Source organism: Platalea leucorodia (genome assembly GCF_965183815.1).
Source record: "Platalea leucorodia genome assembly, chromosome: 2".
Classification (NCBI taxonomy): domain Eukaryota; kingdom Metazoa; phylum Chordata; class Aves; order Pelecaniformes; family Threskiornithidae; genus Platalea; species Platalea leucorodia.
The window spans coordinates 124,428,088-124,484,335 of NC_138824.1; the positions used below are offsets into that span (position 1 = coordinate 124,428,088).

The following is a 56,248-nucleotide window of genomic DNA, read 5'->3' on the forward strand; positions in this document are numbered from 1 at the left end:
TTTTTAATTTCTCTGTCCACTGCTTTCAGCTGTGGAAGTGCTGTAGTTAATGAGAGCTTGGAAGCTCTCTGCAGGGAGCAGTCCTCTCAAAATGGTTCTGTCAAATGCCTACCTTCCCCCACTTTAGCTCCAGTCACCTGAGAAAGGTAAGCTGGGAGCTGTACCCTGTGCTGACCAGACCTTGTGGTATGGAAGGCAGCCTACCCCAGAAGGTAACCAGGTTTGTAAAGCTAAGGAAGAACTGGCCAGGCCCTGTGACCTCTCCACATCTGTTTGCCTTTCTGTCATTCAGAAGGGCAAGCAAGATCTGACCTCTTGTGATGAAGTTTCTAAAAAAAGCATCTGGTTTTGTGTGAACTTGTTGCTTTACCCAGTTCTGTTTTCATCTGGGCCAAAAAAAAAAAAGGATCAGGAAAATGCTAAAACTCAGCCTGTGGGGCATGCTCTGGCCAGCTTAGAGCTGTAGCTTCTCCCTGTTCCTGTACTACTGCTGTGATGGCAAAACCTAGTAAGAGCGCCCTGTTGTATGTACCTGTACATGGCATGGGCACCCGTGTCACGGATTGTAAAAAGCCATTTCAGTAGGAGTAGGGTGGTGCAACAGATCCAATGCCCAAAGACACCAATGAGAAGGGAGCAGTAAACTATTTCAGAAAGTGTGGCAGAAATAGAGCTGGTTTAGTAGCAGATCAAATTATTCCCAAATAGTTTTATAAACATTTAGTCGATTTTTTTTTTTTTCATGGGGGAGGGTATGAGAAGAAAAGGTAGAAGGAAATTTGAAATGTAGAGCAATAGTTTAATTAAAAACATTATTATAGAGAGCTAGTTACAACTCATTTAAAATATATGCGAATGAGAATTTTTTTCCTTCTTTTCTGATGAAAATAGTGCTTTTTGGTTTTCTGTATTTCAGACAATACTAACTATGGTTGGTGTATCCACTTAGCTCTCATTAACTTGGATTTAACTGTCAGTTGGGCAGGACCTAAGAGAACAGGGACTCCAGTTAAAAGAATAAATGGCCATGCAGCAAGCTTTGTAGTTAAGAACTTTACATTGTATTGAAACAAATCCTGCCATAGGCATAAATTCTTATTTTCATTGATAAAGTCAGCTAATTACAATGTTAATGCACTGTAGAAGGGAGGCTGTCTTTTTAGACAAGGTACTTCAAAAGGATTTTATTGTTATTATTGTTGTTATTATTAAAGAGCCTGCCCCATGCTTCTTAAATTTTCCTTTTCTGGGAAAGTCCAGAAGTGTGATTCTTTGCTTGTCTTCATGAGCACAATGGAATCTCACTTTCCAATAAATATACTTATTTTTTTTCTCCTTAGAAAAAAATACTAAAAAGAGCATTGCAATATTTGTTGGACAGTTCGTGTCCTGCCCTACAGTAGTGTCCATAGACTGGGGCTGTGGGTTTTTTTTGTTTGGCTTTAATACAAACAGCACCTGCTGGTGCCCTTTTTTTATAAAGGTTTAAAAATATAAAGGAGTCTTTGTTGTTTAAAGCTTCGATACTACTGGTTTGAATTGCTTCACTGTAAAGGCTTCTGTGTTTTTGAGAAGGCAAATGACCAAAGTCCCTTGATTGAACAGTGGAAGAACGAGGCATGAATATCTAGGTGGCCTGGGAAGCCTTTCTGCAACTGGCCACCTATTGCTTGGATAGCTATTAGAAGACAGACACGGGGCAGTCGGAGGCTAAGTTGCTCTTTTCAGTATGGATATCCATGGTGGTAACTTCCGTGGTGACGGTAGTCATCTTGGTAACCTTCCTGGTATCCCTGGTGATAGCTATGGTAACCATACCCACCATACTCATCATCTGGGCACTGCATGCCGAGCGACTGCTGAATTGTCATTTCCTGTCGCCGAAGCTGCATGGAATCAATCAGATCATACACGATTGCCATAGACCACATTGGAGAAGGATACCAGGATTTGACGTTTCCATCTTTCCCAACTAGAAGCATGGAGAAATATTCGGGGCTAATTTGGAAATAATTTCGAATGTCTTTCACCAAATTAGCTGGGATATCTTCTCGGTCTACAGTAGAGCTTCCTAGAAAGTGATCACACAAAAACAGCATTGATACTTTGTTTAGGCAATGGTGATGGTTTGTAGGCAAGCGAGTTAGCAACATGAGATAGGATACAGCCCAATAGTTGGCAATGTAAGATTCTTGTCATTTACAAGTTCAGGATTTCCTGGTTCCGAAATGAAACTGCTGCACTGTGAACTAAAGATGTATTTTTAACAGTTTTGTTAGGTTTAGTAAACTTGTCATTATTGTCTAGGCTGAAGCTACTGGAGGGTGGCACACCTTTTTGTTGCCCAACACACATGCACTTCTTTGGCTTCTATGCAGCTTGGGTCACTGGTTCACATAATGCCGAAGGCATATGTGACAAACAGTCACAGTGAAAGAAATGACTGGAATTGAAGTGTGATATCGTGAAGAACTGCAGGATGAATTTGCTCGGTCTTTAATAGCAGTATAGAGCCTCACTCTTGAACTGTCATGATATGCGATATATGGGATGCGGTAGATGTCCTGTCTGCTTTAAAATATACGTTCTAGTGTGAATCTGGTGAGCTCCAGGCTTGTAAGTGTGAAGTCTGTGCTGGGTAAATGGAGTAAAAGGTAGAAGACAACTAGGATCAGTGGAGATCTATGTACATATATACACACATAGACATATACATAGTTGGCTTGGCAACAGGAGTCTTACGAAGTGGCATCCTGCCTTACAAGCTTGCTGAGGCTCTCTGAAGGAGGTCAGCAAGCAGGTGGCTAAGGGTGGTCTGGCTGATACAGGCTATGTGGATTTCCAGAAGGCTTAAGAAGGAACTTTGATAGCTTGGTTGAAAGGCAGAAAACGGTGGGAGCAAATGATCAGTTCCTAGAGTGGAGGGAGGTCACCAGTGAAGTCCCACAGTTGTTTGTGCTGGGACTGGTGCTGTTCAACGTGTTTGTAAATGACGCACGTAAGATATGAGCGTGGAGGTGAGGAATTGTACTGAGGACGTGGAGATACTTAGAGCTGTAAGGACAGGGGATGATTGTGAAGTTTCTAAAGAAAGACGACCCTTGTAAGGCTGTGTGACTGGTCACTAAAATGATGGCAGAAATTTTATTCAAATTGAAGTAAAATGATGCATATGGTGAAAATTTTGCTAGCTCCACATAAGAAATGGTGAAGTCTGACCATTACCACTTGGCAATGAGATCTTAGGGCTATGAAACAGAGCTTCATGAAAGGCTAGTTCAGTGCTCACTCACGGTCAAAAGCCAAAACAGATGTTACAAACCACGAGGAAAATAAAAACCAAAACAGACTATTATTATGCCACTATGGAAGCTATTGTTTGTGTGCATCTTGAGCACTGCATGCAATTCTGGTTCTCTCACCTCAAAGAAATATGGTAGAACTGGGGGAAAAAAGTCAGAAAGGTATCAAGGTTGATTATAGTTTTGGAATAAACTCTGTATGAGAAATGACTGAGCAAGTCAAGACTGCAGTCTGTAAAATAAATGGGTTGGGGGAGGTCTACGGGATTGTGAATGTCAGTGCAGGGATGGACAGGGATTAAATATTTACCTTTTGTCCCCACACAAGAGATACGGGGTATCAAACAAAGCTATAGGGGCCATGTTCAGGACAAATAAAAGGTACCTTGCAGATCTGTAGAGGTTCTCATAGGAGGACACGTGCTAGAAGTTAACGTGAATTCAAAGGGAGATTAGACAACTAAATTGAAAATAAATCTGTTGATCTTAACAAATAGAAGCTATAACCAAGGTGATGAAGCCCTTCAATGAAAAGTAAGTGGAGGCTGCAAGAGTGTTGACGGAAGAAGTATGACATCTGCTTCCTCTGTTCATATTCTTTCTTAGGCGTGGACTCATGTCTATACGCGGTAGCAGGGCTAAGATTCTTTCATGTACAGAGCTGTAGGAATGGCAGTGGGATAAATAAGCTCCTTCCTGCCTTTGTCCCTCCACTGATGGAGGCAGTTGTTGGGATTAGGTAGTAGAGGAACCTGTAGCGTTTGAAATGTACTCTGACAGCGGGATCTCCTAAGAATAGCTACCTGAAGTAGCCTGCTGGGATGCAAGTGGAATACTTAAAGGGGGCTCATAAGAAAGACAGAGAAAGACTTTTTACCAGCGCCCACAGAGACAGGACAAAGGGTAATGGTTTTAAACTGGAAGAAGGTAGATTTAGATTGGATATAAGGAAGAGTTTTGTTAGGATGAGGGTGGGGAGATACTGGAGCAGGTTGCACAGAGAAGTTGTGGATGCCCTGTCACTGAAAGTCTTCAAGGTCAGGTTGGATGGGGCTTTGAGCAACCTGATCTAGTGAAAGATGTCCCTGCCCACAGCAGGGGGGGTGGACTAGATAATCTTTAAAAAGCCCTTTCCACCCCAAACCATTCTATGAAGATGAATGAGGGACCCACATAAGAGAAGCTGCTGGGTCTATGTTCTGTTAGCCCTACAAACTCTTCAGCATGTAAAAGGCACAGACATCCCTTTGTCTTTGCCAGCAAGGCAGGCAGAAGAGTGTACTTGGGACTGTAGGTTTAGGTGGGAGATAAAGATGTGAGACGACTTCCAGGTGATATTTGGGCTTTTCTGTCCTGAAGAAGCTATATAACGTTTAGCATAGGAACACCAAGAAAACTTATGGATTGCTTTTGTCTCTTCTTGTTTCTTAAAAGAAACAAAACAAAACCCAGTCGTACCCATCCCTCTAAAGAAATGACAGCAGAGACGCTCAGCCCTATGTAATGCCCTTCATGGGTAGTACTGAAGAAACTGGAAACAGTTACTTACCGTTAATTGGATACAACTCTAAGACACCACCAATATCTTCTCCAAGGCCTAGCAATTTGAGGATAGTTATATGGCGCAGACCTGTGGAGGAAATGAAGGAGGTTTTGGGTCAGACCAGTTCTTTCTGCTCATTCTCTGGCAGATTTTAGTTTAATCAGCCAGGTCTGTGCATGCTAAGTTAGGGGCCACACTCAGCAGCCCTCTAGGAAGAAGAGTTACTGATTTCTCTGTCTCTGCCAGTGACATCACCTGTCCCAAACATGGGAATAAACAAATGTGCTGAACGAATGTGAGATCAGTTGCATAAAAGCTGTTGCTGGTGTCCCAAGGACAACAGCATTTGCTGGGGTTCTGTAGCATAGGGATACAAGCATCGAGCACACCAGTAAATTACAGAGGTCATTCCCCAAATTCAGAATGTCTGTGCACTGTTTTGTTCACTAGTAAAGTTCTCATCATATGCACAGCCACAAAGTATTTAGAGGCGATATAACCTATCACAGTTAAACTCCAAATGATTGTGGGGAATCTTTCATTTGTTCTGGGCAGAGGCTTGGACTGTTGCCTCTGCTTTGAAGAAAGACCTTAGGGGCTGTAGAAACTGTTTATGTAACACGAGTCTGTATGATCTACAAAATCTTTGATGTAACTGTTGTTACCACTTGGAGGTAAGATACTTGGAAACATATCACTTAGTTAAAACACCCATTCAGGATAAATACTGTAGGAACTGACTGGATCTCCTTCAAGCTGTCCCTAACAAAGGGTGGGGAGAATTAACTGTTATGGTTACATCCCATTCTTCAGAAAGCGTCTTACAGTTCTGAGCTGGGTATAGGAGGATCTGCCCTTCCCAAAGCATTGTACCTCTGTTGTTAATTCGTGCAGTAAGAAAAAGAAAATACTATTGATCTCTTGAAGTACAAGCCCGAAGAGAAGCTTTGGAGTGCTAACCTTTTTTGCCTCACACAAGTGATTCCAGGGAATGCTTTCTTTAGCCATCTTAGCTGTCGGGGTGCACAGCACTACCTGCTTAGCACAATATTTTCCATTTGTATTTGGAGTAGCTATGGCAAACTTTTCAGTTGTCAGACTCCTCAGACTGTCTAGGTTCAGAATTGAGAAAAGGAATCCATCGCATCACCAGGAAGGATGTGGTTTTGGGGAGCAAGAGTATAATTTCTTTTGACTCACCAAAATTGCAGGCTTGTCCACTGAGAGCAGCAAGCTGCTGGGAATAAGCCCAGTCCTCATCGCTGGGAGCAGAGATCACCACCAGCCGCCTTCTCCATCGGAACCTGGAAAGAGAAGAGAGTGCGATGGGGCATGGTCGTGACACGTGACTCGAGTCCTCTCAGCATTTTCGTTCTTTGTCGGCTGAGATAAGTCATACCTCTCACAACTTCTAAGTAACAGCTGGATGGGAGATATTCCCAGTTCTATCCATCACTGGGCAAGGATAAAGCCTGTTTTGAATTTTACAACTCCAAAACTCTCAAAGAAACATCTGCAGTTTCGCTGCTTTGCCAAACAGACATTGCAAAGCTTACAATCTTTGCTCAAAGCTCCCTTCAGTAGTTATAACAATGCTGAGAAGTGTATATTCAAGGGAAAGAGAGTCCTGTAGAATTCCTCACTAGACATTTAGCTTTTACATCATTCACCACTGCTGGAACTGCACAGTTATTTTGCAGTCCAAGGGCTGTCTGAGAATTAGGGTGTATCTTCATTTCAGACATAACTCATACTTATGTGTAAATATTCCCTGACCTCTTTTTCTTCTATACCACACTTGCTCAAAATACCTTTAACGTGGCTTTAAATCTGAGCTTGTTTGTATGTGTGTGGCTGTGTGAGCCTGTGGCTATATAAGGCATGCATGGGGCAATAAGATAAATCTTTGATTTTTCTTTAATATGGGATGACCCATCCAACCAAAGTTTTGCATGAGGAGCATCTTCTGTTGTCCTCTCAAAGACAGACAATGCCATAAGGACACTTGAAACCTTTAAAAAAAAAAAATCTAACTATAGGGGTTTTTAATACTCTCCAAACAACCCCTTTTTTGAATAAAGGTACTTCTCCATTAAACCTAAATAAATTAGATTTAAAGGAATTTGCAAAGCTGCAGGGATATTTTTATAGCAGGAAATGATCTTTTAAATGGATGCAGATGTCACTCTGTTATAATAATAGCCTGCCTTTCTGCAGCACCATGTGAAGATCTCAAAATAAAGGCTAATGTAATGGGTCAATTCTGTTCCACTTGAGAGAAGCAGAAAATATGATGGGACTCGCTCAAAGTCAAAGAAGTTGCTGAAAGAACAGGGGATGATGATGTCTTTGTCTTATTGACTGACTGATACTGTGTGTATTTTTAGAATTAAAAAACTAAATCGTTGAAAAGCAAAGCTCCCCAGTTTTAATCTTGCCCAGGAGGAACAACAAAGAGACATGGGCGTGTGTATACAGGTATGCGAATAGGAATGAGAAGCATTAAGAATCATATATGTGACATGAAGGAAAGTGGGGAAATTTCATGGGGAAAAAAATAATCTTTGTGATATTTTGTAGAGCAAAAGCACCTGGCTACCTATAAGCAATGACTGAGAATATAAACTTTGGATCATATTTTGTCTAGGGCATAAATCAGGATGGAGTCTTATCTGTGAGCTGTTTTAACATATTTTAATTCCTTTCTGTTTTTTTGAGTATCTCCTTTGGAGATGCACAGAGCTGAAAAGGGTTGAAAGCCACTCAAGCTGTTTATCCCCCTGCCCCAGGCAATCCCTATGCCTGGTGTGCTTGTCTGGGGCTACGTTTTACCAAGAAATTAATTCAGTTGGTCCTTCACAGCTGTTAGCTCACCATCACCAATGTGCAGATTTATGCCTTATTTCTGACATCGGAAGCCACAGGCCAATACTCCTGTCCTGACAAATCTGCTAGGCCCTTCCCTGTGTGCATCCTTTCTCTCTCCTCTACCTATTTTGCATCCCATTCTTTTTTGTGAGCCCAGAGAGCAGCACAGCCAGTGTCTTGGTGTTACAGGGGGACTCCCCCCCACCCCCCCCCCCCCCCCAAACTCAAGGATCTTCTCCTGATACATGTGGCTTTTAAGCATTACTCAAGCCAGCGCTGGCTCTCATGGTATCCTTTCACGCCAGCCAGACTTGTTAAGAACAATATTTGCCTTATTATAACTGACCTCCCCAATGAGCGACACCAGGGAGATGATGCCAGGACTCCTGTTCGGCTGAGAAGATAATCTTGGACAAAGCTGGAATGAATCTTGCTGGGAATCTGACCAGTTAATGTGGCTAGTAAAGTCCACCCGATATTTAAAGCCTGATGCTTGTTTCACAGACAACAAATGCATTCTGTGCAGGGGCAGTTCTGTTTATAGATGCAACATTCTGCATTTTTCCTGCCTGTTTTTCTAATGTGTGTTTATTACTAGGGCTGTTTGCAAGCAAAGAAGGATTTGGGGCCTGTCACTTTCCAGCATACAAGCTCTTTCTTGTGTTGGTCAGCTGTTTCCAAACTGTGGTTCTTCTTGGCGGTCTTGAGGATGAATCACTGAGACCTAAACAGGAGGTGGTAAGGTGGGTGGGGTGGATCTTGTTAAAGGTTCTCTTTCTGTTGAAGTGGCCATTGAATTTTAAAATGTTTGTGAACCAACAACCTACTCATTTACCTGTTGCTCCTTTCCCCCTCAAGTCATAATCCATCACACTGCCTCAGTTATTTTTATAGCCATCTGGCATTAAGTGTATTCCCATGGATTCTGATAGTAGAGGAGGAGGATGCAGGAGTAACAGGTAAAGCCTAGAGTGATGGGGTAGCCCTAATTTCCTGTAAATTATCCTGTAACAGAGAGGGCTATAGCTGCACAGCTCTTCTGTGGATCTGAATTCACACAGTCCAGACATGTTTATTGCTTGGAATTTAGGTCTCACAGGTAGAACAGTAACATGGTATATAGAGATTGCGTAAACAAAACTGTCTTTCTGCAGAAGGTCTCTCAAACATTTTGCAAGAGCCATCTGCAAGACCTTTAATAATATGCATGACTAATACTGGCAAAGACCAACTGTTATCTCAAGCACGATAAGAAGGAAGTTAGAGAGAATTAATTGCTGGTCTGAGATACATGGAAGGAATTAGAATGGGATTAATGAGATTATGATGGTTGATGATTGAAACACATAAACACTGTGCTTCGTACATTCAAAACATTGAGCTAACAGCTGTGAATTAATCCTTATTTGCTCTTCTAATGCAAATCAGTGTTGTTATCTCCATGTCATGATGGGGGTACTGAGGTACAGAAAGTAGCGTCCAAAGAATGTGCAGTCAGTCAGGAAACATGACATGCATCCTGACTTCTAGTGCTCTGTACGTGACTGCATGCAGCTATGGCTACATCTTTGTATTTGCTTAACACTGTAAATACTGAGAAATCTATATTAAAAAATCACAGAAATAGTTGGATGGGCATTTTTCCAATAAGGCAATAATTATTAGAACTAGCAGTAGATAAGAACAGAAGGTAATACCTGGATAAGAAGCTCTCAAGGGATTGCTTCTTATCTTCTTTGCAGACAATGCCCTCTTTTTTCTGTCTTTCCATGTCTTTAATTCGTGACTGGAAGGTGTCGATCAAATCAAACACGGACTTCATTGCTATGGGTACTTCATAGTATTGCTGTTAAGAAAAAAGAACAGATGAATAAAAGGATGCACATATTAGCAGTCTTTCTGCATGTATCACAGCACTGTAGGATATATAGATATTCAAGTATTCCTATTTACACATGGGTAACAAGGCCTAAAACAGATGAGAAACCCTAGAAAATGTTATTGGTTTTGCAGTCAGACTGCTCTTTGGAAGTGGCATATTTTCAGTATTTGCCCAATGTGATAAGGGCAGGCCATTGCAGGCAACAAATTGTCATTATATTCTTCTGTAAGGCCATTCAACTAGAGCATTGTCCTTATGCAATGTGCTGTCATCCCGCTGAGCGGCCAAACTGTATGTTTTAGAATGTCAGGTGCTACATTAAAACCCTGCCAGCGGAGGGTCCTGTTCCTGTGGTGTCAGCTCACCATCCCAGCAGAAACCCACAATTCCCAAAATCCCCTAACGGCAGAAAATGAAGATAGCTACCTAATCCCTGAAAATTTTTCTTACTGTCCTTTTTCCTGTCCTCCAGCAATGACCAAGTCCTGCATCAGTCTCTTGTGTGCCTCACATGCAAGCCTGTAGTGTAATTTCCTAAAATTTTTCAATTTTTTCATGGTTTTCCAATGCCTTTTCTTTCAAAGAGTTGAAACCCTCACCTTGACCTTCATGTCAGTGTCCGTCAGCACCATGAAGAAGTCATTGTAGGTCATCCCATACTCTTTCCTCAGCTCACTGATGAGCTGCTGGTCCACAAGATCTTCATCCTCTATCACTTTCATGGGCTTTTCATTATCTTAATGTGAGACAAAGGAGAAATAAAAATAGTCATGGAATCACACAACACTCTGCCTTTAATTTCACCTTGAAAGAAAGGGGGGAATTAATTTCCCAGAAGCCCTCTTCCTGCTGCATAGGCAAGATATTAAAAAACCATCGGTACGGGAGTATGGCTTTTAACTGTCCAGTTTTCAATCCCAGTATTTTTTGAAAATCAGTCTATCCTAGGGCACATGCACTTCACAACATTTCTACTTGCTTTTGAAAAATCTTCGTTGCCTGCTCTTTCCTGGAAAGGTCTTTTAGATTTTTTTCAATATGCTTATACATGTATATGCATGTACTAATCATTTCACCAGCTCCTGAATTGCAGCCACTTCTGGAATAGAAAATAGAAACTGTTCAACAATTTAGGACAGGAGCTGGAAAGCACCGTATCCAAATGAAACAGCAAAGAGAATTTGGGTCAGTAAAATACAGCTAGAACAACTTGAGGTTGGCCAGGACACTAGAGTTAATCTTTCCAGTCTTAAAAAATTACGTGGGAGGTTTAGTGACTACAAGAAACTAGAAACTGTTTAATGTGTCTTGAATGCTGCAATCCTAGCTCTTCACCTCTCTCCATATAACCTGCTGTGGCACTCCTCCATCTGCTTGCTGATGTTCATTTCCCATTCTAATACCCTGACAGGAAAAAAAATAATTTTGAGAATGATTTGGCTTAAGTGACCTGCCTGAAGTCAGAGACACGACAGCTGATCAAGAGCTAGAATCCAGAGGTATGACTTTCCAGTCCCCTGCTCCACAGGGGGACTTGAGCACACAGCAACAGAAAAGATTTGATTCATTGTACAATAAGGCATTTTAAATAATTTTCTAAACATCCGTAGCCTTTAAGGAGCATACTGATCTGATTCAAATTTTGCAGTAGGTCTAATCTGTGTAATAGACTGAATGAAACTTCTGAATTAAAACTCTAGGAAAATGTCTGAATCAGAACCTGACCTTTAGGTTTCACACCTTGGACCCGCTTCTTACAGAAAAATAAAACAAACGAGCAAATGTTAAAATTTGGTTACACTAATCAAGCTATAGATGTAATTTATGTGGTTTTACATGGTTATATGTACTTCAGTTGAAAGTTTTGTAAAGAATTCTAGTAAATGTTATAAATTCCCCATTGGATGCGTTGCTGGATGTGCTAATTGGTTATTTGCTTTGTAAAACATATGTAAATCATGCATCAATGCTTCATAAGTGAGATTTACATGTTACTAGTGGTAAGCATGACCATTAAAACATAGACCAAAAATTCGTGCTTATACCTGCAAACAATTCCCTACAAAAGCAAAGACTGTCTCATTGGCCTATATGGAGGTAGAATAACGCAAAAGACGCTAGTGTGAAATGTGATGGAAAACAGCCGTATGGTGCAGTACCTTAGACCAGCTGACCCATGGCAGTCTTCTGCTTAAAGACTGTAGATATCAACATGAAGATAACGCTTTAGCATTTCATTGTTAGGAGATTTTCTTTCAAAACTTACAATGTAAAGAAGAAAATTAAATGACAAGAGTGATACAGAAAAACATTTCGGGGAAAAAAAATAATGCCACAAAGGCTGGCCTGCCTTTCAAACTTGGAAGTGATTTCTAAGGAGAAAAAAAAGAAGTTAATCTAATTGCCTCTTTCCAATTCACTACTTGTCCCTGACCTCCACCTCATAAAGGACATCTGGGATCAGCATGAAGAACAACAGGAGTTGAGACTGTCTGCTGCTACCTGCAAAGTCCTCGCTCTCTTTGCTCTTTATAGAAGGGTCACTGAAAGAGTGTGGAAACTTTTCTCCATACATCTTTAGCAGCTAGACAGAAGATGAGTTAGTCTTTACAAAGAAGTTCAGCAGTTTGTCGTAGCAGTACAGCAGCCTAATAGACTAGGTATTGGCTTTGGTTGTAAGGTGGGTAGCCTGGGGCTGGTGTTTAGTTGACTGTTCCCATGAGTTGGGGAAAAGAGACCACATGGCTAACTCAGAGTGAAGAGGAGACCTCTGCAGCGACGCTCAGCTTTTGTGTCATTCCAGTGGGAAACTGCAAAATGCTCTTTAGTTTCAGTATGAGCTGATCTTGGCCAAACAGTGTTAATGAGCTCTCTTTCATTCACTACTTTTAAATGTGTTTGAAGTTTCATGTGAAGAGTCTTTTCTGTGGACTTTTCTGTTGTTGTCGTTTGTATCTCAGTCCCAAGATGCAGCACTACAAGTAGAGTTCATCATGCTGGGTGCTAAGGCTTCTCACTACAGCATAAATACTGTGAACAAAATATTTCTTCGGAGCTTTTGCTGCCTCTGGTCCTGACAGAGAGTGAGCCATGAAAAGGCCATGCAAGCAGGAAGGGTAGAGGAGAAGGGGAGGTAGAATAGAAAGACATTTGTATTATTTAAACTTTTTAAAAAGCTCAGGATTTGGTGTTTTGGGCAAAAATGTAAGGTGAACTTCATGTAAGGTTTAACTTCCACCCTTCTAAGTCTCCTGCTTCTCTTTAACAAGTTAATTCCTCCTGTGAGAATTCAGCTGTTATATACACTTGTGTGGTTTGGGGAAAGTTTGGGTGTAGGTTAAGTTTGGAACAGCCTGAAAGAGTATGGTCTATGTCAGAGTGAATGTCTGTTTATTAGCCAGACTGGAGCTAAATATAATCCTAAACAGTCCACTGACAGGCAGATGGGTCTAGGTACACAAAAAGTGACCTTGAGTAACCTTGGCCTGATGTGGAAAATCCTGTACCACTCCAGATTTGTCAAGGAGATGCCCAAATGGACAGTCTGGCAGGCTTTGTGAGTCGCTGCCGTTCAGGGACACGAGGCTCCTGGTCTCCTGCTGGGTCCTCTCCCTCTGAGAGCAGTAGAGGCACAGCTGGAAGCCAGACATAAATCTGTGATCTTCCGGCCTGTTGTACGCCAGGCCTGAAATACCCTGGAGCTGGTGTGGTCCTGAGCTTTCTGTTCCATCACACGTCTCTTGCCAAGGTCTGGTAAAACCAGATGAACTTCCAGAGGAAAGATGTGGTGGACTTATAAGCAAAACTAGCAGCTTTTATACTCTTTCTTTGCCTTCGTCCAGCAAAGCATTTACAGTGGTGTTAACCTTTAGATGCAGACAGCAATGAGATTGTTTACGTGATTCAAGAGACATGTAAGCTTAAGTAGGTGCTTTGCTGGACTGCGACCTGAAGTCTTTGTCCAAACCCTACTGTTGTGAAAGAAAAGGTTCTCGCTGGCTTTGGTGGGTGCTTCCCCAGGACCTGAACACTGACACCAGTTGTTTCAATGCTGCCTAAGAGAGATGGATGCCCAGTGTCACCCGTCTATATGGGAACTGAGTATGTAAAGAAGGTGGTACTAAATATGGCTGAATGAGCTACTTTTCAAGTCCTTCATAGTCTGATTTATAGTGCCTCTAAAAACTCTGGCTTCAGTGAGATGAACCTCTTTACAATAGCCAGCAATAAGCAGTCACACTGATATGGGTATCTTGCTTTACGGGTAAAGACAGGCAATAGGACTTCAAATGGTAAACCTTTTAATATCAGGTATGCTGGTGCAAATTTGTAAGGTTGTCCATACCTAGAGGCTATGGTTGAAATCTTCTAAATTAATATCTGTCTACCAGTACAGAGGGGAAAATGCGCCTGGACCTCCCCTTACTGTGGCGGAGAATCCTCACTTTGTGAAGATATTAAAATCAGCTCTTAAGCCTAGGAAAGTTGATCCTGGGAAGGGAAGGAAAGGAACTCACAGCAAAGGGTCTAACTAGCACGCTTCTCTCTGTCCTGGGTTTAGCCAGTGCGTGCCCCTGAAAAATGAAGCTTTTTCCATGACCTTGGGAGGAGTGCAAAGGCATGAGAAAATGTTATATGGCAGAGCGGGGAGATAATGATGTTGAACTTCAAAATAGGATTAACTTGGGCCAAGTTTTGAATATAATCTCAAACAGTTCCCTTCAGCATTTCCTGCCCCTTAGCTCCTCTCCTTCGTGACAACAGCCAGTTTCTTTAAGCAGTGTTTAAATCGTGCTAGCCAGTATCTAGCCACCCATGGCTGATGTCCTGCGAAAACCAAGGGCGGGGGGACATTGTATTAGGGCAGCCATTCGGTTAGAGAGTGAGGTTGGTATTCAAGATATTGATAGAGCTGAGCCTAATTTCTTCTTTCTGTCTCGTGCCCTCATCACATTTTTCTGCCTTTTCACTGTTTCACTGTTTTACTGGCTTTAAGAATTCCCACAAAGAAAGCTGAAGGTGCTTAAATTACAGCACTGGAAGCCTAAACATGGAAAATACCAGAGACACTTATGTAAATACGAAAGGGGTGTAGTTGGCATGGAAGGAGGAGGAATGGGTTCGAAAGTGCAACTGGACCACAACAAATGATCTTGCTTAGATCTTGACCCAAGCTGGGGAGATTTCTCCCTTTGCTGTCTGTATTGTGCCCACGAGATGGAAAGAAAATATTAAAAAGAAAGAACCTAGCTGGAAGTGGTCAATTTTCATGCTGCTGTTGTTCATGGTGCCAAAAATTGTAATGACTGAGATCTTCCTTGTTGCCATCTTGCAGAAGCTTTCCAGATACTCGTCTCGCTGCTGTACATACATGGTGTTGTCCGCCTTGGGGGTCGTTATCAGCTGGTTGGTGGCAGAGACAAAAGAGCTTGGTTAGTATAAGGAATGAAGCAGATGGATATTTGACTGAAGGAAAACTAGTCACTGTCTGCAAACTGGGCTTTCTTTTCCATAGAGCTGTTGACAGCTCTGTAGCCTTATTTATTTGTGGTTGCAGTGTACGTTTAGGCCCAGGCCTGACCCAAAGGTGTTCAACCAGCCACGGGAAAACCTTAGGAAGCACTGCCAGCTGGTGGCACCAGCTCCTCTGCTGCCTCTCCACAGTGCTGATAGAAGAAATGGCAATGGATTTTACAGAAAACCACGTAGTCTCCTATTATCCCTTGCCCTGCCAGTCCCACCAGGTCTCCCTCATAGCCTTCAGTGGTGCCATGAATCTAGGATTCCCCCTACTCACCAACAGTGGGAGCACTGGGAACATGGCAGCCTCTCTGGCCTCATCCCATGGTCCAGGCAGGGCTCCCGGTGGCTGTTTTGACTGTCAAGGGCTATATGAATACTCATGTAACTGATGGCCATATAAGAAGACCTTGAAGACTGTGACCTGATCTGAAAATTGCTGATTTAGCTTTTGTGTGTTCTAGGCCACTTTGATGTCTTACGGGACTTATATTTGCCGAGAAGGCATGGCTAGGGGGGAAGAGCAGGAGGAGGAACAATTGCAACAACAAATGTATAAAAATCTCTACAGTTTATAGTACTTATTTTAAAGCCTCCTAACAATTGCAAAGATTTAACTTTTAAAAAGCTTAAAGCATACAACTTAGATCCTTCATCAGTGACCGAGATGCAAATATTCCAGGGAAGGTGTGTGCATAACAACATGCAGTGGTCCTATGCAGCAGTTCCCAGCAGAAGGTGGAGAGGAATGCTGCAGCTCTAGCAATTCTAACTGGCAGCAGTGAACTGCAATCAAGCACCTGCCACTGATCCCCCAAACACAAAGGGAGTTGGAATCTGGATCCAAATTCTATGATTTAAGGTCATAAATAATCACCAGAATCCTTCAATTGCAAAGTTATGCTAGGCTGTAACAGGTGCAATCATCTTCTAGCGGCCTTCCTAAGTTTGTAGGGCCTGGAGGGTAATTTTGATGATATACTCCTTATAAATCCGGTTCATCAATGTACTGAAATGTAAGAGGCATTTCTGGGCTTATAAGATCTGACTCTGATTTATGCAAAGGCCCCCTGGCATGACTACAGCATTGGGACATGAAGGTGAATGAGAGTCAGGCACAAAGAGGATTTGATTTCTGGGCCGTAACATGTAACATGCTTTTAAATTGCATAGAAATGCTTCAAATGAAAAAAGGATCATGAAAAGGATTTGAGGACTGAGGTCAAAACCAGCCCATTGGTTTGTATTGTCCTCCCAGTTTAGGGGGCCGTAAGCAGGAATGCACCCTCAAGTCTGAATTTGATCTGCTTCATCAAACCTTGGAGAACAAAGCAGGGAACATTTAAGAGGCAAAGCAAACTTCAAATCAAAGCTTTGTGCTAGGACTGTTTTAACTCAGGCAGCATGTACACTGTATCTATCTGCATTTGCATGCACGTGTGCGTATGTGCATGTGCATATCTGTGCATGTGGGTATAAATGGAGTGTTATGGATAAACTGTCGGTCTGCATTTCATCACTGCAGAGAAATAAACAAAAAAACCAAACTCACTGAGCCAAGACTTCTCAACATCAGTAAGACTGCAATAAAAGCCCCACTACAGAGAGGTGGGGCTGCAGGACTCAAAATCCATGCATTTTTTCAGTTTCTGCAGCTGGGTCCTACATTTGTCATTAATTGAACTTAACCCAGAACAGCCTTCAAAATTCTGGATATTTGAAATTCACACTGAAATCTGCAATCTGAAATCCTTAATGATGTGTAGGACTTAAAAACCCACGTCTCTCTCAAAAGACACTTGGGACAGGACTGAAACAATGTCCGTGGGAGCCAGTCTATTAAAGCGGCTGAAAGACAGAAGTATAGCAAAGCAATGGGGAACAACTCCGGTAGAGCCACTTCTGCAGCAGTGTGGGCAAATTCTCTAGAGAGGGAGTTTGAAGACTCCTGAATGGCAGAGTTCATCTAGCTGGAAGGACTGGCCCTAAGGCAGCTGAAGAGTCTGATAGGAAGGGATGGAAAGAGGCATGTGTGTGGATTCAAAGAAGCTCGAGAAGTTCTTTGTTTTCCACATGTGCCATGCGTGGCAAAGAGGTAGGAGAGTTCAGCCACTGCTTTTCCTAATGACCAAATCAAAGCTACTCTCCAAGAAACTTCAGAGCAAGCAGGCTGAGGATGGTATGAGATAATGGAAAAGTGAAGTGCAGCGTGGCATAATCATTTGTCTTCAGTGAGTTTTGGCCTGACAACCTGAGATTGTGCAACTCTCTTCTTGGAGATCCAGCTGAGAGGTGGCCTCGTATCAGAAGGTTCACATTTCAGACCAGCCTTTAAGTTGCCAGGACTGTGTTGGTGTAATGAATTAGCAGCCTGACATCTGTGAGCTCTGCTTTTGGCTCTTTTTTCAAATTTGTTTTTACTTGTCCTGATGCTGCACATATTTTGGAAGCCACAACACTGAGATATATGGCCAAGTTTCAAAGATCCCAAACTGCTCTCTCCGAGCTTTTGATTTGGTTAACTATTAGTTAACAAGTTACTAACAGGCATTATTTGCAAAATTCAGTCAGGTTCAAAATTTTCAACTGTATGGCTCTTCTCCATTTCCATCATGTTGGGGAATGCAAGTCTGCACAGCCCCTACAGCTGGAAGAACGGAGAGGGGGAGCAGAAAGTTGGCTTCTGCTCAGGTTTGTGAATCATCAGCAGAACGATTAATTAAATTCCAATGGTTGAAATCTTAGTTTGGCATCTTAGCTATCTACTGGAATATGGGGCATGAAAGTCAGAGCTATGTTTGTGCCACTGACTATTGGACAATAACTGTGAAACAGGCCAGCTTGCAGTAGAATAATTGCAAGAAACCAGCTCCCACAATAATATTTTTAAAGAACTGTTTTTCAAAGTGTACCTTTCAGGGTATGTGGCATCTGCCAGAAAAAACATTTGTACTACAGCTAAAGCTGTTTCCTGTCCCAGGTGAAGTGTTTTTGTAGATAAGTAGTTGGAAAAACATACAACGCTATTAAACCCTGGGACAAGTAACTCCAGACCATGCTGAGTTTCTCAGACTTGAAAACTTACCGTAGTGTTACAGTTTAATAAAAACAGGAGGGGAAAAAACAAAACAAAATAAAGTTTGCACGGGATCTCTGAAGATGTCTAGAAGATTTGAATGCCAAATTCCCATCAGAAAGAATAGCAAATGTAACACTCCTACCTCAGGGCATCTGATCATCTGCCTTTGTGCATATCCTCAGTCAGACGTGCGCTAGTACTGCCAAGCCACCTGGCTTGCTTCCAGTTTTAGGACACCAGCACCAATATAAAACAGGTGTGCCAGCTGGCAGGACGTGCTGAGCATCGAAATGCAGTAACATTGGCAAGCACCCCAAAGCGATGAAGGGATGCACTCCACACTGGGACTTCATTTTATCGATCATAACTGTACGGATCCTGACACCTACATATCCACTGGAAACAAAATAATCTGATGGCTTTATGGTGGCTCGTGGAAGCGACTGGGAAGAGGTTTTAGCCTAATTCCTGGCTGACTGATGTTCATACTGCGTTTAAGATTTCCAACATGAGGCTGTGAAACCTCCCCTGTTGGAAATGATCGTTTGGGTCTAGAAATTTTACCTCTTCAACAAAAGCACCAGAAAAGAATAATACGAAACCACCATAAACTTTCTGTTCCGCATATTCCTACTAGGAGGGGGATATGACTTCATTTATGTAATAAGATTCAGATGAACGAGTGTACTTACAAGGAGCCGCCTTTTGCCTTCAAAATATTCCAGGAGGTCGGTCACGGATTTCCTGGGAGGCTGTAGGAAAGGCTTCTTGTTGGGCTTGGGGAAATCCTCATTCTCTGTCCTGCTCCCCTTCTTGTTCTTCTTGCTACGATCTTTGTCCTGCTTGCTCTTTTTCTCAGCTTTGTCCTTCTTGGACTGCTTCTCACTCTTCTGCAGCTTGTCAGGTCTGTCCTTCTTCTTCTTCTTCTCAAGTTTATCCATTCGTTCATGCTTCTTTGATTCTTTTCCTTTCTTTGGGGGAATATTTCCCACTGCAATCTCTTCCTCTAAATGGGAACTAGCAGGCTTGCTTGGGTCATATTTATCTTCATATTCATTGCTCAGTATCTTTTCTTGGGCCTTCCTTTTTGGTGGTTTAGTCTTAGTTGGTTTGTGTTGCCCTGGTGTGACGTTCAGGTCTCTATGGTTATAGTCCTTCCTGTCTGTTCGGTTATCTTTAAATCTACCCACATTTGCCTTTGTATAGTGCACTGAGGGAGCTGTTGGGACTTCCGTGAAACTGTCGTAGCGGGCAGCCTTGCTTGGTTTCCGTGTGGCCGCTGGGTGTTTCTCTGGGTGGCCGCGCTGCCGGTCCCTGCGGTTTGCCTTCCACACAGGAGAGTAGAAATCCTCAGAGGCTGTGACTCGTGGCGTGGTGGCATCAGGGGCTACTGGCAGCCTGTGGTACTCTGTGGTGGAATGCGACTTGGTGGTCCAGGTCCTCTGCGTGGTGGGGAGGGGTGTAGTTGTTGTCGTAGACCGGCTTGCTGTTGTCACTGCGCGGGTGGTGGCACGGGTAGTTGTGGTGGTGGGAGGGAGGGTAGTGGTCCTTACTGTAGGCAGAGGAGTGGCCACTGTGGTTGTCATTGGTTTCCTCACTGTTTTGGTCCTTGTTGGCTGATTATTGCTCCTCTTTGGCTCCTCCTTCCTTGCTGACACCTGGACATGTCCACCACCAGGGGTAGGCTGGGTGCTGCCCTCATTATTGCCTTCCTCAACCACTTGTCCCTCCACCCCAGCTGCTTTGCAAGTCTGGATGAAGCCCTTCTGCCTCATCTTCTCAATTTTTCTGATGGGGCTCTGATCAATAACTTCATACATGGCCTCTAGCCTGACTGGATAAGGATACCTTTCCTCCACCTGCAGAGTTTTCTTCAACAGCACCATGCCAAATTTCCCCTTCTCCAGTTTCAGAAAGCTCATGAGCTTAGGTATGAGGGCAGGATCTAGTGGCTGCTCCAGGATTTTTCCTTCGTTGGTTATCCTTCTGACTTTTCCCCCTTCTTCTCCTTCTTCATGGAACAACACGATCTGCTGGATGTGCCTCTCAGCCAGTTCGCAGTAAACATCGTTTTTCAGCAGGCTCATCATGAGCCGGTAGTAGCCCTCTGAGGCATGGGGGGCAGAAATGACCCACACCCGATTTTTCCCAGCAAAGCTGGCCAGGACATTGGGAGAACTTGACCCCGAAGAGAAACGTACCGCTCGTGACTGTGAGGCAGAGGATATCCCTTCGTCCTTAATCATCTCGGACTTGGAGTATTTGGCTGCAGCTGTGAGTCTCTGTACCCGTCTTGTTCTGGTCCCCATGCCCCTGGCCTGGGAACGTGCTTCCCCTTGCAGGAGATTGGCAGGTGCCTTTGGAGGTCCTGAAGAATCCCTCTTGGTGACGGGATGTTGGGGATTCGGGCTCGAATTCCTCAGGGATGCTCCAGACCTTCTCAGGAGGCTGCTTGGAGCCCTGTAAGCCACGGGCACTTTCCTAACTCCATGGCTCCCTCTCTCTGCTAGCCTCCCCGTCTTCTCAGAGCCACACACTAGCCACGCTGCCCACAGCAGGGCTAAGCTGAGAGCTGGCCTCCAGTTCATTGTGCAATCCGCTTGCAGGGAGGAGGAGAAAGGGAAAAAGTTAGATGTTAACAGTATGATGATATCTTGCGCAAGTGATAGAAAAAGCAGAGCACAGGCTGGCTAGTTTTTGTGATTTAAAAGTGCTGATTGCACCTCAGTCCTGCCCTGGTGGCTTTGTACAGTTTACAGTTATTTTTGGAAGAGCACAAACTGGATCATTTTATGCAAAAATGAGATCATCCGTCTGTAACATGACTCTGTCTATCCAAAAGGCCACTGTGATCTGCATCCTTCTCTCTCTGTCTCTCTCTCTCACGCTCTCACATACACACATGCAAACACGCACAGAGAAAGGCTCCAGAGAAGGAGAGCAGAAAGCCAAGAGTTTGACTTGAGACTTACACTCCCAGGGACGTTCTCCTTCCAGCGATGAGGTTTCACGTCTTTTTCCTTTAAAAGGAGAGCAATGCCATACAGCTTTGCTGCTGCCCAGTGATTTATCTTTATGCAGCCCAACAGGTCCCAGAGCCTGTCCGTCTCCCCGTGTATCTTTTAACTTTCTTTCTTCTTCACCTTCTTGTCAAGCGGGATGAGGTTAGCGGAAATTTCCTTTGGGATCTCTGCTTCTCCATTTACCTGCAGGTCTGGCTTTTTGCTCTACCGGTTACCCGCACAGGCAGGGATTTCATTTAAGAAAAGGGAAATCCCAGCTGCTCTTGAGTCTCTCTCTTTTAAACTTCCCAAGCCTCCTTCCCAGTTCTTGCTTCCTCAGTCCTGTTTAGCTCCTTTGTTTCCAGAGAGGAAAGCACCAGCATTAATATATTTTCCAGACTGAAGAAAAACCCAGGAATGTGATGCTGAAAAAAAAAGGACGCTTCCCTTTCCCCTTTCTCCACACTTCGACAGAAGCAAATTATACAAGACTTGTCTTTTCTTCTCTTTCCCTTCTTGGCTGGCCCGGGTCCCAGAAATGTCAGGGTAACCCCAGCCCTGCTCCGAACCAGCCTCAGACAACGGTGGCCACTGGAAATGGGGGAAACTTCACTCAGGATTTAACAGCTCAGCAGAACCCGCCTCCTCCCCACTCCGGCGCAGGGAGGGAGGAGGAGGAGGAAGGCTCTGGGGGCTGAAACACTGCACAGCATCACAGAGCACTTCAGAGAGGGTGACTCCAGCCTTAACTCTTTCCTTCACGCGTCCCAGCTCCGTGCCGCTCCCCAACCTCGGCTTTCTCTTTCCTCCCATTGAACGGACACCGTCTGGATAAAAAATAGCCCTCTGAAAAGTGCGTTTCCCCATCGGTGTCGATAACAGCTCTGGTGTTTAAGAGTTATTGTTTTTAAACCCCATTATTTCTGCCTCCTGTTCCCCTTTTCCTTGTTTGTTTGCTTTCTGGGAGTTCTTCAGTGAAATCCAATTTCTCTTCACTTCCCAACCAATTTCTCTTTCAGGTCCTCGTGTATGTTGGTATAGTCTTTTCTGCAAACATCATATGGGCGAGGCTGTTTGTTAATTTGTAAGATTTGAAGAGATCGGGATGTTTACTTTATTATTGTATTAAAATTAGCCCCGTGTGTATTTCCCATGAATGTGTACGAGCAGTAAAAAAAAAAAAAAAAAGAGAAAAGGTGCAAAAATACCTAAAAAGGCATGGGTAAAGACAGGGTCACGTCCTTTGCTCTGCCTTCATGGTGTAAATGACACCACTCTATTGAGCTGACGTAAACTGGCACAGCTACGCTGCCAGCACCTGGTGTTCAGCCGATTCACACTGGCTTCAGTGTGTCATGCACCTTCAGTGTAACGCACCACTTAATTGTAGCTGATGGGCAACACCCAAAAACATCCAAGACCTTAATACTACTTTTACTGTTTTCAAAGATTTCACTTATTTACAGAGATGCTGTTACATTTCCATGATAACATGCTGGATTTGACCTCAGTTATCTTGGGGGGGGGGGGGAAGGTGTACCTTCTACTTCTCTTGAAATTAATGTTTCAAGGATAAAAAACTTTTCTTTCTTTCTTTCCTCATTTGCTTCATTTTTACTTTAAGTTGTCCAGTGCACTGATAAACATTAGTTGTAGTTTTGCTAATATGCGTCCACAGTTTGCATTCTGTGGCCAGTGGTTTGCCCTGGAGGTAGGGGAGGATGCTGAATGCCTGTGCTCACATGAATGTGAGGGCAAAAATGCACAGCCCCTCCCGGAATATCATATCCTACATCAGCTGGGAAGTAAGAGGATTGTACCTCTCACAAAACTGGAGCTCCGCAGAGCAGGGGTAGGTTACATTTTCCACTTAAATTAGTGGCAGGTCTGCTGGTTTATTCATCTTGACAAGAAAAAAAAGTCTCTCTAAACATTACACTCTTCAATGTGACCTTCTAAAGAAAATATAATTCAAAATGATGTTTTCATTTAAATGTTTCCTCCAGTTTTATTACAAAGATTAAAAAAAAAGTGACCCTATAAAGCTGAAGCCAAGTATTTAATTTGGGGTAAATTAATTTTTTTCTTAAAACTAAATTACCTCAATTTTCTTGTTGGTGATAGTTTGAAACCACACAGAAGCAAAACATCATTTATCTGCATAGATCTAATGAAGCCAAGAAAAACACACTCGGTACATGACACCGAAGGAAAAAAACAGATTTCCTTATTATCTTTGCCGTCTGTTCTGTCCCATTATGGATACACTAAAGAATTTCTGTGAGGACTTTGCTTTGCTCTCGCAACCTGATTAAAAAAGTAGCACGCTACAGAATCTGTCTTAAATGTATCAAAGGGTGGCAGAGCAGTGAACATGATAGATTGTAAGGCAGCTGTAGGGAGAGACTAGCACACAACAAGACACGGAGCCACAGGGATTATTTCCAAGGCTGATGCTTCTTAGTATCTTTATCTGAGGTGAGGGATAAACTTGAAATGACTGCTGGAAATATTTGGCATCCGAGTTTCTTAGAAAGTAAATAATTTATACAGGCCAACATGGGACTTCTGGTTAAGTGAACATATGTTTTAAAGGGCCAATGCAAGGTCATACAGCAAGAAGCAAAAAAATACACGAAACATGCGTAAGATAAAGAACAATATCCTAGAAGGCAGTTATTCTGTAGGGGACTTAAAAGTCACGGTACAGAAGCCACTGGAAATAAGCTTTTGGTGTGATATTGCAGCAAGGAGAAAGTCTGCCAGCATGTCAAGGAGAAGTTAGGCAGTCATATGTAGTAGCAATAAAGTGGTTACTGCCGTGCACATCAAGCTTTTCAAAAGGATTGCAAAGGGTTCAAAAAGTGACCTGATGGTTGGATGTGATCCCACTGAAATGGTGGTGGGAAAATAACCGTGTGGAAGGCACAGCCTTCTCATGCATAGCCAGGAAAGAGACTTCTGAAAGTAAATCGCTTTTTAATCCAGCAGAGGAAGGCAGAAGGATATCCAATGATTAGGAATTAAATCCTTACAAATGCAGACCTGAAGTAATTGCAATTACTTGCAATTTTTTAATAATGATCTCAGCTAACCCCTGGGATAATTTCCCCAGGAATGTGGTGGTTTTCTGCTGCTTAGTCTTCAAATCAAGCTTCTCAGAGACATTGGCCGGACTGGAAGTCATGGCAAAAGGACAGAATGAGATCCCTACGGACACATCTATATCGGAAATTTGAGATCAAAACAGCACCCACCCCTGAAGAGTGCAGTTCTCTGGAGGCTTCTGGAAATGAATTCTCTAGCCCACTGAGCTGACATGAGCAATTTGAGAAAAGTGAAATGCAACGTGCAAACCCTGTAGCCCTGAGTGGTTTTAATAAGGAACTGAGAGTTAATGCTATGTCGACAAAGGGAAAAGATACATCTGTTTAAGGATGACAGTACTGTGAGTCTTCCTATATTCCGCTTTAGGTATCAGACTTAAAAATATATATCTCAAGTGTGTCAAGGGGTGTGTGTGCAACTACGTTATTTCAGCTGCTAAGGAATTAAACGGAAAGTCCGCTGCCTCCTGAACTAGGATTCTTTCTCAGTCCTACAAAACCTGGAGAAATAAGGTAGCAGCAAGAAGGAGACAGCCAGGGTGCGAGTGGGAAGAGCTTTATGTTTCGATAGGCTTCCAGGCAATCCTCCAGAGAATGGGGGAGCAACTGATTACGGGGAGGGTGAAAGGAGGCAAGGGGCTGGGAAAACTGGCAGCAGCTGCTTTGCGCGGTGCTGGGGAGCTGGGAGCCAGAGGAGCAGGTGTGGGTTCCCCTGCTGATGCCGGTGGGGGGTTATTAGTGCAGAGAGCACCAGAGCCTGAATCCTGCGAAGCCAGACATTGTTGATGCTCTAAGAAGGGACAGGTTTCTTGAACCCCGCTGGCTCCTTGCTTTCCTGAGAGAGGGGAGGAGGCTATTATTAGTGATCTGACTGGGGTCACAACCCAGCCAGCAGCTGGGGAAATAACAACTAATAGTGTAAACAGGGGAACTGTGCTGCAGCCCCCTGCATGTAAGCAGGAGAAGGAGTCAGTGCAGGGAGGCTTGCAAAAGCAGTGACCCATAATAAAAAGAGCAGTGCCTGGTTAGTCAGATCAAGCTCCTAAAATAGAAAGGCGCTTTTGATAAATAGGTTGGCCTCATTTGTGTCTTCGCTTTTTAAATATACGTTTTTCTGTGGAGTCCCCAGGAATGTTGCTTAGAAACTGGTGATGCAGTGTGACACTTCAGGCTTTAAAAATAAATATTATGAACTTTAAAATGAAATGTTTTAAAGTGAGGCTAAGCCTCCTAGGTACTGAGAGGGTTGCAGCCCCAAAGGTTCAGGCTATATTTGAGACGCGGTGAAATTCTGATGTCTGGGTGTTATTATTGGCCTGTGCTTGAGCTGAGCTTGAGTTTAGCACCTCTTCTTGTCCAGTTTACAGAGCTTCCTGGTGAGAGGAAGGCTCTCACATAGACCCATTTCTTGTTCTACATCTGGTTGACATCTGGGATGGAAACGTCAGCCAGGGAGAACAAAACATCTTCTGGCCAGGACTGACACAAGTTCTGCCCCAAACTGACTGATGCAACCGGTGTGATGTACACTGAGATGAACGAGTTATACATGAGAGCAAATGAATACAAAGATTGCCATCTGCCGGCCTTGCAAACAGTGTTACCTAGTCACAAGCTGGTGGGAGTGATAAAGCCATTGCAGTGTGCTGCAAATGGTTTCTAAATGATACAGCTGCTGAGGCGTAGCGTTCAGAAAACCACAGAAATAGTCTTGGGGTAGTTACAGACAGTCAGCCACAGAAATAGTTCTTGACATTATTAGGAAAAGAAGACTTCATTAGCTCCAGTCATCAATGAGCGGGGCCAACATCCCTCTCTTACAGCAGTATAACCCCACAGGGAAGCTGTACTACTGGCATCTCATGATGCGGATGTGCAAGATTGTCCCATGAAGTGCCGTTGGTTACCTCTCCCAAATCACATGCCCACACGGCTAAATGAATTCGGCCACGGCAATGAACTCACCAGCTGCAAGGGCCTGAATTCTCATCTCACTTTCGCACCTCTGCACAAGAGGACTTTATGCTAGCATAGGTCTGAACACTGATCCATGCCACCTCCTTTCTCTGGCGCGCTTTCTTTGTCCTTCTCCTTTCCTTTGTCTGGGGAACCGCCAGTCGATGTCAAGCCCTTCTGAACAGAGGGGGAATTCTCTCCTGGCTCTTGCGGCCCCACTTTGTAGCACAATGCAGATTTAAGCAGGATGGAAGCCGATGCTTATGCAACTTCTCTCTTTGCACAAATACTAGGACTTGGATTCTTAATGCGGAGCTCCCAGGTCTGATCTCTGACAACTGTTTTGTCCAAATGCAATCACTTATGGCTTTGCACACTTGGAAGAAGACCAAGTAGAAATTGTCCTGCAATACAATCAGCTCATTCACTTACCAGGGGAGACTCGGCTCTCCTCTGCACTGGTAGGGGAACTTCAGTGAGATTCTGCCAGAAAACAGAGCCCACTGATTCAGAGGGGGTTGTTCCTTACATATTTGTGGGCCTTATTATCTGTCCTAAAATATTCTGTCTTACAAATCTTTTTCTTGCACCCTGTAATTTAAATAAAAAAAAAAATTGTTTGGGTTTTTTGGGTTTTTTTTTTAAAGACTTGTTTTGATTATAAAATTGAAGGGGTAGGAGTGGAGGAGGATCGTGTTTAAAAACCAGACTGTGCTACGGTTCAGCAATAAAAGAACTTTCCAAAACAGGGCTGTGCTCAGTGATTACTCTCAGTGATTACGTGTCAGAATGCTTTGGGGATGAATATAAAAAATTACTAGTTACACGGCTGCACACATTCTTGTCCTAACATTCGTTACTAGTCAATGGAGAAGATTCAAATCCTCTGAGGTTCTAAGTCAGAAAAGCACTTCAGCATATTCTGAAGTTTCACTTCACTTTGGTGCTTGCATGGCTCTATGGAGGGAAGGCAAGGCAAGGCAAGGCAAAAGACTGATGTAGAATGAGAATTTAATGTTTATGTCCCTTTGCTTCAGGTCAGCCTGAAGATAGTCCAAGCCTGAAAGTGACAGCTGGAAATATTATCATGTGCAGATAAGGTACCACTCTTCTTGTCAGGCTGTTTATGCCCGCTTGCAGGCATTCATGGCCCTTGTCTTTATTTATATGCTATCAGGTGCATTATAGTATTTAATCTTCAGTGGAGTTACCCTTTTCTCTTTCCTTTGTGTGAATAGGCACTCCTGTGTCTCGCTCAGTGGTAGCTTGTGGCTCTCCCTCGTCTCCTTTGGGCTGAACTAGATCTTCTCTGCCAGACGCTTTTGGGATCTTTCCTTGGTGGGTGGCAGAGGAAGGGGACACCCATTGCGGTGGGTGCTCCGACTGTCAAGTGCTCCACAGGCCAGGGGCCTGTAGGTGGGGACATAAAAATGGGGAAAAGGAATATAAATAGTTGGAAGCCCAGGGCTCTTAAGTTCTTTCCTTGAACTAGTTTTCAACACCAGTGTCTACTACCCAAACCTTGGAGAAGCACACTGGGGAGACAGAGAAGAAATGGCCAAGTACCTGCTTAAACTTGAGTATTTAGAAAATTGAGTTAAAAGCTGCGGAATCATTTAGAGTGGGATGAAGACCCCACAGCCTCCTTTACGGGGTTTCATTTGCTTTGGGAAGGCCCATGCCAGCCTCCTGAGTACGCTGTTGGCTGGCGAATACAGTTCTTCCCGTTTCCTTGCAGAATTTTGTTTCCCTTCTGTAGGCAGAACCTACTGACCTGGGAGAGGGGGCGAATGGCTAATTTGGTTAGTCTCATCATTCCACCAGGCTACAGGGACATGAGTCCAGTGACCTTCCTGCGCTACTTCGGGAAGCAGAAATAGGCACCGAATGACGTAGGCAGCTAGTTCTCAAACCATAATTCATGGGATGATGGTGAGCGGTCAGCAGCTGGCAATAGAACAATGTTGACTACTCTGGTGCTTTCAACTAAAAACATATGAAAAGGGTGCAAAATGGTGTGAGAAGTCTTGAGCCATGACATCGGTCCAAAGGGCTTGGGAACTAGGGGTTTTGTTTTTTTAAGGTCTGTGACCCAATCTCAGCTCAGGTCAGAACCAAACCCAAACTGGTGCCGCGGGGATAGGTTTCCACCAAGCCAGAAACTAGCAATGCAGTTGAATTCTAACGGTTTCGCTAGCAGAAAAAGCGAAGAATAAAAAAGGGTCCTGATCCCTGATACAGTGTCTCACATTGAGGAGATGTACATATGCATCTCTTTCCTGTTCACTAATACTAGTATTAATTTTTAATCAAACGATAATAGAAGATCTGGGGTTTTGAGGTTGCTGAGGTAGTCTGCTTCACAGGCAATAAATTCACATAAACAAAATTGGTGCAGAAGGGATTAGGATATACAGCAGAGGCAGTGAGTGGGCTCTGCCACACACAATCAGTGTCAGTGTTTTCATTCAGGATAAAAAATACTTTTTAAGGGTGGAAGAACTTATGCACATAAATTCCACAGCTCCGTTTTGCACTGCAGGGTGAGAGACATTTTTCACAGTTATTGACAAAGGACATTCCAGCAACTAGTGAGATCTGGATTTCATTATATATTTTGGGCTACAGCACAAAAGTACTATCTGCCAGAAAAAATGTGGTCGAAGCATGTTTTATTAATATATTGCTGCTGTTCTTGGATTATACCCCTGTAAAGGCTCACATCTGCAATGACACATCTGATAGGCTATACATTAGATAGCATTTGAAGGTATATTTTTTGGATCTGATTCCCTTACAATATACAGAGACCATGTATATTGCTATTTTTAAGCATTCAGAGACAAACTGTCACTGCCCTTCTCCGATAGATCATCGTTGCGGGCTGTTTACGGAGCACTTTAGTGTCCGTGTACTAGAAGCACTAGTATTACTGTAGGGCAGTAAGTTCTTACCATTGAGTTTGGTACCTCTGGACGTACTGTATGACTAGAGAATGACTTCCCAGTCCAGGCAGCTTCCATCTAAGTACATGGGAGAAAGCAGTCCAACGTTGTCAACATTTCTTTCCAATGAATGGGCTGACTAACAGCAGAAACAGTGGCAGGAGGCCTGTGCTGAGCAGACCTGGAAGACCAAAAGAAGTGCATTTATTTCCTGTCATCACACCTTAGAGAGTTATATTAATGATAAAATCTCCCTGACAATTCATGATCTCCAAAAAGAACAAAACAAAAGAGCGGGAGATCTGTATAACAGATTTCTTCAGAGAAATACACAGTAAGGACTGATATTTCCATTGCTGGTTTTGCTTTCTTATCTTCATGTTAAGGCAGCCTTGTATCTAAACCCACATGTGTTCCTGATATATGAACCCAGCTGCCTTGAAATCAATGGCAAAATTCCTGTCTTCAGCGAAGACTCCTGGAGTTTGTTCATATTTATAGGATACAATTAAGCTGAAAACTTAAGGGAGATCACAGCCTTCCAAAAATTAAAGAGGAGAGAGAAAGAAATGAGAAAGCAAATATGTTGTGAAAGAGATCCCAGGTGAAATAATTGGTCCAAGTTTTCATGTCTGGATGTTGTTATTTTTTCCATAATTACTATAGCAAGCTCCTGCTTCCACTGAGGGGAGGTGACCTGGGATATTTCCAGTAGCAATGGAAATTTAACACACAAATGACCAGAACTGTTAAAGCTGCTTTACACATGTGTCAGCACTGGGAGAATCAAGATATAGCAGACATTGTTTAGTCAAATACAAGATTTTGTGAGTGTACATGTGTGTCCATGCCCTCAAAATGGAGAGCAAGGAACGGAAAACCACTATCTACCAAGAAGAGATTGTCTTAGGTATCAACTAATGTACAGTGATGTAGGCATGGGTAAAACATGATTTAGATATCTTACTTCTTGCAGATATCTTAGAAAGTCACATTGCTGGAGTAAGGAAGTCTAATTTACACTGGTACACATCTACTGCTGTTGGAAATGCCACTATATTTGGAACTCTAGTTCTCTTCAGTGTCCTTTCTACAGAGGTGGCTGGTATTAAATGGTCACATGATGCAGATGCTTATAAAGTAGCCAACTCGCTTCACCTCCCATAGTGAAAATCTGGAGATTTTCTAATCTCTAGAAGCATGATGCCACATATCTGTGCTCTCCAAAACCATTTGGGATCTGTCACATCTCAGCAGGATACAAGGCAGATCACCAGATACCAAATCCATTTTTTTCCTTTTCCACATACTCTATTCTTGATTTTCATTTGTGTTACTAGTATTACAGTTGCTACCCCTCCCAGAGGAAAAAAAAAAACAACACAGAGGAAGCAATCCAATCCTATTATGGACTAACAACATTGCAATTTATCAAAATCTACCTACTGAAATGTACTGGTTTGACACCTCCGCTAATGTCCCCCCTCTTGAAAACTGTCTGCAAATATCTATAGCTAATAGTTGCTGATGCTAAAACTGTGACCAACGCTCCGAGACTATTTGCCCTTAATCTCAGCCTTGGAAATATACTATTATATCTGATATAACCTTATTCTTGTTACCTGCTAAGAATTCATTAAAGGAGTAGGGTTTTATGATTTCATCCATGGTGGCTCTTAGTGGCCTGGCTATGGCCAGGATGCTATTGTACCTGCAGTCAAGAGATCAAGAAAATCTCTTCTTCAGGGAGATGATTATCCCTGTCGAAGACAATAGGTGGATAGATGGATGCGAGAGCTCAAGGGACAATGAGAGAATGGAGGCAGGAGTGCCAGGCCACTGTGATAGCCCACCAGTGGCCAGATTCATGTCAATTAACGCACTGGCAGTGATGTGGGGGCATCTTAGCAAAGGAGAGGTTTTAGGGATTTTTTAAGGAATGATATGAAGGAGAAGAATGAACATTTTTTTCCCAAATGTGAGTGGCAAAATGAGGTTTTATTCATCAACAGCAAAGGGAACTCAGTACAGAACTAACCTTTCATTACTTAGTTCATTTAAGGCAAGTTCTCAAGTTTTTGTGTTAGAGAAATATTTCTTTAGTACTGTACTGGTAGCCAAAAATTTCTGACATCTGTATGACTAACATCTGCATGCCATCATGCACAGCAGACGGTGGGCTATAAAATGTCAAGAAGTTTTGGTAATGGAAAGATCAGCAACAGACTGGAACACCAACCAGAACTATTTATAGAGGAAGAGATTTACTTCTCTTTGAGAGGACCAACACAAATGATTGAGAGACCGAGAGACCGACTTATGAGGAGATAGTGAAAGAAGTAGCTACATGAAGCTTGGGCAAACGAGAAGCCACCAGGCTGTGATATGAAGAATCAGAGAGCAGGAGATTTTTTACTGGGAAGGTCGGGGCAATGGGATCACTGGACAAAGGCAAGCCCAGGGTGAGGTTTTTGAGGCTAAGATGTATTATAACTTTGCAAGTAACTTCCCAAGGGAGATGGCAAGAGCTCATGGTGCCTGAGTCACTTAAATCGGGACTGGGCAGAGCACTAGAGGTTATATTGTTGGCGGGGGAATGAGTCCTAGATGGCTGTATTAGCGTTTTGCATCTGCTCCATCTCATTCTGGCATTCCAGTTCTGGGCAGTATTGCATACACACACGTGTCCTGTGCAGAAAGAAGGCAAATAGGAAAAGCCCACCCGAGCTTCAGCTGTGACTTGAGCCTGTTGGCCCTGCAGAACAGGCGCAGCTCTCGGCGAGGGAGCTAGGCTCTGCTAGGCTCACACATCATCAGCAAACTTGTTAGCTAAACTGTAAAGGCACGGCTGAATTGTCCTCCCCTCTCCTATCTGCCAATTCTAACGCTGCCAGTGCAGCCACGCAGCCGTAACTGAAGGCAGACCTGGAAGGCAAGTGGTGGTGCAGTTGTAATTCGGAGCTAAACTCAGCTGGCAGCCCTGGTCCAGGTCAAGTGGGAGACGGGATACCAGCTTGATTCCCAGAGCTGCCAGCAGTGTGCCAAGCTAACTTCTAGCTTTTACTTTTTAAACCGTTAAGGTTCAACGAGCTGATCATAAATAATAATAATAATAGACATAGCACCTCCCTGTATCATTTTTAGAAAATCAGCTACACCACAGGCTTTAAGGGAAGGCAGTGAACAAGTCATCTTCTTGACGTTAGAGATGTGCTTGATGGATTTTCCAAGTTAGGGCCGTATTCAATATGGTAACAGCCCGAACTTTGCCGCTGTCCCTGGTTTTGGTGGATTACCTTGGTTGAATGAGTGTGTCGCAACACTGGTAAGGCCTGTGTAGGAGAAAGAAAACTGATGATTTCTATGTGTTGATTCTTTCAGTATATTTACATGTGAGTTAAACAAGCTTAAAAGAGATGGAACTGGTACCCCAGCCTGGTTTAGTGACCCGTGTGGATAAACAGGTTCCCAGGGGCGTTACATGGTAACACAGCAGCCTATTACACAACCTTGCGATTTGCCACTAAACTGTACCATAACTGTTTTGCAACGCCATCTAGTGACACACACGGATGCCTCAAACCCATACAAACTTGCTTTTGGCTGATTTTATTGCACTGAATTGAACAGCCAACGGTTTTGCAAGGCAAAGAAATGTTCACATTTAACAGCAGTGATAATTAGGCCTACAGATATGAGAGGAGCATTTGATCCATTGGATCTGAGCTGTTAGTTTGTTCTAAATGAAAAATAAAATTGTCCACTGAAGCAATAAGCTGTTCCCAGGCAGTACTGAAGTTGGGTTGTCACTCACAGTCCTACCCCAGCTTCAAGTCTCAGTGTGAGGCCTCACGGTATTCAAATTTCCCTCTGCTTTTAATATAAATAAAAAACCACTTCCACTTATGTTTCATGGAAAAATAACCCCCAAATAAACACAGTATGTAAATTATACTGGTGCTCTTCTTTTTGAGTGAATTAAAATATCCTTCCCTTAATCAGAGGCCTATTAAAATGGAAGCCTTGCTGAGAAGTTACTGATGAGTTCCCCATTTGATGAGCCTGCTACCTAGTAAGCTTCCAAGATTTATAAATCTGTGAGGAATGAGAGGGAAAAAGAGCAATACAGAGTCACAGAAAAACCAATAACCTCCTTCTGTAATCTTTAGCTGTCTAGAAAGCCACAAATCATTTTTTCCGCATACTTTTTCAAACTTTAATATTTTGGAAAGTGTTGAATTATTGCTGGATTTTTTGACTTTGGAACCGATACTTTTTTCCTCTTAAAAAACTACTTAAAAAAAAAAGATTAATGAAAACCTTATGTTTGAAAAATATAATAATTCTAAGGAATGGTGAAGCCCTTATTACCCCGCGGCAAGCTTGTAACTTAATTCCCACCCTTTCTAATGACCATTCTTACTCTGGTTCTCCATTTGCCATCCTTGGAAAGGTCATAACAAGAAGTTACTTTGCATCTACTGTATTCTTCCCATCCCATCCCTTTTGAAGGGTTCTGGCCATTTCACAGCGCTAACATTTGGTGTTGTGTTTTTTGCATCAAACAGAAAGTTTTGGAACAATCCCTTAATCTGAAACAGCCGTCTCTTCCCTCATCCCCCTCTCTAGCTGACTCTACAGCCGGAGGACTGTGCGATTAAGGGATACGCTCTTCTCTCAGCAGCACCCAGCACAGGCCAAACTCACTCGTAGGGGGAAAAATGGTACTTAAAAACTTTTCACTCCACGTGTACGTGGGGAAAAAATGAACACATTCAGACCAGGGGAATTCTCCATCACCCGTGCTAAATACTGGGTGCCCTCTAGAAGGCAGCCTGTAGTTTGAACAGAAGCTATGAGGGTGCGATGCAGCGATAACTAGAAGCCCTATTTGTGCAATAAGCCTGTTTTACTCAGAAAATCTCTGACCACAGATGCATTTCTGTAGAAAGTAAATTCCCTTTCTGTTATTCCAGGAAGCAAGTGTAATAACACACGATCTAGCAGGTCAGAAATACATGTGGCTAGGCATTGCGAAGTGTTTTTATTAGAATCAAGTGGGACAATGCAGAACAATGCCACGGTGCCTTCATTTACTACATTCACTGACCCATCTCAGGCCAGTGTTTATATGTGTATCTGTACAGACTCTCATAAATACAAGCCTCAGTCCCTGTCGCGCCATTCACAAAGGAGCTGTTATGGCAATGCTATTTTTTTTCCTGTTTCACACATTGGGGCCTATCTTAGAGGATAATGTTGTCTATAGCTATTATTTCCTATTTGAGATCTTAGAACTGAAGGCTGACGTTTTGCAATATCCAAGCCTCTGGAAGGCACTTTTGAAATACAGCCTGTGCCTCATGACAGCCTTTATGTTAGCTACAGTTTGCAAATATGGAAACAAAGGTGTAGGAAATTTCAGTGGCTTGATCTGTCACTCCTTCTATTGGGAAGAGATTTCAACAACGTCAGCTCCCCTTCCCTTTCTGTCTGCACAGGACGTGGACTCAGACCTGCTGTTCTTGGAAGTCCGTTTATCTCTTATCAGCTCTTCTAGTCAATGAAACAATGGACTATGCAGAAGGGGGGAAAGTACATGAACAAACATTTGGATGATCCTGTGTTCTTGCGTATTACCTTGAAAAGCTTCCTAAGGATACGACACAAGTTCTACCATTTTAATTCTAAAATGCACGGTCTATAAATGCCCATAATGTCTTGTTAAAAGCAGCCAGTCTTAGGACACTGCATATTTTGAACCCTGGAATGTATGATTCATTTTTAAAAATGTATTTTTTTCTGTTGCTGCTACTAGTGGGCCTCTCGTCACCTCGTCGGTGTATTTCTGCCTTTCCTGTCCTTAGCCACAAAAGATAGGATTCCCATTCGTGCAGTTTTTCCATCCCATAGAATGTGCATTAGCTGTGGGTTTGTCTGTTGAAAAACCCAAAAGTCTCCTGCTCCCATTTACTGAGCGTGTTGCATGGATAGCAATGACCCTGCAGCCCTGATGTCAGGGAAGGTTTTTAGAGTTTAGCAAGCCTGGCAGGCAGCTGTGTGTAGAAAAGGAAAACCAAAAAGCATGAAGATCCAAGATCACACTGGGAAAGCAGCAGGGAGAGCAGAGGGCAGGCTTCAAAGCCAGGCGGCAACTTCTAGGCTCACCCAGGCAAAGTGGACTGAGAGAGCATGGCCTTGCCTACCACAGCATAAATGCACTGGCTGATGGACTGGCGCTTGATGGCAGGATGGATGAAGGATACAAATTGCAAATCACCACTAAACCTTCCCTTCTCAGCACCTTCCCTTCTACCTTGGCCATAGCTGGGAAGGTTTTCCTCTTCCTCTGGTTTTAAAAGTAGCTCTATATGCACTACTGGTCTAACTCTCCACATGTGCCACTGTTTCTGAATGTGTCGGCAGCTCTCCTTTTCCTCTATGGGATATGATTCCCTTCTCCTTCTCTCTCCCCCCCTCCCCTAACTGGGAGATTGGAGTTTAAACTTGCTCATGATTGACTACATCGCTGCTTCTACCTTTGTGATATTTAAAAATAAAATGTCCACTGTCTTGATTTTAAATCACAAAAGTAAGCAGCTTCTTTATTTGAGAAGATGTGGATGTAAACAGCCTTCTTCGGGTGTGTTTGTGCACGACCAGTCAGTAAATTACTTTTCTTGCCCATTTCAGTTCCACTCCTGGAATGGCCACATCTTAAATCGCTGCCTGCAGCACCCACTGTCAGCGTGACGTCTGAGATGGCAGTGACAGTCCCAGATGTGAGAAGCCTGACCCTCCAAGTCCAGAGTTGGAGTCCCAGCTGTTAGAAAATTAGAAGTTCTGATGAGGAAGAGGAGAAGGAGCATGTTGGAGAGCTGGCCTAAGCAATTGACTTCAGAAAGAGCTCACATTTGTTTGGACTGGGCCTGCAAACTGCAGAAATGCCTTGGGTATGTTTGTCTCATTCATTTACTGTACAGGGAACATATCATCAAAGATGTTTGACTGGTAAAACTGGGAATCTAGTACTTTTTGGAAAGCCAGGCCCCTTGTGATGGCATCTCTAATCAGGTATCCAAAGCTGCTAGTAATTCATGATATTCTTCCTTATGTAAAACTCAGTCCTGCTTTTTCAGTCAAATGCAGACTCTCAAAAATCGTACTGGGACCACAGGATCATGTTAGGGGTAAAAGCGCCCGTATTGAATCACACCTTGGAGTCTGCATTGATGCTTATGGAGATTATATAGGTCAAGAGCAGGATTAGAGTCAGGGGTGAGGGCAAGGGCTGTGCACTGCACTATGTGAATTCCAGATGTAAGTGGAGACCCTGCGCCTACAGCCTTCCTCTGGAGCTCAAACATCCCAAGTGTTACCCTACAGGCATGGCATGCTGCATTGCTGGTGTCCTCTGTACAGCAACAGCTTGTTATATTTTCCTTGGTTTCTGAACATTGTGCAGACAGCTGTGTGAGGGAACACCTTCCCCCAGGGAATGCCGTGATATATGTAAGATACTGGGAAGGGTGCTGGCAACGTCTATGGTGCTCTGTGATCTCAGATGATTTGAGAGAGGAGAGAATTTTGTTTTGTCCTCAAAACCACAATAGGAAGAAGGAATTTATAGGTACATTTTGTTACAATACACAGCCTCGGTGGCCACAGATAGCTCTTCAGACAGTGATTCTCTAATTAAAGGCAGGGTGGTTTGAGGAACATGTGATTCAAGCTTATTTGAAAGACTGTAAGAGAATAAAGCTAACCATAAAAAAATGCCCCAAAATATCAACAGGAGCAGAACTGTTCAGGGGAGGGAGCAAAAATGTAGTAGCTACTTGTGAGCAGCCACTGCACAGGTTCAAGGTGAAGGAAGCAGATACTGAAGAAGGAAATGGAAAGCCTGCAAGGGATAGCCCTACACCTCTGGAAACTGGCAGGGTTCAACAGCAGCCTGCAAGCAGTGAGGTAAACTGAGGACCTTCGTTGAGTCAACACTGAATCGGTGGCATAATCCAGTACTGATGATGGAAGACACAGGTACTTGATTCACCAGGAGCAAAAAGTGAAAGCCCTCTGTGGTGTTTTCACTGGGTTCAGGCTGCCTTCATCAGACTATTTGCAGGTGCCAGTGAGAGCAAATGCCTACAGACATCATCCACCTCCAGTGCTCTTTCTGTGTCAGTAAATCCAGGTGCTAGAGGGAATCCCAAGCATTCATAAGACTAGTGTTTGTAAAGAGCTTGCAACAGGCAAGTGGGAAGACTACAGAATGCCAATAACTAATAATCCAAGAAGATTCTGTGGCTCCTCTTTGGAGAAACATTTTGAGAGCTTCTCCTCTTTGGAGGAGCCACTGCAGACACATATTCACAGCCCAAATCTCCTAGTTTGGGACAAGATCAATTAACATCTTGAGTGATGCAAGTGAGAATGAGCAAGAAGGGCATAGCTTCTCATTTGCTTTGTGCACCATTCAATTGAACTGGCTAGCTGAAAGAACTCAGATGTATCTGAGAACCTCTTTCATTTTACTTGTTCTTTTTCAGGACAAGGGTGAGTTGTGGAGGAAATGGAACCATCTGTTAAATCATGACATCTGATAGAAAATCCAGCCTTTCTCTTGGTTTACTACCTGGGTAAAAAGTTTATTTATATGAGATGCTGGATTGCTTTGTGAACTACTTCAGCAGACCAAGCCAAGCTGGTCTTCCAGCACCATGAGTTTATGTCCTTACTGTGGCTTCCTGCCAGCATCCTCTCCATTGAACTGTATTTACATTAGCACTGTAAAACATTACTTCATTCAAGTGTCTGAAGTGAAGCACTCACTCACTCCATGCACTTAGTCCTTGATTGTTGCCAGCTGGTGAGAAGTTAGCTGATTGCCTTTCCCAGCTGGGCCCCGCCATCCTGCATATAATGAGAATTAAAGCCACTGCTTCACTGGGGCTGCTCAGGTTCCAGTGTTGGTTTTAGTTGTCTGTAGCTGGTATAAATGCAGAATCTTAGACAATTACTTTCTTTAACCAAGAATGAAAGAGAAATCCTTCATTTGAAAGATAAATGCCTTCAGCAGGCATTGCCTTGGGCATCAGATCTTGGCATCCTTGAGTCTATATACTGGTAAGTGATCTGGATGATGGTTCACTGCATTTCAGTCTGTTTTTTCTTCTGTAACTTTCAAAGCTCTGTACAAAATGGATGTATTTTCATTTTATGGAAGGCAGAAATGGAGGGAGAAAGGGGCAGATTGTATTGTCTAACCTGGTATAGATCCTCTTGTGAAGCTTCTCTAGTCTGCTGAATCAATGGGATGGTCCCAAGGTCTCTCACTGACAGAACTATGACAACTTCTATAGGAATGAAAGATAAAGGAGGTTTGACTCTCTTCAGTGTGCTCTGATGCTGAGGCTGTATTACTTCTGAATAAGAACTTCAGAATGGAGTCAAAGGTATATGTTCTTCTATATGTTCTAAAAGGGCTTGCTGAAGGGCAGGCTTTGCTCTGTTTATTTCAAGAGAAGGTTTGAATATGGATTTTTCATTCTTGAATTTCACTGAAGACATTTAAATTACTATTATTACCAATTGTTGCTCTGTGTCACACCATATTCCAAAAAGGCACAGGGACTTTGCTAGCTCACAAGAACCCGAAAGCAAAACCATCTGGTCTTATGACCAAAAATGGATGAATGATAACAGCTGATGAATGGAATATGTATTTTAACTCATATTTAAGAATAAAGTACATCATCCTACCTGGAAGCTAAAAAACAAACAAACAAAACCCCACAAACCAGCCTTCGTGCTCTTAACACTAAGAAATATATAAGAGCTAATTCAAGGAGAATAATTGTTAAATAGTTTGGAAATGTCTCATAGATGTGTCCCTGTTTTGGAACACTTAATTATCTCAGTGTTAACATGCAGACTGGTGTATGGCAAACCTTTTCCCACAGTAATCAATTTCTGATTTAAAACACTGCATTTCAATTTCTGGCTTAGAGGCCCTTGCTTTGAAAAGGGCAATAGCACTTATCACACAACACCGGGGCATTGGGGCTAGGTGAAGTGTCTGAAGATGCTTGGATACGAGGTTTGAAGGAGGTTATAAGTACTGCTCTCTCTCTTAGTATTCTTGTTGCAATTTTATTCTTTCCTGGTTCTTGATTTGCTCAGATTTTATCTTCGGTCTGTAGAAACCACAAGCAGAGAATAAGGAAGTGTTTCCATGACTTTGTGGAAGGCAAGCAAAGGAGGTGTGTTGGGGGGGCTGTAAGGATGGTCAGCAGTGAAATGACTGGCACTCCCTTCTTCCCTAGGGGCAAAAAAACCCCAAACAAACAAAAAGAAGTTTCTCCATTACTGTTGTGGTACCTACCAGTGGAGCAGCGATATTCATCAGGGCCTCTGTACACCACCTCCGGGGTTTGGGCGGAGGGGAACCCAACCCAAACTAAGATAAGTTAATGGAAACTTGTCATTTTAAATTTGCTATATGGTTCTTTGCATCTTCATGGGAAGAAACCTGGAGTCTTTCCAGCAGGTACCTCACCAGAGGTGAAGCCAGCCTCTCCCTACTGGGCATACTGGCAGCTGCTGCTCTACCTCCTATTCAGTTTCCAAGTGCTGTGAGCCTGATTGAGGGTGACTCTACCTCACTGATGCAGGTCCCTCTGAATCTTGAAGATACCAAATCTGACTCTCTCCTACACCCTGGCAGAAAATATATCCTGCCTTCCACATTACCTGATACAGGCCTGGGGGACCATGCTGGCACTCGAGGGATTCTCTTGGAGAAAGTGCAGGTGACACCAGTGGAGATGCATTTACATTTGCCTGGGAACTTGGCCTTATTTCTAATGAAGAATATATTGATTTCTCTTGTCTACAGGGTCATGGCTGGTCAGCAATGAGGGAACATTAAAGAGTCTGGAAGTCCATTTTTGGATATGTCAAAGCATGTGAGCACTTCTGTTTGCTTATTCTCCCCTCCCTTCTCTTTGGTGTAGATTAGAGGTAAAAGTCTCCAGAGAGTGGATGCCTTATTAAGATTCCCGATACCTCCTGGTATGCAGAGGCTGGGATTACCACATGAAGGGCATCCTGCTATTTTTTGCCTCTGGTCCAGTCCCTTTGAAGGGACCCTGGAACACTTTACAATTGTGCAGATTTATGAGTGCTGTGCAGCCTGCCAGAGCCTTTCTGACATACTCCTGTAAACTAATTATGGGAAACTGCCCCAGGCTCCTGTCATTAAAAATACATTCTTAGCATTTCATGAACAAAGCTTTGTTTCCTCCTTCTGTTCGTATAGGATATGATCTGTTTCCTGACAGGTGTTTATCCTAAAACATCAAGTGATTGTTTCTGAGGAAAGTAAGTGAATAAAAGCTTAGCGTGTCACCTAGGATGAGTCACAATGTGAATCCTGAACTCCCAGTGTGATCTGAACTTCGCCGGTGCCCAAGGAAACTGCTTTTTAAGACTTCTAGTTTGTTTAAATTCATTGTAATTAGAGACTGAGCACATCAAGTTCTGTAGTTTGTCATCAAGCTTTCCTTTTCAACACTGTCTTAGCATGGCTTTTGACCAGAAGCCATTACCCACCCACTGGGTATTTGGGCACCTGAACGAAATGAGTTGATCCATCCAACTGCTTGCGCCTTGCTGGCTCTTAGACGCTACAACACGGGGTGCCAGGAAAGGCAGACAGATATAGAATAAACAAGAATGGCTGTTGGCAGGAGTGGAGCTCTGGCTCATGTAGGCAGATAAACACAACGTGTTTTGGCTGACTGAATGGCATGTGTGATCCCAGGCCCCTGGAGAGCAGGGCTGGCTGCGCACGCATGGGCTCTGTGTGCCTGAAGCTGACTCAGAGGTTATGAACGCAGATGTAGATGTTCTCGACGTGCACATCATAAGCAATGCCCTTGGAAACACTTGTTCCCTGGCTAGGCAAGAAGCACGGGGACTAGGTGAAATAGGGAGACCAAATTCAAGTCATAGTCTTACAATCCATCCCTATGGAGTGAGACTGAGGTACTTTCTGGATCAGACAGGTGGTGAGGTTGTCACCATTTCCCTGATTATCTCGGGCCATCTGGGCTGCCAGAACTGTGTATGCTTCAGACTGCCTAACCTGTTTAATTACTGTATTACTCCAACCTCAGTGAAGAGCCTGACATATGTCATCATTAACCTGAGCTGTAACTTACGCTTGTATTTGGTCAGTGAGCAGGGTGCATGTAGGAACTTCAGCTTGTTGCTGTTGTTGCATGTGGATGGTATCAACTGGGGTCCTAACTCCTGTTAGGACCTGAACTCCTGTGTGTGTTTTAGATGTAATGTGTATGTGCGCAGTGCTTACACAGATTTTGATTTTAAAGGATCTTTAAAATCCCAGGGTGGTGTTCTTCCCAAGGCTTTCGGTTTGTGTGTAGGTCAAACACCAGATGATCTGCTACAGCACAAGGCTTTGAACTGATCCCTGAAATTCTACAGCCATCTTCCTGCTGTAAGGTTTTGCGCTGCCAAGTAGAATGCACTGGGAAAAATAATATGCAGAAGGATGTCCATATTTTCCATCTGTAGATGCTTAAGACCAAAGATTCCAGAAGAATAGACTTATCTATTTTGTGGTAGTATTATTACTTAAGTTCTGATTTAAATTCCCCCAACCTCCTTCTGCCCCCCCCCCCTTTTTTTTTTTTTTTTTAAAATATCTTACAAGGGATCTAGGTTAGCAATGGAGGCTGGGCCACAACAGGATGCTTACCATGCAGTCTTCTGCTGCACAGATTTTTTTTTTTCTTTTTTCCCCCTGCAAATGATAGGTCTGAAATTCTCTCACAGAGTGATATCAAAGCAGGAAGAGAAACTGAAGAACACCTTCCTCCCCCTGCCACGCACGCACAGAAGAAGAAACATTGAGAAGGAGTCTTCTGTGGGGTGAAGATTTGAGGGGGGCAGAAGGCCTCTTCCAAATGTTTCTGGAGATGGCAGGAGTTGCAGAGAGGAGTCAGTGAGAAGAAGGGGACTGAGAGATAAGGTGAAGGGACATTCAGGAAAGTGCTGGTACGTGTCTAGACAAACCGAGGTGGGTTTAGAGAAGAATCACAGGGCTCTCTTCCCTGTATCTCATCCCATGAAGTGGTGTGCAGTAGCAAAGAGCCCCTCGCTAACATGGATGGTGGTTATCTGATTTCCATTAGCTGAAGCTCTGGCTCTTGACCTGATAGTTTTCTACTCACTTTTGGCGTTAGTGTAAGTGATTAAAGAAACAGGGGAGCAGAGAATCGGGCTGTGAGCCCATGGGAGTACTGGAGAAGCAGCACAGCATAGTCCCTAGTTTGAAATGGGTGAGGCAGTAACTGAGGTGTACAGGGAGGGGAGTGATGTGGTCAAGTAAAGAATTGGCGGAATTAGCTGTCTGTGCATGTGGCTATTCTGGCTATTTTTCCTTTTCTCAGCAGCATAGTTTGGATCCGAGCCTAGTCCAGACAATCCTAGCTTTCCCCTTCCTTATTTCCCATAGTAAAGGTTGAATAAAATCAAATGATAAACAAACTGTGGGCTCAAACTTTCCTTTAGGACTTAGAAGAAAAACACTGTCTCCTCTCTTCCCCCCCTTCCTTGCACTTTTCCAGCTTGTTCTGTGAAAGATTCTCAGGCTTTGTTCCTGAAAGCTGGTGCTGATAGATGGCCCCAGGGAGGGACGCAGTGACCTCCCACAGTAGAATGGGGTAGAGCTGGGGGCACCCCTGTGATTTTTCTGGAAGGGGAAAATGAGGGAGGGGAGTACGCTCCTTCTGCAGCTGGGGTCCACCACTGTGTGAGACAGTGCCAAACAAAAAACTTGTCTCGGAGCCTAGAAAAAAAAATAAGGGATTTTAATGGGCTTTGGATTGGCTGATAAACATGCCACAGGGGCTCCATTCTGCAAGAAGCTTTTCTGATTCACCCTACCCTCCAAACCCATCACCTGCAAATAAACATAAGCCAAACCAGGCTTATACTAGATGAGGCTGAAGAGCTGCACAAGAAGCATCCTCTGTGGACTTCAAAGATGGAATGACAGAAGAAATTTTTTTTGTTTTTTGGTACAAAATTGTGTGATACAACAGTACTGCCTCCTGTTCCAGGGCCAGCACAGCAGATACTGGATTGAAGGGCTTCTCCACCATGCTCCTTTGCACAGGATGGACATTTTTGGTTTTTTCTTTTCTTTTTTTTTTCGCTATACTCTTTCTTCACCGGGGCGGTGTGTGTCTGTGATCTGATATCATCATGCTGCTTCTTCATCAGCATCAGACAAAAGCACTTTAGTGCCACTAAAGCTTATGAGCCACAGGATCCTTCACTCCAGCTTTTCCACTGATAGGGCGCTGACTGCTTTGCAGAGACAGGGGAAGAGCTGTCTTATTAATGACTTCTTTGTGAAAACACAAGTCGATAAAACAGTCAACACTGCAGCCTCTTCCATCTGCTTCCACTCCAGAAGAAACCAAAGGTAGAAACAGTATACTTGGTCTCACCTAATCAATCTCTGGCAGTATGGAGTAACTCCTGCTAATCTACTGCTGATATTTAATTTGTTGTATTTCTTACAGTACAAATGCTCTCCCTTCTTTGTAAGCCTACTCTGCACCCTAACAGATGTCTCTATTGGATGTACTGCACTGTCAATAAGATGTAGATGAACATGAAAGAGTCACTATTGGAGCCACAAGAGCGATAAGAGGCTTAGAAAACATGAACTGTGGGTAAAGGCTGAGAGAATCAGTTTTGTTTAGTCTAGGAAAGAGAACATGGCAGGAGCGGAGGTGGGAAATATAATAGTCCTCAGACATTTCTCAGGGTATTACAGATAGGACAATGATCAATTCTACAGGTCAAGATGAGGTGAGGCAAGAAGAAATTGGCCGAAGTTCAGCAAAGACGACTTGTGTTAGATCTTTAAGAAAGGAAGAAAAATCCCCAAAACTCTCTCTAGCTGCAATGACAGTTGACCAATGGCTGTCTAGGGACTTGTAGAATTATTGCTCTTAGGAGGTTCATGAGAAGGCTGGATAGGTGAAACTGGAGAAATGGGATCCCAAAACTGCACTGCATTTCCACAGTGACTTCTGTGTATCACCACCAATACAAATTCTGTGTTTAGTCCTGACTAGTTTCAGCTGCTTGCAATAAGCTGTCTTTTCATCTTCTCCCATTTCCTCCCCACCCCTCACTGCTTTTAGGTGTTTTCCTGTATCATCCTCTTGAGCCATTTCATATTGCCAGATCAAAACACTGGGTGGTTGCAGACCCAAATGGTCCTGTTTCTATAACTGTACTACATCAAATTTGAACATGTTTTTTTGTAGAGGAACAAAGCTCAGCATTTAGCTCTGGTTTTGTATGGCATCTAGCATAGCAAGGTTCTTTTCTGTCACTGGAACCCCAAAGGATGCTACAGGAGAAATAGTACATATAATAATAAGAGTTACTCTTCTACAAATAACCCAGTTCTATCTGTGGCTGCAGTTAAGCGTTAAAGCAAGACTGGAATGTTTTTGGTGTATTGAGCTGGATGAAATATTACCTCTAATCTATGGCAGGATGACTGCAATGTGGAAGGTACGGTGTGTTTCAGTTGAAGGGGCCATTGCTGATTATCTGATGGTGCACGAGGAACACATTTGATGTTTTGTAAGTATTCACCAGAGAGCAGTAGGTCAGCAGTAGGATCTCATACTTCGGCAGAATATGCTGTGCTACGTGCTAATTTTTGCATCTTTGAGCTACTGTAACCAGTCTGTTTTGAAAGGAATCCTCTGAAGACACATGATAGAACCAGACCTCGTGTCGGCTAACCTATGTTAGGTGCCCAATGAGGCAGGACCAGGACTCTTAAGACTGTGTGAGATCAGCCCCTGACCCTGAATGAAACAGATTGGAGGCAAAAGTAGTGGAAGTGAGGGTTATGTCATGTGTCCTGCTTAATTACTCAGTGTCTTTGAGCAAGCCACAACCATCCTGTGCTTGACTTTCCAGCGGCATTACTGTCCCTAATGAGGAAGAAAAGGCTGAGTCCCTCCTCTGTCTGTATAGGAGCACCCGGTGCTCCTGCGTTAACATCCAGATTTACAGCCATCATCATGTAGCACAGCAGAAAATGCAGCCCAGTTTTCCTGTGGCGGCCCTCAGGAACCTCCTCCAGGACCTCCTCGCTCCGTGCCTGCAGCCAGGCAGCCAGCCCACGGCCCCCTGCCAGCCCCCAGCTCCTTGGCCTGGGGCTGCGACCCTCCCAGCGTCCCAGGCGCTGACCGTCCTGGGGCTGCAGCTCTTGTGGGAGCGCTGTGGCCTGGCAGGCACTGGGACTGTCCCTTCAGGGGAGCGATGTCTGGCTGGGGGGGGCAGTGCTGAGCTCTTGAAACACCTCTGTGTCTAAAAGCCAATAGCCTCAAGCTGAGGCAATTCAGAAGTTAGGGGTTTTTCCTGAAGGTTGAATTGTGACATTTTAAAGGGCGCTGAGACTCTCGGCCAGTGCATGCTCCAGTGGTGCGTCCAGCCTGTTACAACCATGTTGTGCCATCCCTGGGAGGCTGTGGGCAAACCCAGCAGCTCAGCTCTGCTCCTGGCTCTGCCGGCCACCGCACAGCCCTCCCTGCTGTAAGGGGCAGCAGGGAAGGACCTCCAGGCACAACCTGGACTTTATCCCCAGGATAGGATAAAGTTAGTGTAAGCCTTCATCTCACTCAACTTCTGTCAGAGCTAGTGGCAGAAAATGCAAAGAAGATGAGGGTAAATGTCAGGCCCCCTACCTCAATGTATGTAGGCATTGTTTGGAGGTAATGGAGAGCTGGGAGCAGTGACCTATACAGAAATTTCCATGGGGAAGTATCTGGCACCCGGTGATGGCTGCTACACTTGCCTTGAACTGCCTCTGCCCGAGTTGTGCCATTTTCTAAGAACTGTGGTCAAGATTTGGTGGAGCGTTTGGTTTTTGAGGCTGATCTGTAGCAAATGTAGAAAACGTGCCTTCTGGTAATTAAGCCCTTTTAAAAGCATTTCAGCCTGAACGTGCGGCCTCTTTGCTCTCTCTGTTTTCCAGAGTCCCCTAGAGGTATAAGCTCTTCTATGGTGCTTCCTCCTCCACTTGCAGTTTCCCTCCCCACCATTGAGCTGCCATGCAAGTATGTGGTTTTTCAGGCTTTTTAGTCAGTGAGGCAGTATGAAGAAACTGGGGTTTAAATTAGGATATTGATGACATTTTCCCCTGCTGTGTTTTAGACCATGCTAGCTCAAGCCATCTTGCATCTATCTAAAGTTATTGCAGACAAGGCAAGCTTTGATCTTTCCAAAAGTGCAGAAGTGTACATCTGCCATAATGTGATGTCTCTCCTATTATTGCTGAGCCTGGAATACAATAACATCTTATAGAGAGCTTTGGAGTTTAGACTACAGCCCTTTTATTTATTTTGCTGGAGCACTGTCCCATAAGGAAAATCCTAGGCTGGGTTTAAAGAGCCAGACAATGGAGCAGCCGTCACATTTAGATGTTGCTTTTGAAACAATACCCTAATGCTACATCACTTTGCTCTGCTGGGTTCTGCTTCTACTTGTCAATGGCAGAAATCACAAGATCAGAATTAGTGAAAGGGCTTCAGTGATGTTTGGTGCAAAGCATGTTGAAAATGAAAACACTGACTCAACTCTGCTAAAAAAGCAGCTCTCTGGCTCCTAGGTTTCTTCTTGACCAGTGGATAGAGGCATTACCTCACACTCGGTATGGGGTCGGGCAGTGGATTGCGTGTCTCGGACTTCTGCAAGAAAAAAGTAATGTTGCACTTAGGGTGAATATTAATAGTGCCAAATGTATGTCAAAAATTTAGACCATCTATTACCACTGAATGGGGCTCGAGGCCCCCAGCATTTATAGATAAGAAAAAGAGAAGTGTCTAGTCTTACTGTCTGTGAAAATAACCTTAAAACCTTTTTGAAGTCTGCAGATAGCCCAAAAGAACAGCTGAAAAATGTGTGACTTGCTGTATTTATACTTGATGGATTTTCAATGATAAAATGAAAAAAGAGCAGTATTTTTTACAAATGTGTTTTGTTGAAAAAGTTTTTGAAAAACAATTCTTAGTGAAGAATTTTGATACTGTTTTGCTTGCTCTGTTTGCCAAGTTCCTCCCTCTTCCTCCTGCTCCTGGTTTTTAAAAATACAAAACCAGTAGATATAAACAGGTAAAAGCAGCTGCATATTGCAGAGGGGTTTTGGACAAATACCGTTTTCATTTATTAAAAAAAAAATATGGAAACCATGATTGAAATTGGCAAATGAAAAAAACTGAAAAAACATTGAAAAGCAAACACTTGAAATTTATTCTCTGAAGTGAGATTTCAATTCTCATTAGCTTGATTAGAGCAATTCAGATAACAGTTTTATTGACGGTTTCCCTGTGATATCACGCACCTCTTACGGATTACTTAATATCTTAGGCATCTTAAAGGACTTACCTGGCACTTAAGCATCTCTGTTCAACTCCAGATCTCACTTGCTCTCTTAAAATCAGTGACTTTGACAATGCAATTATGTGCAAGGATTTTGAAAACTGGAGTTGTGTGTGTGCATAGATCTGTATATGTCTATCCAAGATCGATACTAAGATACTAGAGCAAAGGGGATTCTGCATTATTTATTAATTTCCTGATGAATCCATTGATGACGTTAGTACTTTTTGATATTTATGAACTACTTGAGATCTCTCTGTCACATCAGATCCCCACAAAACCTGGGAATCTTACCAGGAAAATTAGGGCTAGTTTGACATGGATTACATGCGTTTTTGTTAGTAATTACAGGAACAGCGCATTTGGTGAGCTGGCATTTGACGTGCATACAAATATGGCAGGTCAAGCAGGGTAATGGGAAGTACTGGGAGCAGCTCTTTCAGCCAAGTTTGCTTTTTAAAGGACCAAGTCAGCAATAACAGATCAAACTAAAAGTCTAAGTCTAAACCCGAACAGCCAAGACTGCATGTGATAACCCACCTAATTGCTTAAATCTTTCTTACTGATTACTGCTCTTGGTTTAAGCCCTGTGTTTGTTATGAGTGTGTATGAAGTTTCTGAGCTCTTGCTCTGAGTATGGACCCACAGCCCTGCTTATGTGCAGCTGCTAAGATCCATTTAAAACTTACTTTGTGCACAGGGATATATTCTATTGGATAAACTGAGAAATATTAGGCGATGACAGAACTGAAAACGTAACGCACGTGTTCAGGGACAAAGCAAAGGCTGCGGATCCAACCAGAGGGCTGAAATGACTAACTTCTGAATGATTAACTGTGTGGCCTTTGAAGAGCCCGTACTGCATGCAGGAGCCTCATATCTTCAAGATTTTTCTGAGATATCAAAAGCATAGGTCTATGTAGTCTTTTTATAGAATAATTCAAAGCCTGGAAACCTTACCTCGGGGGTAGAGATACAAGAGGCTTAATCTATTCATTTTAGCAAAGAGAAGGTGAAGAGGTGGCTTGGTCAGAGCCCACAAGACTTTAGTGTGGTAGAAGGTTTCTGGGAACAAAGAACTCATTTATGCAGCAGAGAGAGGCATAACAAACCCTGTGTCTGGAAGCTGCAACGCGGTTTATACAGATGGGAACTGAGGTGCAAAATCACGGGCTTGAGGCAGGAATCACTGGCAGAAATTCTATGCCTTGTGTTACACTGTGGATCAGACTAGGTCATCACAACCAGCACTCTTGGCTTTGAAATCTGTGTGCCTATGATTAACGTGATTCCCACATTATATGCACACATCAGCATTACATTTAGTCACTGAAGAAAAGAGAGAATGCATCCAATTAGCTCTGGGCTTTCTGCCTAAAAAGGGAAAATGAAGTGAGATTTTGTTTAAGGACAACCCCGATAACTCTGAAAAACACCATGGGATTATTAGCATTTGGGCAGAGTGGACAGGATTTCAAGGTCCAGCACAAAAGACCCCACAGAAAGAACTCTGTTCAGTGAGCTTGCACAGAAGGAAGGCCTATGCCTACCCTACTCGGGCTTAGTTACGGTCCTAGAAAGCATAGGACATGCTTAGATAACCAAAACAGAGGTAGGCAGGGCTGTACTGCTTTAGAAACAGGTGGTACTAGAATCCTTTATTTTGGTAGGATCTTGCATAAATAGAAAGGAGAATATCCTCTTCTCTGGGGACGGTCTTGTTAAAAGGGGTGGTAGGGATGACAGTGATGGGAGGGAAGCATCCTCTCCAGAGCAGGCTGGGTTTAAATGTTTTGGTTTGCTGGAAAACCCCTAAGTTCTTGTAAGAACTTGGAAAGAGTCACTTTCAAGTGTTCCTGACTCACATTACAGGAAAAAATGCATCAAAACGCAATTTTCAAAGCTAAAATTATGATTTTCGAATGCAAAATGACTTGTCTTTGAAGAGGTAAGCAAGATACCATTTTTTTAAAACTGCACTCTCAAGATCTCATTAAAGTACTTAAAGGCTATCAAAATGAAATGTTTTGGTGATTTAGATGATAGAAAATGTTTTATTAGTAATTATGGGGCATGAATAGTGTTTGGGCCTTTGACAGTTTATTCAGATTGGAAATACTTTCAAGTTGTTCATGGGACAAGAAAGCCACTGCCTATACAGTCTTAATTCCTGCTGCCACGGGATGCTAAGGCATCTGTAGTTGTCGCCCGTGTGTGTAGGTGAGTCCTTTCAATACAGCTGCTTTGTTTTGCTTTTCCATTCTTTCCAGCAGAGTGGCCAGTTATCCCAACCCAACACTTGTATTTCTTGACCGTTCCCTGTCATCTGCCAAGGCCCTCGGTGGAAGCAGAGCGCTAAGGCATGGGTAATGGGACTCGCTCATTTAGGAGTTCAGGTTGTTGTTGACTTCTCTTTCTCTTCTTTCTTGCATCTAAACTGAGTGACAAAATGGGCTGTTTCTGACTGTCATTTTAAAAGATCGCAGTTGTCTTTGTCAAGTTGTGTGACTTGGTCTTGGGTTTTCTCATTCTGTTCTCCAGCCACCTTGAGGAGGAAGTATCGTGTGGAGTCACGGCTTTTGATCTCACCTAGGTTGGTAGGTCTGCACTATGCAAATCTGGAATAACTGTTTTAAAGAGCCCTTTTGTTTTCATCTTGTTGCTATTGGCAGGAAAAAAAGTGTTCAAAAGCAAGAGAATTTGTTCCCAACTGATTTGAAAACTGAATGGCTCCCTGTTTTGGGTCTTTTTTTTTTTGCTTTCCTAAAAGTCCTTTACATGGGACTGGTTTTTGAGGGCTTCTGATCATGTGTGTAGTTTGCTTTCTGTCTAGCCACAGCAGTTTACCTCATTTACAAAAGAGTCTTTCAGCACCTGACCCTATACTCAGGGCAGGTTCTGCAACCTTTAATTGTTTAATTAGCTGGTGCTAGCTTAAAAATATTTAAGTGTTCTTTAAGGTAAATAGGCTATTTCAGGAAGCATCCCCACCAAATATTTTCATTCCAGATTAACTTCCTTTTTCTTTGCTACTTTACCCAGCAGAAGGAAGCAATGGCCATGATCTTTGAGGGTGACTAGCCCACCTTCGAATACTTGCAAGTAGCCCTCATCTTCACAACTCATGACATAAAAGCTTCTACCTGAACCCACTTGTACTGAGGCTGTTTGTGCCTGATGTGCTTTCTGCTGGGGAGGGCGGTGTGTGGTGGTGGTAAAAAGAAAAAAGGCCTTGTATCTTTTCATTGCTTCTTAGTTTGTTTAGTGGTGAGTGGGCAATCCTTTCATCTGAAGCCTTGCATGTTCTCTTTTTCTGCATAAAACTGTGGAGTCAAATAAAATCCTAACATGGGTATGAAAGTACTTTGCATACAGTAACAAACAGCACACAGAACGAAGGTTGTTTGTCCTGACTTCCTCTGTCAAAAAGAAAAGGATGATGAGTAAAAGTGAAAGGCAGTGCTTCTAAAGCTGATTAAAAGGTATCCTTTTAAATGTCAGTTAACTGGGGAAGGTGGCACTGACAAAATTTGAGGTTTTGTTTTGTGTGTTAGCAGATTTTGGTACGATAAGCAGAAAACTGAGCTACTGAGAGATTTTTCTTCTGTTAGTGACATCCAGCTACTCCTGCTGCAGGAAGATGAGTTAGCACTTGTTTGCCTTCTTCATCAGGTTGTCAGCTGGTCTCTCCCAGTTTATTTCTGGTAGAATTTCCAATATTTTTAATACCAGAACACTGGCAGCTACAAAATTAAGAATAAACTGCCTTTACCCTTATCTGTTCTGTGAGGGAGAAACAAGAGCGAACATAAAGTACCCCAATAGCACTTTCACAGAGCCACTTTTTAGGCTGTAGCCTGCTTTTAAAGTCAGCATTGCACTTGGCTCAAATGATGAGATACTGACATTAATGCTGCTCAGGCAGAGCCAGTGTTAATATTTTCAGTGCCTTAGAAAAAAGGAAAGAATGTAAACTAATTCTACTTCTGTTATGATGAAGTTCCTTCATAACATCTGAGCAAAATCAAAGCTGTCTGAGGACTTAGCCAAAGTATAATTTTTCTGCTGTTTATTTGGGGCAGGTAGGGGGAGGGAATGATTTTTAAAACGCTTACTGAGAGTCAGCTTCCTTTCCTCATCCCCATTTGAAAGTTTCCAAAAAAGGAGGATAAAGAAATCAGGTTGACTCCCATGGTCAACAGCAGACAATGCCAATGAATACATGTACTGTCGGTTAGTGAAATTCATTATCCCTGTGTGCCAAAACGGAGACAATGGAGACAAAAGCCACAGCCTTTCAACTCCACATATATCACTGGGCTAAACTCGCCTGACATGACTAAGAAAATGACTGATCTAAAGAAATTACTATGCAAGAAAAAAACCCCTCCTTGTCTACCACCAACCTCTTGTCCTCTCCCGTATTTGGCACTGGCTAGCTAGTCAGTCTACAGGGCACTTAACTGTATGCTATTATTTAGCTACAGAAAAGACATAATTTCTGCAGCAGCTGAGCACTTATGAACATTAATGCTTTAATTCTGGTAACCCCACTGTAAAGTACTGATGGGTTAGTCCTATCCACTTTACAGATGAAGAAAAGGGGCAATTACTAGTGGCACCTTTAGTTCAGTGTTAATTTGGTCTGCCTTGAGTCCTACCCGTGTCTATATCGTAGACTGGCGTATTTTCATTCTAGCAGGCTCATCTGCCACATGCCTGAGCTGATCGAACTCCTCCATTCTGTGTTGCTAAAGCAGTACCCCGTGCAGCTCACACCTTAGTTCACAGTGTGGTCACCCTCTATTCTAGCTTCCAACCGTAGCAAGCTAGTGGCTCTCAAACATTAGGGACGTTGTACTTCATCTGTACTTCATTTAAAAATCTGGAAATGAAGACTGCTGACTGGGAAGTGAGCACCAGACTGTCTGAGAACTAGACTAGCCAATGAATTTTGTTTTATCAGCCTGTTGGGATAAAACAGGATAAACCAGTATCATTCCATCACCACAGCTTATCGTCTAGAGTCCCTCTGTAGCTTACTAATCTTATGAATGACAACTCCTTTCCAAATACTCCAAGAAAAAATACTCGCCCCAGTTCGTGGTAAATAACATCAGTGAGCTAAAGCAATGTTAGGCAATTCAATGCTTTGCATTCTATAGAAGTTAAGAAATATTTCTTGCAGTTCTCTTTTTACTCTTTGGATGACAGTGTCTTCCTGGAGGGTGGATAAGAATATCAAGTCTGGGAAGATAAAGTGGTAATTCTTGCTGTCACTGGTAGGAGAAAAGAAGGTGAAAAAGATTGTGAACTAGAACCAATTGGATATACAGAGATTGCAGGCTTCTTGTCAAAGTATGCCGGCTGAACAATTCCGTATCATGACCCAAGGTTTTGTCTGGTACCAGCTTAGCTGTAGTCCAGCCAGGTCAATCACTGAAGCAAGGTGGACTTAAAGATAAGGAATTTGTGCTATTCCGTTTCCCAGTGCTGGGAAAAACCTGGTGCTGCTGCAGCTGAGGAAACAGTATAATAAACAGATATGTTAAACAGAGATGGAAACCAAAAGAGAGCTATGTACTTGTGGTGAATAAGTGAGGCATTAAGGAGATATTTCTATTGGAAGAAACATACTGGTAGTTTTCACTATTCCTCTCCCCAGTTAAACAGGACCTCTGGAAGTAAAGAAGTTGTATTAAAAAAAATGCCTTTATCTGTGTTCCTAACTCCTTCAACAGGAATCTAACTAGGTCCAAAGATTCACCAAACCTGGCTCTGCAGAGAGACAAAACCAGTAAAGATGTGAGGAAATAATTTCATTTTAGTAGTTTTAAGCTGTTGCCTTTCATATTCACTGTAGTCTACTCAATTTCTCTGTTCCAGTGGGAAAGGGAGATCTCATTTCCCCGCCCTGAACATCACAGTCTAATCCGTTCTTGTTATTTAACTTCTCTCTCAGTTCAACAGCCAATTGCATATTCACCAAATTCTCATTTAAACGTCTTTCTTAGACTCTGGGCATTTTTTGCTGCCAGCCTCAAGAATCCATCTACTTGGCTTTGCTACAGACTTGTGTCAGCTTAGAGAAGTTGCACTTGGCCAGACTGTAGTGCCCTTGCCCAGGGTAAACAGTGCCTTGCTACACAAACAGGGCTGCTGGCGTAAGCGGTACTGCTCAGCAGAGGAGGCAGTAAAAGCTGTTGACTTGATAGAAAAATCCTTTGTGTGATAAGAAACTTCCCCATCTGGATAATGAAAATCTGTCCCTTCCTTCCTTTGCTGAGCATGTTGAGCCCTACAGATGAAAACCTGTCTATACGTGCTAAACGCATCTGAGTATTTATAGGCATTTCTGTGGTATCCTGAGTCAACAGTGTTGTGAAAGAATCTGTCAGGAGGTAGAGAAATTATCTCTGAGAAACTGGACATATTTTTAATAGCCGGAGGGAATGACAAAACCAAAATTTTGCCAGGGAACAATTTTTTAAAACATTTGGTCTGATGATTTGCTAGGTCCTAGATGTATTTGTTGAAATCTGTCTTCTGTGCATTAGAAATAACTGCACTGTACTTAGGTGAATATTTATAGAAAAGCCAAGCCCTGCTCCTAGAGCTTGTCTCTGCTTTTCTTTTTTTAGAGCTTGGTATTTATATCATCTAACCATAGGATAGTTTTGGTTGCAAAACTGTGGCTGACCAAAGTCCTGAGGGCCTGCCACAAGAAAGATGACTTCTCTACTGGTTAAAAACCATCAAAACCAACTTCTCCACTGGATGTGCTGGGAAGCATCCTACCAAATAAAGCAACTTTTCTAAAGAGAGGACAGCTTTGTGGCATAATTCTGCTGACTACACTGAACCTCTGCCGCGGAAGGATTCTGACCCTTGCCTCTTCCCTTTGCTATTATAAAGTCTTCTGCTTTTTAATGGATAATCGAATCTTGATGAGTTTCTTCTGAGTGATCTTACTCACAGATAAGACTGCAACAGGATTTTCTACACGGCAGTGAATTGCAAAAAATACATCACTAAAGTATTTTCGATACAAGCAAAGAAGAGAAACCAATCATTATATACGCTCTGCTGTTTGAAAAGCCTGTTAAAGTTAATGTAAAAGGCAGGGACTATAGCTCCCATTTCAGAACATCAGAAATGCGAGATCCTCAAGTTCTTTTTGACAAGCTCTACCACTTCCGTAGCCAAAATTAGCACCGTTTAAGGTAAAAGGCCATTGCCAGTTTTGTATGTGTTTTATAAACAGAAATTATCTAAAATTGGAATTTTACCATCTTACCCATCCAGCCACTGAGGTTTAGTTATAAAGGAACACTGGTATGAGCCATCCCATGTCTGAACTAATGGAACAAAACCAAAACCGGTGAGGTTTTGTGACACCAAACTAAACCTACCTCTCATAGCAGAGATAAGAATAAACTGAAACCTTTTATCTGAGTCCCACACTGTGGTGGTTTGGATGAACAGGGGCCAGGCTACCCACAGAAGGTGGAATGCAGCCATCCAGGTCAGAGTCTGGTCCCAACAGTAGAGGCGATTTCTTGTAGTGTCTGAAAAAAGAAGTGGAGTATCTCTCGTGGCCAGAAGGCTGGCTTTCTGCTCGGAGGAACCCTCAGTGTTGACATCATGATACCAAGCTGCAACCATTACATCTGCAGAACAAGCTCTCTCCTTTGCCAGTCACAGCAGGGCACTGTAGCTGGCTGGGTTTGGAAGCAATAGCCTCATCCGTAATTAGTGGCTACAAATACAAAATACTCTTGTAGTATTCTCCCCTTGCATTAATTCTCTTGCTGTAGAGACAAGGATAAGTGACCTTCAGGTTTCATTTGGATTTATTCATCTCATGATCACCTGTGGCCACAGAATGATGCTGGGCACATCTCACCTGGCCACTTGATGACATCACTGTTTACTCAAGTTGTCCGATGTTTTTCATCTCCATGTTCCAGATTAGTTTGCTTGGCCTCCGTTACTCTTCCATTAAAAATGATGTTTCTCTTCAGGGTTTAGATAACCTTTCCCAGCCCACCATGCTTCAGCTCTCTCTCTGCTAATCCTTCAGCTACCTGGAACACCCCCCCCCCAATATACAGTTATTTTAAAGCTGAAATGTGAAAATGTCTCTGTGAAGAAGGTGTGTATATATAAGAAAAACAAGGTTGGGTGAGTCACCCAAGCTGTCGTTTAGTTTAGGGTCTTCTAGCCAACTGATCCATCTACCATACTTGAGGAAGTGAACAAATGACTAAAAGCCCATGTGTTCTTGCAGAAATGAAACTGTCATGAGATATTCTTAGAAAGAAGTGGTGAGGGAGGACAACCCTTATTTTTATATTTGGTTAGGTAGCTTGCCAGTAGATGTTCATAAGATTAATGGGCTCTGATTAGATCTTGTTAGTAGCTTATTCTTAAGGCTGGGACAAACAATGTGGTATCTCTATTACAGGATTTAATTAAATAAAATGCTCAGTCTGGCTCTGTAAAAATGATGAAACTTGCATTTATGGTGTTTATGC

General features: G+C 43.1%; 1 protein-coding gene across 1 annotated transcript; it reads right to left on the reverse strand.

Annotated features, from left to right (window-relative positions):
• Positions 1-937: 937 nt before the first annotated feature.
• CCDC80 (coiled-coil domain containing 80) lies at positions 938-21,735 on the reverse strand. Its single transcript, XM_082337947.1, has 8 exons — positions 21,167-21,735; positions 18,887-20,793; positions 14,842-14,998; positions 10,195-10,331; positions 9,411-9,559; positions 6,046-6,149; positions 4,852-4,932; positions 938-2,071 (listed from the first exon to the last, which is right to left on the reverse strand). The coding sequence occupies exons 2-8, from the start codon at positions 20,780-20,782 to the stop codon at positions 1,725-1,727; spliced, it is 2,871 nt and encodes a 956-aa protein (XP_082194073.1). The 5' UTR covers positions 20,783-20,793; positions 21,167-21,735; the 3' UTR covers positions 938-1,724.
• Positions 21,736-56,248: the final 34,513 nt, after the last annotated feature.

Excerpts from the sequence above, each read along its gene's own strand:
- CCDC80 (XM_082337947.1), bottom strand. The coding sequence starts at position 20,782 with ATGAACTGGAGGCCAGCTCTCAGCTTAGCCCTGCTGTGGGCAGCGTGG. Across the intron at positions 6,150-9,410 it reads CTTGAGAGCTTCTTATCCAG|GTTCCGATGGAGAAGGCGGC; the intron begins GTATTACCTTCT and ends TTCTCTTTCCAG. Across the intron at positions 2,072-4,851 it reads AGAGTTGTATCCAATTAACG|GAAGCTCTACTGTAGACCGA; the intron begins GTAAGTAACTGT and ends ATCACTTTCTAG.